This window comes from Microtus oregoni, unplaced genomic scaffold (genome assembly GCF_018167655.1).
Source record: "Microtus oregoni isolate MIOR12 unplaced genomic scaffold, Mior012 000050F_000, whole genome shotgun sequence".
NCBI lineage: Eukaryota > Metazoa > Chordata > Mammalia > Rodentia > Cricetidae > Microtus > Microtus oregoni.
The window spans coordinates 138,030-210,118 of record NW_024543224.1 but is presented as its reverse complement, the minus strand read 5'-3'; the positions used below and the strand labels follow the sequence as shown (position 1 = coordinate 210,118).

The 72,089-nt window shown below is 37.7% G+C and overlaps 1 protein-coding gene and 1 non-coding gene across 2 annotated transcripts; both read left to right on the top strand.

Annotated features, from left to right (window-relative positions):
- Positions 1-55,177: 55,177 nt before the first annotated feature.
- On the top strand, positions 55,178-55,339 carry LOC121436650. The gene has a single exon (XR_005972724.1). It is a non-coding gene; the product is annotated as a U1 spliceosomal RNA (small nuclear RNA).
- Positions 55,340-55,884: 545 nt separating this feature from the next.
- On the top strand, positions 55,885-62,472 carry LOC121436646 (ras-related protein Rab-39B-like). The gene is made up of 2 exons (XM_041636662.1): positions 55,885-56,312; positions 59,552-62,472. Exons 1-2 carry the CDS (start codon positions 56,098-56,100, stop codon positions 59,976-59,978), a joined length of 642 nt encoding a protein of 213 aa, XP_041492596.1. The 5' UTR covers positions 55,885-56,097; the 3' UTR covers positions 59,979-62,472.
- Positions 62,473-72,089: the final 9,617 nt, after the last annotated feature.

The following is a 72,089-nucleotide window of genomic DNA, read 5'->3' as shown; positions in this document are numbered from 1 at the left end:
GAGAGGTAGCTTTATCATTTGTTGTCCAGTCTCTGCATAATGGGAAAGTGCAGTCCTCGCTAGAATAGTCTGTGAGGCTGGATCATCTCAGCTAGTCACCTCAAAATTGTTCTGAGCAGTTTGTATTCCAAATATCATCTTTAGGTGAACTTTTTCAGCTTAGTGAATTTATAGCACTGGAAGAATCATTGCTGTGGGGCCCCATCATCCTTTTGGAAACGTCAGTGGTTGCTGTTAAACATGCTCATGGTTCACTGAAGAAAAATGATAGATACTCAAACCTGAAATCATGTACAGGAACATAGAGGAAACCTTTTTGTAGAATTAGTTAGTATTCTATATGACCATTAATATCATGACAAAAAATCATAGACTATACTGTAAAAAATCTGTTTAAGAGTTAATATAAAATCAAAGGATTATGAGAATAGTAACAACAAAGTAGTCCTTAAATGTTTGTTTTCCTTCTATCTGTAAATGGCGAATGCACTTTTGTTTCCTGGATACTCAGACCTGAATAACCACACAAAAGCTATATTAATTACAAGACTGTTTGGTCAATGGCACAGGAATATTCCTAGCTAGCTCTTAAATCTTAAATCAACCCATTTATATTAATCTATGTATTGCCATGAGGCTGTTATTTACCAGTAATGTTCTGGTATATTTCTCCTTTGGGGGCTACATGTCTTCTTCTCAACTCCTTCTACACTATCTATCTCTGTCCCAATTTATTGGCTGGCTTTACTCTGCTAAGCCATTGGCAAAAATAACTTTATTCATCAACCAGTAAAACCAACACATATACAAGACATTCCACATCATCTATCCCATATAAAGTGGCTCTTCTGCCATAGGACAGAGATTTGGGATTTTTCTTTAATAAACAAGCTTGGATTTAGAGGAGAGAGTCACACTCCAACTCCAAAGCCAGATTTAAACTTCAACTGAGACTACAAAACCATTTGTATTATATGCCTGTAAAGAACAGCAGAAATAAACATTTGGGAAGATTTATGAAATTTTATCCTCTTGGGAATGTGATATACCAATAGGCCTATTTACGATTTGTCTTGAGACATTTTTTTCTGAATTATTTGACTTTTTCTTCAGATGTCTCATTTGTCCAGTTATCTTTAGATTCCTGACTGGATACCTTTACTCTTCTGAAAAGACAGAAAAAGACACTTGCTCAATCCTTATTTTGGGGAAGATTCTCTTCCAGTAAGTTATATATAATCGAATGAAAAGCATTTGTTGGTTTTATAGGTTAGTTTAGATTAAACAGCCATGCTGTTTGATAAACTATCATCTCTTCTAATTAAGGGGTGTCTCTTGTTCAAATTGAATATTTATCAATTTTGATGATATCCATAGCTTTTCTTCTCTTGTGAAAACAAAAGCAAAACCCCTTTCCCAATGTAACACATGTCCTGGTTTCCATTCTGAGATCAGTGCATCTTTAAAGTATATTGGCTGAATTAATTCTGTAGTTTTTTTCTACTACCCAATGTCTCTCTGTAGCTGTTTCTCCTTTCTCATTAGTATTTAGAAAATTCAAAGTTAATAAAGCATTATACAAAGTATTTCCAAAGGTCCTAATCATCATTTTATGTTTATTTAACAGATCCTTTAGTGTTTGATTTGAACCTTCTGTAACTGCCTGGCCTGCAGGACTGTGTGGTATACATGTAATATGCTTTACATTATAATAAGCAAAAAGCTGTTACATTTTCTTTTTTTAAAATGTTTATTTATTATGTGTACAATATTCTGTCTACATGTAAGCCTGAAGGCCAGAGGAGGGCACCAGACCTCATGTGGTTGCTGGGAATTGAACTCAGGACCTTTGGAAGAGCAAGCAATGGTCTTAACCGCTGAGCCATCTCTCCAGCCCCCTGATTCATTTTTTTAAAGACATATGCTGGAGCATTGTCTGCCTTTATTTGTACAGGTATAGCTGTGATGGCCATAACTTTTAGCAAATATGTGATTACCAAATCAACCTTTTCCAAACACAAAGCAGTTGCCCATTGAAAACCTGAATAAATTTCAATAGTATGGTATACATATTTTAGTTTTACAAATTCTATGAAATAGAACACATCCATCTGCCAGATTTCATTTCTTTGATTACCCTTGGGTTACTTCCTGCAGGTAGTAGTGTTTGGTTGTATAAAGAACAAGTAGAACACTTTTTTTCTCAGCCAATTTATTTTATTTTTTTGTTTATTTTTTTTTAGTTGTTGAAAAAAAATTTCTGCCTCCTCCCTGTTTCCCATTTCCCTCCTCCTCCCACACCTCGTCCCTTCCCCCACTCCCCTCCCCCTCTCCCCTTCCCCCCCCCACTCCATTCCCCCTCCATCTCCAGAATGAAGAGCAGTCCAAATTCCCTGCCCTGCGGGAAGTCCAAGGTCCTCCCACTTCTATCCAGGACCAGGAAGGTGAGCATCCAAACAGGCTAGGCTCCCACAAAGCCAGTTCATGTATTAGGATCGAAACCTAGTGCCATTGTCCTTGGCTTCTCATCAGCCTTCATTGTCCTCCACGTTCAGAAAGTCCGGTTTCATCCCATGCTTATTCAGTCCCAGTCCCGCTGGCCTTGGTGAGCTCCCAATAGATCAGTTCCACTGTCGCAGTGGGTGGGTGCACCCCTCATGGTCCTGACTTCCTTCCTCATGTTCTCCCTCCTTCTGCTCCTCATTTGGATCTTAAAAGCTCAGTCCGGTGCTCCAATTTGGGTCTCTGTCTCTATCTTGATTCCTCGCCAGATGAAGGTTCTAAGGTGATATGCAAGATATTCATCAGTATGGCTATAGGATAGGGTCATTTCAGGTTCCCTCTCCTCAGTTGCTCAAGGTACTAGCTGGTGACATCTCCCTGGACACCTGCGAGCCTCTCTAGGTTCAAGTCTCTTGCCAACCCTAAGGTGGCTCCCTTAATTAGGATATATATTTCTCTGCTCCTGTATCCACCCTTCCTTTATCCCAACCATCCCATTCCTTCAAGCTCCCCCCATCCTCCCCTTCTCACGTTTCTCACCCCATTTCCCCTTAGCCCCATGCCACCTCACCCCCAAGTTCCCAGTTTTTGCCTGGCAATCTTGTCTACTTCCCGTATCCAGCTGGATGACTATATGTTTTTCTTTGGGTTCATCTTCTTATTTATCTTCTCTAGGATCACAAATTATATGCTCAATGTCTTTTATTTATGGCTAGAAACCAATTATGAGTGAGCACATCCCATGTTCATCTTTTTGGGTCTGGGATACCTCACTCAGGATAGTGTTTTCTATTTCCATCCATTTGCATGCAAAATTCACGAAGTCATTGTTTTTTACCGCTGAGTAGTACTCTAATATGTATATATTCCACACTTTCTTCATCCATTCTTCCATTGAAGGGCATCTAGGTTGTTTCCAGGTTCTGGCTATTACAAATAATACTGCTATGAACATAGTTGAACAAATGCTTTTGTCATAGGATAAAGCATCTCTTGGGTATATTCCCAAGAGTGGTATTACTGGATCTTGGGGTAGGTTAATCCCGAATTTCCTGAGAAACCGCCACACTGATTTCCAAAGTGGTTGCACAAGTTTGCATTCCCACCAGCAATGGATGAGTGTGCCCCTTACTCCACAACCTCTCCAGCAAAGGCTATCATTGGTGTTTTTGATTTTAGCCATTCTGACAGGTGTAAAATGGTATCTCAAGGTTGTTTTAAGTAGAACATTTTTTATACTTTCCTTGGCTTCTTGCCACGTGATGGAAAAGTCTTTAAAAAACTTTGCTATTGACAGGATTTTTTAAAAATGAAATTCTGAGATCTTCAGTACATTTCCAATCAACAGTTGATTGATTTCTGCATTATCTTGTGCTTTAAGACCTGGTAGACACATATGGAATAATATGTGTGATATGTATATGGGATGATTCCTATACCTGATTACCTTGTAACTGAATAAATAATAAAGTCAATTATAATCACCTGGTATAAATTCAGTAGTTTCAATATGCAAAACAACTCTTTCTGGATATTGCAAACTGGTAACTATGTCGAGAGGGTCTTAAAATCCCTTAGGATCATGAAAATAGCATAGAATGCCGACTTTTGGACAGAATCATATGGGCTTTTATCAACTCTACTTAAAAGTTCTGATTTGTAACCTGCCTTTCCTGATTTAGTTTCTTCAGTATAGAATGTTGGAGCTCCAGTTATTGATATTTCTGTACAATGTGAGGAAAGATCAAATTAGTTCTCTTTATTAGTAGAAATCTCTTGCTTTTGGAATGATTTTTATTAATCTCTCTCAAAAAATTATACAAGCTCTTTGTCAAGCTTCACTTTCTGTCCATAATTTGTCAACTTCCTCATTATTAAAAGGTACTCTAATTTCTGATAGGTCTATTCCTGCTACTTAACAAAGTCTCAATTTTCCATTTAGAATTAACTCAGAGAACTTTTCTACATAAGTTTTTAATTTTTAACTCAGTTCATGCAATAAAAAAGATTCATTCTATGATATTATCTTCCCCCTGCATTAAAACTTCATTAGGGGAACATTTGAAGGGTAATATTACCAGAATACAGTTAAGAATTGGACCCACATGTGCTTTCTGTAATTTCTGTTCTATCAAAACTAATTCTCTCTCAGCTTGAGTTGATAATTTCCTGAGACTATTTAAGTCTGTGTCACTATCTAAGGTTTTGTTTGAATTAATCAGTTCATCAGGTTTTATCCCAATAGTGGGCAGTAGATGGGAAATATCTCTTGAAAGTCATTTGATGTCTGCAATCAATCTCTCTTAATTTGTACCTTTTGGGGTCTATTTTTTTTTTTATTGAGAAAAGGAAAAAAAAGTTTCTGCCTCCTCCCAGCCTCCCATTTCCCTCCCCCTCCTCCCACTCTTCTCCTCCTCCCCCCACCACTCCCCTCCCCCACCCTCTCCAGTCCAAAGGGCAGTCAGGGTTCCCTGCCCTGTGGAAAGTCCAAGGTCTTCCCCCCTCCGTCCATGTCTAGGAAGGTGAACATCCAAACTGGCTAGGCTCCCACAAAGCCAGAACATGAAGTAGGATCAAAACCCCGTGCCATTGTCCTTGGCTTCTCAGCAGCCCTCATTGTTCGACATGTTCAGAGAGTCCGGTTTTATCCCATGCTTTTTCAGTGACAGTCCAGGTGGCCTTGGTGAGCTCCCAATAGATCAGCCCCACTGTCTCAGTGGGTGGGTGCACCCCTCGTGGTCCTGACTTCCTTGCTCATGTTCTCCCTCCTTCTGCTCCTCATTGGGACCTTGGGAGCTCAGTCCAGTGCTCCAGTGTGGGTCTCTGTCTCTATCTCCATCCATCACCAGATGAAGGTTCTATGGTGATATGCAAGATATTCGTCAGTATTGCTCTAGGATAGGGTCATTTCAGGTTCCCAATCCTCAGCTGCCCAAGGAACTAAGTGGGGACATCGCCTTGGGTTCCTGGGAGCCCCTCTAGGTTCAAGTCTCTTGCCAACCCTAAGGTGGCTCCCTTTACTAAGAATTGTGCTTCCGTGCTCCCCTATCTAGCCTTCCTTTATCCAATCATCCTGTTTCCCCAAGTTTCCCCCATTCTCCCCTTCTCACTTTTCTCTCCCCATCTCCCCTTACCCCATCCCACCCCACCGTCAAGATCCCAATTTTCTCCCTGGCAATTTTGTCTACTTCCCTTAGCCAAGAGGATAACTATATGTTTTTCCTTGGGTTCACCTTCTTATTTAGCTTCTTTAGGTTCACCAGTTGTAGACTCCGTGACCCTTATTTATGGCTAGAAACCAATTATGAGTGAGTACATCCCATGTTCATCTTTTTGGGTCTGGGTTACCTCACTCAGGATAGTGTTTTCTATTTCCATCCATTTGCATGCAAAATTCGAGAAGTCATTGTTTTTTTACTGCAGCGTAGTACTCTAATGTGTATATATTCCACACTTTCTTCATCCGTTCTTCCATTGAAGGACATCTAGGTTGTTTCCAGGTTCTGGCTATTACAAATAATGCTGCTATGAACATAGTTGAACAACTGCTTTTGTCATATGATCGGGCACCTCTTGGGTATATTCCCAAGAGTGGTATTGCTGGGTCCAGGGGTAGGTTGATCCCGAATTTCCTGAGAAACCGCCACACTGATTTCCAAAGTGGTTGCACAAGATTGCATTCCCACCAGCAATGGATGAGTGTACCCCTTCCTCCACAACCTCTCCAGCAAAGGCTATCATTGGTGTTTTTTATTTTAGCCATTCTGACAGGTGTAAGATGATATCTCAACGTTGTTTTGATTTGCATTTCCCTGATTGCTAGGGAGGTTGAGCATGACCTTAAGTGTCTTTTAGCCATTGGGGTCTAATTTTTTTTGTAAACCTATTTTTTAGCCTAAATAATCAATATAATCTCCTCTTTGTATTTTTAGGAGTAATTTGTAATCCCCCAAAAGGCAAATTTTTCTTTACTTCTCTAAACTTTCTAAAATATCTACATTTATATCAGATAGTAAAATATTGTCCCTGTAATGGTAAACAGTAAATTCATGAAATTGCTTACATATCATTTCCAAAGGCTGACTTACACAATATTGGCACTGGGTGAAGCTATTTTAGCAGCTATGAATTATTATAAAGAGGCACTGTGAAGGCAAATATATTGTCTTTTTCTTATAAAAATATAGTGAAGAAACAATAGTTTAAATCAATAACTATAAGAGACCATCCTTTAAACAATAGAGAAGGCAAAGTAATTTCAGACTGTAGAGAGTCCATTGACTGAATCACCTTATTAACAACTCTTAGATCTGTTACCATTCTCCACTTTCCGGGTTTCTTTTTAATGACAAATGCAGAATTCCAAAGGCTGGCTGAATCTTCAATATGCTGAGCATCTAGTTGCTCCTGTACCAGCTGTTCTATGGTCTACAGTTTCTCTGTTGTCAAAGGCCATTTTGGAACCCAGATAGGTTTGTCTGTCAATCATTTTGAAGTGGCACTGTTGGTGCCTTTGAAATATCAGCAGCAGTTGTACCCTGTTATTAAAGCAACCTGAATAGTTGGTAACTGTTCTTTATAATATCTTGTAATATTTTCTTTAGAAACATGTCAATTTATGGTTTGTTTCTAAGATTGGGGGAATGTTAATATGAACATTCCACTACTGTGACAAATCACATCCCCACAAATTCATTGCTATGTTAGCCACATACAGTTTAATATTCCTCCCTGGCCTTCTGGACCTAAACATTTGACACAGCTTGTGTTCTGTTTTACCTGCGATAAAGTTCCAGTCCTTAAATATTGAACACGTATGTCCTGAAGAGGCCCATTTGGAAGCCAAGATTCTGGTGAAATTATTGTAACATCCACACCTATGTCTACCAGGCCTTCAGTGATAACATCACTTATTCATATTTTTAATTTTGGCCTTTGTAATTTAGAGAACTTTGCCAAATACTTGCTTTATGTTTTCTCCTGAATTTTTGATTCTCTCTTCTATAGCTATTCGATTATCCAAAGTAGCCTTGTTTCTTTCAATCGGCATGAGTTTCTTTAATTGCTGTGGGAAAGGGTTTCCTCTATGATGGCAGGAAATGACTGAACTAGATTTGGCATAGGAGCCTGCTAGAGATCCTTCAAGGGGTTTCTTGACAGCAAAGGATTACCTTGAATATATACCCTGTTGACTTACATTCATTAGTTCAATGCCTGTCTTTGTCACACCTTCTGCATAATCCAAAAGGGGGGCATTCTGCATGGATTATGCTTAGAAAAAACACTGTTTATAGGAATGCCCTGTTTACAAACCCTTTAACAGTGACCTGGTTTACTACAACTGAAACAACTGACATTTTAATTTTTCTTCAACCCTCTTGAAATCACCATTCCTATCCAATTATCATCATGGTCATGAGATTCAATATTGATTGTATCTCACATCCAGTCCTCCAAGGGTGCTGATCTTGCCTTTAATGGCCTAATTATCCTTTTTCATTGAGAATTTTTGTTTTCAAGAGCCATAGATTCAATTATTATTTTTCTAGTTTCTGAATTTGGTATAATTATATTTACTACTGATGTCAATCTTTGTAAGAAATCCATGGTGGTTTCTTTAAGCCCTTTATGACTTTAGTAAATGAGTCAATCTTCTTTCCTACTTCTTCAATTCTGTCCCAAGCATTCAAAAATGCTGCATGGCATAAAGCTAGGATGTGATTGTATATAGGGATTGTATGTCTATAGTAGCATAATCTCCTTCTCCAAAAAAAGATAATTTTGGAAGATTTCTATACTTCTAGCTTTACTGTAATGTTACTAGATATATTAAGGTTGGTTGTTTGAAAACCTTAGGTTGTTCCTCTCTAACTTTATAATGTAATGCTGAAATTAATTATCCATTAAATTCCTCTATCTGGATTTGAATATCTCTATGATCTATTTTATTAAGTTTTCTAAAACTTGTATTAACTTTTTATTGATAAAACAAAAATGATAAAGCTGATGTTTACAGTTGATATTAGAGGGGATTTATATTCCCTCTAACGTAGTTATCCTCTAATTTAATCATTCCATTTTCAAACTATCCTGCCTATTATCATACAAAGACCCAAACCCCTCCATTGTAATGGTTTTCCCCATTTTGTAATGTGGGAAAAGCTCTCTCTTTCATTTAATTACTCCATTTAAGAATTCCCAATTTCCTCACCAAATCTGCTGCGGACAATGAAGACATGAGGCTTATTGCTGCTGCATGGAACAGTAAAAGACTGACTGTTATGGTTTTGGTCTCTTTAAGAGGCAAGCCACACCCACTCTTGGCAACCCTCTTGTTGCCATCTTAGATTCTCTCTGTTCCCTCCTGGCGTGCACATGTATTTCCCCCGCTTTTTCTTCTCTTGCTCCTCCTCTCTCTCTCTCTCTCTCTCTCTCTCTCTCTCTCTCTCTCTCTCTCTGCCCCCTTCTCCCTTTCCCCTTCATAACCCCCTGAATAAATATTAAATCTTACTCTACATGTTGTGTCTATCCATGTCTCTGTCTCCTGCCCGCCCACCATGTGTCTGCCTGCTGCCAGGACCAGCCACCGCTGCCTGCCACCACATGGCCCCTGGGGATCTTGCAGGGACCCACAGTAATCTCTGCCTTGGGACTGGCTGCTCCCAGAGTCTGCTGCCAGCCTACAGCTGCTCAGAACTCGCCAACATTTTTAAATCATAAAACTGACTAGATTTCAAGGCAGCTGCTTAAGTTGGCAACAGCCCAAGAAGGAGGTTCAGGGAAAATCCACCAGCAGAGAAATAAGAAAAATGACTCTAGCTGTATGTAGCTTCAGCCTGTGGCAGTAGCTATAAAGTCACAGGCAAATGGCTTTTTTGTAAATTCAAATTGGGTGCCAAATGTAGCATGAATAATAAAAAACCCAGGGACAGATATTGGGGTTCAAGCTGAAGTTCAGAAAAGCAAAACAGACAGCCACTGGCTCTTAATTCTACATCAGACCATTCTACCTTCTGCCTCTATGAATCTTCAGACTGAGGCTGAGACTGATACCTGTCTCCTCCCATCTTGTATTCCTCTCTAGTGCTGGGATTAAAGGCATGCACCACCACTGCCCAGCCTCTATGGCTGACTAGTGTAGCTGCTGGCATTAAAGGTGTGTGCCACAACTGCCTGGCCTTATGTGCTGACTAGTGTAGCTGTTTTGCATTCTGATCTTTAAGCAAGCTTTATTAAAATTCAAATAATATACTACTACAGGGCAATGTTCTTTCTGTTTCTTTTTTATAAAATAATTTGAGGAGTAAAGGCACTCTTGTTTGAAAGTCTGGTGGTATTCCCTGCTAAAACTGTCTTGTCCAGTGTTTTTCTTCATTGGGAGATTTTTAATGACAGCTTCTTTTTCACTAGGAGTTATAGGTCTATTTAAATTGTTTCTCTGATCTTGATTTAACTTGGTTAAATAGTGCCTATCAAGAAAATTATTTATTTCTTTTAGATTTTCACATTTGGCAGAATACAGGTTTTAAAGTGTGTTATTATGATTCTCTGGATTTCTTAGGTGTTTGTTGCTATTTCCCCCCTTTAGTTTCTGGTTTTATTAATTTGAATATTCTCTGTGTCTTTTAGTTAGTTTGGATAAGGGTTTGTCTATCTTGTTCATTTTATCAAAGAACCAACGCCTTGATTCATTGATTACTTGTATTTTTCTCTTTTGTTTGTTGATTTCCGCCTTCAGTTTAATTATTTCTTGATATCTACTCCTCTTGGGTATGGTTATTTCTGTTTATTATACAGCTTTCATATGTGCTGTTAAGTTGCTAGGGTGAGATCTCTTAAAATATTTAAATGTAGACAGTGCTGTGAACTTTCCTATTAGTACCACTTTCATTGTACCCCATAAGTTTGAGTGTGTTGTGTGTTCCTTTTCATTGAATTCTAGAAAGTCTTTTATTTATTTACTTATGTCTTGCCCCAGTTTTCATTCATCAGAGTTGTTTAGTATCCATGAGTTTGTAATCCTTATGTTGTTTCTGTTGTTGATACCAGCTTTAATCCATGGTGGTATGATAGGATGCAGGGAGTTATTTCAATTGTCTTATATCTATTAAGACTTTCTTTGTGGCTGAGTATGTGGTCAGTTTTGGGGAAAGTACTGTGAGGTGCTAAGAAGAAGGTATATTCTTCTGTGTTTGGGTATAATGTTCTGTAGATATGTTTTAGGTCCATTTGGTTTATTTATAATGTCAATTAGCTCCAGCATTTCTCTGTTTAGTTTTTGTCTATATGACTTGCCCATTGGTGAGAGTAGGGTATTAATGTCTCCCATTATCAGTGTGTGAGTGTCAATATATGATTTGAACTGTAATAGTGTTTCTTTTACAAAAGTGAGTGTCCTTGTGTTTGGGGCTTAGATGTTAAGAATTGAAATGTCATCTTGGTGGATTTTTCTTTTGATGAGTATGTAGCATCCTTTCCCATCTCTTTTGACTAATTTTGGTTTGAAATCTATTTTGTTAGATGTTAGAATATCTACACCAGCTTGCTTTTTAGTTCCATTTTCTTAGAATATCTTTTTCCAACCCTTTACCTTGAGTTATTGTCTATCCTTGATGCTGAAGAGTGTTTCTTGGATGCACCAGAAGGATAGATTCTGTTTTAATATCCATTCTGACAGTCTGTATCTTTGTATTGGGGAATTAAAGCCATTGATATTGAGAGGTATCAATGACCGATGACTGCTAATTTCTGTTATTTTGTTGTTGTTATTAATAGTGGTGATGTATGTGTTTCCTTTATTTGGATTTGCTGGTGTGAGATTATTTCCTGTGTTTTCATAGGTGTAGTTAACCTTCTTGGCTTGAAGTTTTCCTTCTAGAACATTCTGTAGGATTGGATTTGTAAATAAAAAAATTAAATTATTGTTTAAATTTGATTTTATCACAAAATATCATATTTTCTCCATCAATGGTGACTGAAAGTTTTCTGGGTATAGTAATCTGGGCTGGCATCTGTGGTTTCTTAGAGTCTACAAGATATCTGCCCAGCCACTTCTGGGTTTTAGAGTCCTCACTGAGAAGGCAGGAGTAATTCTAATAGGTCTGCCTTTATACGTTACTTGACATTTTTCACTTGTAGTTTTTTAATATCCTTTCTTTTTTCTGCATGTTTGGTGCTTTGATTATTATGTGGTGAGGGTACCTTCTTTTCTGTTCCAATCTATTTGGTGTTCTGTATGCTTCTTTATCTTTATAAGCATGTCCTGGTAGGTGTGGCCCTGGAAAATACTTTCTGAACACAATCCTAATTATTTAGGCATTAAAGCCAACTAAAAAGTTTCTGTACAGCAAGGGACACCAGAGTTTGAGCAAAGAAACAGCCTATAGAATGGGAAATGGGTTAGTATCTAGAATATACAAAAACAACTAAAAAAAATCCTAAACATCAAGAAAACAAAATTACGGTTTAAAAAATAGGATATAGAACTAAACAGAGAAGATGAAACACACAAGATGAAATAAAATGTCTGAGATACAATTTTAAAATTGTTCAATACTATTAGTCATCAGAAAAATAAAAAATAAAACCCCTTTGTAATTCCATCTTACCTCAATCAGAATGGCTAAGACTAATAAGACAAATGACAGCAGATATTGGTGAGGATTGAGGAAAGGGGAACATGTATTCATTGCTTGTGGGAGTGAAAACTGGTAAAGCCACTGTGGAAATCATGTGGAGGATTCTCAAAATATTAAAATGGATCTACTGCAAGTTCCAACTATTCTTTTATTGGACATATACCTAAAGGATTTTATATCTTACTACAAAAATACTTACTCATTCATGTCCATTGCCACTCTATTCATAATAGAAACTGGAAAGAGCATAAATGTCTATGAACTGATGAATGAAAATAGAAGTGTGATTCATTTACACAATGGAATATTATACATCTTTTATGAAAAATTAAATTTGTAGGTAAATGGATGAAACTAAAAACACTCATTCTGAATGAAGTAACCCAGAATTATAAAGACATGTTTTCTCTTCTCTGTGGAAGTTACCTTTTAAGCTACAAATATGTGTGTTTTATTTAGAATACCCACAAAATTCATTAGCTCATAAAGGCCAGAGGTAAAGAGGAAATCTTCAAAGGAAGGGGAAATAGAATATAGTGTTATAAGTAGATAAAGGAGAAATCAGATTATGAGAATTAAACAGGGAGAAGAATGGGAGGGCACTGATGTGGGATTTCCCTCTGTACACGATGAATATGTTTTATTAACACTGGTTATTAAAGAAGTTGTTTCTACCAGTGGCTTAGAAGAGTAAAACAAGGTGGGAAATCTGAACAGAGATATAGAGAGAAAGTAAGCCAAGTCTGGGAGACACCAAGTATCTGCCAAAGGAGTAACATGCCAGCACCAGTAAGCCACAGCCTAGTGGTGATACACAGATTAATAGAAATGGGTTAGTTTAAGATGTAAGAGTTAGCTAAAAATTATGCCTAAGCGGGCTGGAGAGATGGCTCATTGTTTAAGAGCACTGGCTGCTCTTCTAAAGGTCCTGAGTTCAATTCCCAGCAACGACATGGTGGCTCACAACCATCTGTAATGAGATCTGGTGCCCTCTCCTGGCCTGCAGGGATACATGCAGACAGAATACTGTATACATAATAAATGATTAAATCTTAAAAAAATATGCCTAAGCTATTAGCCAAACAGTGTTATAATTAATATAATTTCTGTGTGATTATTTGGGTCTAAGAGGCTGGGAAACAAAAGAGCAGTCTACGCCTTCAAAATGGTGCACCAATGTGGTGCAGCTACACCCACATAAAACCTGAAAGAGATTGGGAAAAAAATCCTAGACACAAAAAGAAAGCAGTTAAGCATAGCTTCATGGTAGGAGCATTTTCTCAGGTAAATTCTGTTTGCTAGAAGCAAGAAGAAACATGATTCCTTTAAGAGAAAGCTTCCTGACTTGGCAATATCAGCAAAATATATGTAGCTCCTTTAAGAAAGCTTCCTGGTTTGTACTAGTTACACAAACAAATATCACTCTTTCAGGAGGCCAAACACTTGAATGGGGTTGTTGGCAGTATGCTGCAAATTACTTCATGGCTGTTATGGTTTAAGGAAAATGCTGCAGGTTCCTGAGTGGCAGCAGTGGGCAGTGGGCCATGAGACCAAAGTGGGCCATGAAAGCAGCCAGTCCCAGGTAGGGAGCCACGTGGTGGGAGAGAGACAGAGACATAGACAGGCATGCCATGCAGAATGAGACTGGATATTTATTAAGTGAATTATGGAGGGGAAAGGGAAAAGGGGGAAGGGGAAAAGAGAGAAGAGCAGAAATAAAGGCAAGAGAAAGATAAACAGAGAGGGGGAAAGGAGAGAAGTAAGGAGAAGGGAGAGAGGCAGAAGCTGCTCTTTGGGAGACAGATGGAAAGGACAGGACTCAGACTGGAAGCAGTAGGAAGATTCCCCTACCTTGACAGTGGGGGGGGGGGGACTTGTCTCTTAAAGGGACAGGACAGACCATTACATTCCCATCTCTTTTTTATAATAAAAAGGTGGGAGATCCTGACTTCCTTGCTCATGTTCTCCCTCCTTCTGCTCCTCATTTGGACCTTAGGAGCTCAGTCCAGTGTTCCAATGTGGGTCTCTGTCTCTAGCTTCATCCATCGCCAGATGAAGTTTCTATGGTGATATGCAAGATATTCATCAGTATGGCTATAGAATAGGGTCATTTCAGGCTCCCTCTCCTCAGCTGCCCAAGGATCTAGCTGGGGACATCTCCATGGACACCTGGGAACACTTCTAGAGTCAAGTCTTTCACCAACCCTAAAATGGCTCCCTTAATTAAGACATATACTTCCCTACTCCCATATCCACCCTGCCTCCATCCCAACCGTCCCATTCCCCCAAGCTCTCCTCATCATCCCCTTCTCATTTTTTTCTCCCCATTTCCCCTTATGCCTACCCCATCCCCATCCTCATGTTTCCAAATTTTGCCTGGCAATCTTGTCTCCTTCCAATATCAGGATAACTCTATGTTTTTCTTTGGGTTCACCTTCTTATTTCGCTTCTCTAGGATCTCATAGTGTAGGCTCAATGCCCTTTATTTATGGCTAGAAACCAATTATGAGTGAGTACATACCATATTCATCTTTTTGGGTCTGGGTTACCTCACTCAGAATGGTGTTTTCTATTTCCATCCATTTGCATGCAAAATTCAAGATGTCATTGTTTTTTACCACTGAGTAGTACTCTAATGCATACATATTCCACACTTTCTTTATCCATTCTTCTGTTGAGGGGCATCTAGGTTGTTTCCAGGTTCTGGCTATTACAAATAATGCTGCTATGAACATAGTTGAACAAATGCTTTTGTAGTATGATATAGCATCTCTCGGGTATATTTCCAAGAGTGGTATTGCTGGATCCTGGGGTAGGTTGATCCCGAATTTCCTGAGAAACCTCCACACTGATTTCCAAAGTGGTTGCACAAGTTTGCATTCCCACCAGCAATGGATGAGTGTTCCTCTTACTCCACATTCTCTCCAGCAAAGGCTATCATTGATGTTTTTGATTCTAGCCATTCTAACAAGTGTAAGATGGTATCTCAGAGTTGTTTTGATTTGCATTTCCCTGATTGCTAGGGAGGTTGAGCATGACCTTAAGTGTCTTTTGGCCATTTGAACTTCTTCTGTTGAGAATTCTCTGCTCAGTTCAGTGTCCCATTTTTTTAATTAGGTTAATTAGCATTTTTTAAAGTCTAGTTTCTTGAGCTCTTTATATATTTTGGAAATCAGACCTTTGTCTGTTGCAGGGTTGGTGAAGATCTTCTCCCGGTCAGTAGGTTGTCTTTTTGTCCTAATGACAGTGTCCTTTGCTTTACAAAAGCTTCTCAGTTTCAGGAGGTCCTATTTATTCAATGTTGCCCTTATTGTCTGTGCTACTGGGGTTATATGTAGGAAGTGGTCTCCTGTGCCCATGTGTTATAGAGTGCTTCCCACTTTCTCTTCTATCAGATTCAGTGTGTTTAGATTGATATTGAGGTCTTCAATCCATTTGGACTTGAGTTTTGTGCATGGTGATAGATATAGATCTATTTTCATTCTTCTACAAGTTGACATCCAGTTATGCCAGCACAATTTGTTGAAGATGCTTTCTTTCTTCCATTGTATACTTTTAGCTCCTTTGTCAAAAATCAGGTGTTCATAGGTTTGTGGGTTAAAATCCGGGTCTTCTACTCGATTCCATTGGTCAACATCTCTGTTTTTGTGCCAATACCAATCTGATTTCATTACTGTAGCTCTGTAATAGAGTCTGAAGTCAGTGATGGTAATGCCACCAGATGTACCTTTATTCTACAGGATTGTTTTGGCTATCCTGGGTTTTTGTTTTTCCATATAAAGTTGATTATTGTTCTCTCAAGGTCTGTGAAGAATTTTGTTGGGATTTTGATAGGGATTGCATTGAATCTATAGATTGCTTTTGGTAGAATTGCCATTTTTTACTATGTTGATGATCTAATGGGAGCTCACCAAGGCCAGCTGCACTGGGACTTATGGAGCATGTAATCAAACCGTACTCCCTGAACATGGCTGAAAGGAGGGCTGACTGAGAAGCCAAGGACAATGGCACTGGGTTTTGATCCTACTGCATGTACTGGCTTTGTGGGAGCCTAGTCTGTTTGAATGCTCACTTTCCTAGTCCTGGATGGAGGGGGGAGGGCCTTGGACCTCCCACAGAGCAGGAAACCCCGACTGTTCTTTGGACTGGAGTGGGAAGGGAAAGGGGATGGGGGGAGTGGTAGGGAAATGGGAGGGGAGGAGATGGAAATTTTTAATTAAATAATAATAAAAAAGAGAAAAAAAGAAAAAAAGGGTGGGAGATCAGGCACAACAGGTTAAAGGAATTGGGATAGCAGATTCTCAAGACTGCTTCCTGCTTATTTGTGGGTATCATCTTGGGGGGAACCTGAGAAAGCTGGGTGCTGGTCCCATTCTGCGGTAGCTGGTCACTTTGTTCCTGCCTGGTGTTTGTGGCATGGAAATGTCTGATTTCTCTTACACCTGTTTACGGTATTGGCAGAACAGAGAACAAAGTTAAGTTTAGGGGGAAAAAATTAGGACCAGGGAATTGAGAGGGGTATATTTGACTTGTTTAAGGTGGGTCCTTCAATTTGGCTCCCTGGAACTCACAATCCTTTGTGTTTGTGAAAACAGAAGTTTTAGACAGTAGCATACTTATATCAGAATGACTGTGACAGATATTTTTGCGTAATGAAAAGTTTCTTTAAGACTATGAAAGGAAACATGAAAGAGATTTGATAACTTGTATTTATTGAAATTTGTTTGGTGAGGCTGTCCTTTTAAACAACAAAACTTCTCAGCTGTCAAACTGCATCATAGATCTTTGAGAAGGATTAAATTTTACTTGAGTTGTTGATTAAAAAATGACAGAGAACTTACTTGGTTGGCACCTAAAGCTACTCCTCAGGGTTCTCCATGATTGCTGAGGGTTGTAATTATCTTTTGCTGTTTAGCACAGGGCCTGCCAGGCTCCAGAAGACTCTGTGGGCTAAGAAATCTGTAGGAAGATACGCTTACCTTGACCTGAGCAGCTAGGCTGTTTAATACAGCGATTCTGTCCATGTCTGGAGATCTTCAGTTTAAATGAAAGGCAGTTTTGCCAAGTGGCCAGCACTTGGCAGTTGAAGCAAATTGCAGATGGACATTGTTTTGCGCCCATTTGTCTTCTATCTTCTTTGGAGGAAATAAAGTGCTGTTAGGAGCCAAACTGTCTCTTTTTGTTATGAAAACTTTTTAATAATTAAATATTAAATTCCATATCACCCATATCTATGAGCAGTTGAGGGCTGTTTATTAGGTATCACTACAGTATAGAATCTGCCTGGAGAGTAGGGTCTGAGCTTGACTCTACTGGCTTTCAACTTAACAGGTAATATTTACACTCATAAAGACAGAAAGAAGAATAAAACTGCTTACAATAGAAGGTTAACAGCAGAACTTACAATAGTAGAGGACTGGTAATATATTTTAAATTAAGGTTGGATTAAAATATGCCTTATTTTTTGTAAGAAACTTAAAAGTACATACCAGTTTAAAATATGAGAATTATTGCTTTTGTAGTCTGAATTGAGATGCAACAAACAGACAATTATAACATTTAACAGTAGACATTGGTGTATTTAAGTACATGTATACCCACACACAGTGAACAGGAATTGTGCAAAGTTGTTGCTCTTGGTGGGCCCTACCAAAGGCATGCCACTGTGCAAAACACACATGTAACAGAGTTAGCATCAGGGAACCAGATAAGGAATACCTCAGTAAAGATGGTAGAACAAGGTCACCTGACCTGGCTCTCAGTTAAGATGGAGGTGAAGTCACCTGACCTCAGTCAAAATGGCAGCAGTCACATGTTGTATGGAAAAGCCATGATTTTTGAGCTGTAGGAGTTTTAAACAAAATAATGAGAGACCTAGAGACATGATCTGCCCTGTCATTGAGCTGCCATTCCACAAGACGTGGAGGGGAACAAAGGCTAGAATTGAAAACAGCTGCCTCGTGGATCCAGCCAATCTTGTCAGTAGTGGTGGAAGGGACAGTTTGAGGAAAAATAGAACCTGCAGGATACCAGTGGAGCATAGTTTGAAGGTTTATACCATAGTTGAAAATGTGAAACCCCACGAAAAACAGGGCCTATAGAAGAGCATCCTTTCTCTATAGGCAGGGTGTGAAATGGCAGTGAACACCTCAGGGCTTATAGAAGAGCATCCTCTCTCTACAGGCAGGGTATTAAAGCATGACTGGCTCCAGTCCGGGCTACTCAGAAGCCAGAGAAGCTTAGAGGCCACTACGAGTGGTCTGTCACAGAAGGGACCACTTATGAGGGGCTAAAAAGAAAAAGGAGAAAGATTGGATATTTATTTAGTGAGTTATGTAGGAGAAAGGGAAAAGGGGGAAGGGGAGAAGGGAGAAGAGCAGAAAGAAAGGCAGAGAGAAAGAGAGAAACAGAGAGGGGGAAGGGAAGAAGTGGGGAGAAGGGAGAGAGGCAGAAGCTGCTTCTTTGAGAAAGAGACAGAAAAGAAGGGACTCAGACTAGAAGAGGAAAAATGAGCCCCCTACCTCAGCAATGGGGGAGGGAATGGGCAGGGCATGTCTCTCAAAAAGATGGGACAGACTATTACAGTGGCAGCATGAATCAAACGCTTCTCAGAGTTTGATGAGGACGGCTCCCACCCAGTGGTCCCAGAGCTGGCAGTAAAGGTACCTCTGCCATATTGAAAGGCTGAGATAGAGACAGAGACAACATCCAGGGACACTGAGACCAATTTGCTTACCATTTTCAAAGTGTGCCTGGCCCAACCCAGAGACCTTTGCCAGAGTAGACCCGAGGCAGTGACTTCCACAGAAACAGGTACAAGGGAGCTACTGCAGATGGAGCAGACCCAAGCCAGAGACCTCTTCAGGACTGGGCACAAGTCAGGGACCTCCAAGGGAGCAGCCATAAGCCAGGGACATCTGTGGGAGCAGGCCCAAGACTGCAACCTCAGCCTGAGCAGGCCTGAGGCAATGACCTCAACAAGAACAGGTACAAGGGAGCCACTATTGAGGGAACAGGCCAGAGCCAGAGACCTCTGTGGGATCGAGTGTGAATGAGAAACTTCCAAGGGATCAGGCCTGAGCCTGAACCAGAAACTTCCACTGGAGCAGACCTGAGCCAACAACCTCCACTGAAGCAGACCTAAGCCAGCAACCTCTGCCATAGTAGGCCCAAGGCAGAGCCCCAACCTGTGAGAGCAGGGCTAAATGACCCCTGAGATTGCAGAGTGATCCCCTGGAGAACTGAACAACATCCAGGAACACAAAGTGGCCAACAGGGTGACTGGAACCATGGCCTTTACTGCACCACAAGGAGTAACCATCTGAACCTTGGATCCACATGGAAGATTGATCAAGAGAGCCACAGCCCCAACTGTTGTGAAAAAGATGGGTAGACAAAATAAGAACACACTCAACACCACAAAGAGCAATACAACCCCAAAAAAGCTATTGACCATGCAACAGCACAACTTGAACACTCAAATAGAACTGAAGCAGAAGAAAATTACCTAAAAAATAACTTTAGGAGAATATTTGAGGCCCTTAAAAAGGAAATAAAAATATCCCTCAAAGAAATGGAGGAAAAGACAAACAAAAAATTGGAAGAAGTCAACAAATCCCTTAAAGAGAACCAAGAAAAAGCAATCAAACAGATGAAAAAAATAATTCAAGACTTGAAAACCAAAATAGAGACAATAAAGAAAACACAAACTGAGGGAATTGGAGAAAAAGAAATTATGAGAAAAAGATCAGGAATCACAAATGCAAGCATAAATAGCAGAATACAAGAGATGGAAGAGAGAATCTAAAATGATGACGATACAATAGAGAGAACAGACTCATTAGTAAAAGAAAACATTAAATCTAACAAAAGCTTAAAACAAAATAGCCAGGAAATATGGAACACCAAATATGAAAAGACCAAGTGTAAGAATAACAGGGATAGAAAAAGGAGAAAAAGTTCAATTCAAAAGCACACAAAATATATTCAACAAAATTCATAGAAGAAAACTTTACCTACCTAAAGAAAGATATGCCTATGAAGATACAAGAAGCTTACAGAACACCAAAAAAGAAGTCCCCAAACCACATAATAAACAAAACATTAAACATACAGAATAAAGAAACAATATTAAGAGCAGCAAAGGAAAAAGGTCAAGTAACATATAAGGGCAGACCAATCAGAATTACACCTGACTTCTCAATGGAAACAATGAAAGCCAGAAGGTCCTGGTCAAGCATTATGCATATATTAAGTGACCATGGATGCCAGACCAGACTACTATACCAAGCAAAACTTTCAATCAGCGTAGAAGGACAAAACATATTCCATGACAGAACCACATTTAATTAAGACATAGCCAAAAACCCAGCCCTACACAAAGTACTAGAAGGAAAACTCCAACCCAAGGAAGTTAGCTACATCCAAAAAAAATACAGACAATAGATGTTCTCACATCAACAAATACCAAAGGAAGGAAAGCACACACAATAATATCATCACCAATGAAAACTAAAATTACAGGATCAAGCAATCATTAATCACTAATATCCCTTAATATAAAAGGACTCAACTCACCTATAAAAAGACACAGGTTAACAGATTGGATACAATAACAGAATACATCATTCTGCTGCATACAAGAAACACACCTCAACCTCAAAGACAGACATCACCTCAGAGTAAAGGGTTGGGGAAAATTTTCTAATCCAATGGGCCTAAGAAACAAGCTGGTGTAGCTATCCTAATATCTAACAAAGTAGATCTCAAACTAAAATCAATCAAAAGAGACAAAGAAGGACTTTTCTTATTAGTCACAGGAAAAATCCATCAAGAGGAAATCTCAATACTGGACATCTATGCCCCAAATACAAGGGCAACTTCATATATAAAAGAAATACTTCTAAAGCTTAAATAACACATTAAACCCCACACACTAAGAGTGGAGGACTGCAATGCTCTACTCTCACCACTGGACAGATCTGTCAGACAGAAACTTAACAGAGAAATAAGAGAACTAACAGATGTCATGACTCAAATGGACCTAACAGACATCTATAGAACATTCCATCCAAACATAAAAAAATATACTTTCTTCTCATCACCTCATGGAAGCTTCTCAAAATTGACTACATACTAATTAACAAAGCAAACTTCAACATATTCAAAAAATTGGAATAACCCCATGTATCTTATTTGATCACCTTGGCGTAAAACTAGATTTCAACAGCAACACTAATTCCAGAAATCTCACAAACACATGGAAATTAAACAATGCTCACTTGAAGCATCAAAAGGTCAAGAAAAAAATAAAGGGAGAAATTAAAGACTTTTTAAAATTCAATGAAAATGACCACACAACATACCAAAATTTATGGGATACAATGAAAGTAGTGTTAAGAGGAATGTTCATAGCACTAAATGCCTACATTAAGAAGCTGGAAAAATCCCACACTAGTGAGTTAACAGAACATTTGAAAACTTTAGAACAAAAAGAAGGAAACTCACCCAAAAGAACTAGGTGGCAAGAAATAAATTGAGAGCAGAAATAAAAAAATAGAAACAAAGAAAACATTACCAAAAATCAATGAGACAACGAGTTGGTTCTTCAAGAAAATCAAAAAATAGACAAACCTTTATCCAAACTAACCAAAAAGTAGAGAAAGAATATCCAAATTTAAAAAATCAGAAGTGAAAAGGGGGTATAAAAACATACATATCCAGAGAATCATAAAGTCATATATCAAAAACCTGTACTCCATAAAATTGGAAAATTTAAAGAAAATGGACAATTTTATAGATAAATATCACTTACCAAAATTAAATCAAGACCAGATAAACAATTTAAATAGACCTATAATTGATAAAGGAATAGAAACAGTCATCAAGTCTCCAAACAAAAAAATAATAAAGCCCAGGACCAGATGGTTTTAACATAGAGTTCTAAAAAATTTTCAAAGAAGAACTAATACCAATACTCCTCAAATTATTCCACATAATAGAAACAGAAGAAACATTGCCAAACTTTTTTATGAGGCTACAATTACCATGATACCCAAATCACACAAAGGCATAACTAAGAGAGAGAATTACAGACCAATCTCACTCATGAACATTGATGCAAAAATATTCAATTAACTACTGGCAAATCTAATCCAATAATACATCAAAAAAATCATCCAGCATGATCAAGTAGGCTCCAGCACAGAGATTAAGGGATGATTCAACATATGAAAATCTGTCCGGGACCATGAAGGGTGCACCCACCCACTGAGACAGTGGAGCTGATCTACTGGGAGCGCACCAAGGCCAGCTGGACTGTGACCGAAAAAGCATGGGTTAAAACCGGACTCTCTGAACATGGCGAACAATGAGGGCTGATGAGACGCCAAGGACAATGGCACGTGGTTTTGATCCTACTTAATGTGCTGGCTTTGTGGGAGCCTAGCCAGTTTGGATGTTCACCTTCCTAGACATGGACGGAGGGGGGAGGACCTAGGACTTACCACAGGGCAGGGAACCCGGACTGCTCTGTGGACTGGAGAGGGAGGGGGAGAGGAGTCAGGGGAGGGGGAGAAGGGTGGGAGGAGGGGGAGAAGGGTGGGAGGAGGGGGAGAAGGGTGGGAAGAGGGGGAGGGAAATGGGAGGCTGGGAGGAGGTGGAAACTTGTTTTTTGTTTATGTTTTTTCTCCTTTTCTCAATAAAAAAAATTTAAAAAAAAGAAAATCTGTCAATGTAATCCACCATATACATAAACTGAAAGAAAAAAATCACATGATCATCTCATTAGATGGTGAAAAAGCCTTCAACTAAATATGACATCCCTTCATGAAAAAGGTCTTGTTGAGATCAGGGATACATGGAACATACCTAAACATAATAAAGGCAATAGACAGCAAGCCAACAGCCAACATCAAACTAAATGGAGAGAAATTCACATCAATTACACTGAAATCGGGAACAAGACAAGGTTACCCAATCATATCTATTCAATATAATTCTTGAGGTTCTAACAAGAGCAATAAAACAACAAATGGAGATCAAGGGGATACAAATCAGAAAAGAAGTAGTCAAACTCTATTTGTTCATGATATGATAGTTTACATAAGAAACCCAAAAATTTCTACCAAGGAACTTCTACAACTCATAAACACTTTCAATAATGTAGTAGAATACAAAATTAATTCAAAAAAATCTGTAACCCTCCTGTACACAGATGATAAATGGGCTAAGAAAGAATTCAGAGAAACATCACCCTTCACAATAACCACAAATATAAAATATCTCAGAGTAACTCTAACCAAACAAGTGGAAGACCTGTATGACAAGAACTGTAAATCTTTGAAGAAAGAAATTGAAGACACCAGAAAGTGGAAAGATCTCCCAAATTCTTGGGTAGGTAGAATTAACATGGTTGTAGTGATAAGTTGAGCAGGCCTGCTTTTCGCCCCCCCCCCCCGGGCTCCCACACAGCTAGCTTTACACCTGAAATAATTACATGGAAACTGTATTCTTTTAACACCGCCTGGCCCATTATATCTAGCCTTTTCTAGGCTAACTCTCATATCTTGCTTAACCCATTTCTAATAATCTGTGTAGCACCACAAGGTGATGTCTTACTGGGAAAGATTCAGCATGTCTGACCTGGCAGCTGGCTCCATCGCATCTGACTCACCTCCCTTCTTCCCAGCATTATGTTTGGTCTACTCTGCCTATCTAAATCCTGCCCCATCAAAAAGCCAAGACAGTTTCTTTATTAACCAATGAGAGTAACACCTAAACAGATCATCATTTCCTCCATCACATGGTAAAAATGGCAATCTTACCAAAAGCAATTTGTTGATTCAATGCAATGCCTATCAATATCCCAGCAAAATTCTTCAAAGACCTCTAAAGAATGGTACTCAACTTCATTTGGAAAAGCAAAAAACCCAGGATAGCCAAAACAATACTGTACAACAAAGGAACTTCTAGAGGCATCACAATTCCTAACTTTAAACTCTACCACAGAACTACAGTACTGAAAAAAGCCTGGTATTTGCATAAGAACAGACAGGAGGATGATGGGAATGAATCAAAGACACAGATATTAATGAACACACCTACAAACACCTGAGTTTTGACAAAGAAGCAAAAAATATCAAATGGAAAAAAGAAAGCATATTTAACTAATGGTGTTGGCATAACTGGATATCAACATGTAGAAGAATAAAAATGGATCCATATCTATCACCATGCACAAAACTCAAGTTCAAATGGATCAAAGACCTCAACATAAAGCCAGCCACACTGAACCTTATAGGAGAGAAAGTGGGAAGTACACTTGAACACATTGGCACAAGAGACCACTTCCTAAATATAATGAGAGAAAAAATTAATAAATGGGACCTCCTGAAACTTAAAAGCTTCTGTAAAGCAAAGGACATGGTCAACAAGACAAAATGGCAGCCTACACAATGGGAAAAGATCTTAACTAACCATACATCAGACAGAGGTCTGATCTCCAAAACATTCAAAGAGCTCAAGATACTGGTCACCAAAAGATCACATAATCCAATAAAAAAAAATGGAGTACAGACCTAAACAGAGAATTCTCAACAGAGGAATCTAAAATGGCCAAAAGACACCTAAGGAAATGATCAACAGCCTTAGCCATCAGAGAAATGCAAATCAAAACAATTCTGAGATTCTATTTTACACCTATAAGAATGGCCAAGATCAAAAACACTGATGACAACTTATGCTGGAGAGGTTGTGGGGCTATGGGAACAATCTTGCATTGCTGGTGGGAATGCAAGCTAGTACAGCTCATTTGGTTGTCAGTGTGGTGATTTCTTAGAAAATTAGCAAACAACCTTCCTCAAGACCCAGAAATACCACTTTTGGGTACATACCCCAAGTATGTTCAATCATACCACAAGGGCATGTGCTCAACTATGTTCATAGCAGCTTTGTTTGTCATAGACAAACCTGGAAACAACCTAAATGCCCCTCAACCGAAGAATGGATAAGGAAAATGTGGTACATTTACACAATGGAGTACTATACAGCAGAAAAAGTTAATGACATCTTGAATTTTGCAGGCAAATGGTTGAATCTAGAAAACATCAGTTTGAGTGAGGTAAGTCAGACCCAAAAAGACAAATATATCTACTCACTCATAAATGGTTATTAGACATAAAGCAAAAAAAAAAACAGCCTACAAATCACAATCACAGAGAACCTAGACAACAATGAAGACCCTAAGAGAGACATATATGGATCTAATCTACCTGGGAAATAGAAAAATACAAGATCCCCTGAGTAAATTGGTAGCATGGGCACCATGGGAGAAGGTTGAATTGGAGGGGAGAGGAAAGGAGGGGAGTATAGAAAGATGTATAGCTCAATAAAATCAATAAAAAGGGAAAAAACAGAATTCATTAAAATTGAGGAGTTTCTAGAGCAGATACTGGCTCCCCCAAGGTACAGTGTTTTATAGGATATTATTATACTTAAGAATTTTTGGTCTATTTATTCCAGATTAATTTTTTATCTTTAAAAATTACATTTATTGATTGGTTATATGATGTGTGTGTGCATGTGTGCACACACACACGTGAATGCCGTAGCACATGTGTGGAGACTATAGCAAAACTTGTGGGTGTCGGATATTTTCTTCCATTAATTGGGTCCCAAGGATCAAACTCAAGTCCTCAAATTTGGTTGTAAGTACCTGTACCCACTGAGCCAACTTACCAGTACCAGATTGTGGATTCTTGCTTACTCAAAAGTGCTTTGGGAATCTGGGCATACAATAAGAAATGTACATAAATCACTTCCTTCAACTTCAAATACATAATAGATATAATGTTCCAAATGATTTTTTAAATTCATAGCAGGTTTTAAAACCTAAAAACACATTTTATGTGAACTTGAAATAAAGAACACATGGAATGGGAAACAAGAGTATTAACACTGTATAATTCATATATGCTAGTTATCTTGCTTAGCAGAGTATCTTGGACTCCTGTGACCAACAAGTTGAAGAGAGGTATGGTCTACCTGACAAAGCCATTTTTGTTAGATAGTCCATCACTCCTGGGTAGAGCATTACACTACCATGGAATAACTATTTCTAAATAATCTTGCATTGTAAATGCCAGGAGCCAATTCAGGCTTCTTTCTCACAACTCACAGGGCCTTGAAGTAGAAACTTTGAGACAGAAAGCTTAAAGTTAACCAAAACATTACGTGCTAACCTTGGAGACTCAAGCTCTGGAAAGCACCACAGAGTGTCTTCATTGCTTGCTGCTTATCACTAACAGCAGGTGTTCTAGCCACTGACCTTGCAACTGCCCCGCTTAGCTGCCATGCCATGCTGCTGAATCCCTTTCCCCTTCCCCCTACCCCCTTCCCCAGTCCCCCCTGCCCGAGTTCCTCACTGAGGAGTATTTAAGACTAAAGCTTGCTTCAATAAAGGAAGACTTTGACAAATTGAGAACAGAATTCTGTTTTGCCTGCTTGGTCTTCTTTCCCTTTCTCACCCATGTTCTTTCAGGTAGTGCCCCTTCAGACCCTGGAATAACTGGACCTGCTGGTCGGGTTACATATAAATATAACAGGTTTCCCCTATGGCTTTTCCAAATATCCTTTGTTTTTTATCCCTCCCCCTCCCTCTCTATATGAACTGTCCCCCATATTAATTAGTTTTCTAGCATTGTGACAAAATGGCATGACCTATGCAACTTATTAAAGAAAATGTATAATTGGGCTTATAATTTCAGAGGATTAGAGTCAATGATGTTAGCGCAAAGGCATAGTGGCAGACATAAGTTGTGACAGCATTATCCAAAATTGAAGAGGGGCAGAAGGAAGGCTGGCTGGTTCATGGAGGAACACCATGCTCTTTGATTGGTATATGTGCATAAAACTGGAGACCCTGTAAACATCTTGGAAATAGATGACCAAAGAATCACAATTGCTGGTGCTATGCAAAAGGATAGAATCATTTTAGGAGGATAAGCAGAGCAAGAAGAGAGAGGGTTCCTCTGTGAAGAAATTGAGCATAGAATGGAACAAGACCCAACGGTACTTTAGGAGATGATGTTGGACGAGGAAAGGAGGATGATTTTAGGTTTAACAGGACATGAGACATGAATGTACTCCTTAGATAAGAGGAAAGAGCTAACAGAGACAAAGCAATAGATTATTCAGGGGTATGTTAGTCAGGGTTTTCTAGAGGAACAGAGCTAACAGAATGATTATATATGGGATTTGTTAAGAGTGGCTTACAGGCTAAAGTCCATCTAGTCTGACAATGACTTTATACCAAAGGAAAGTCCAATAATTCAGTAGCTTTTAGTCCATGATGCTGTACGTCTCGGCTAATTTTCAGTATATGCCAGAATTCTGAAGAAGTAGGCTTTTGTGCCAGTGAAGGAATGAACTTGCCAGTGAAGGTGAAGGCAAGCAGGAAAAGAACAAGATCTTCCTTCATCTGTGTCTTTTATATAAACGGCCAGCAGAAGGTGTGGCCCAGATTAAAAGTGGATCTTCTCACCTCAAGGATCTGGATTAAAGGTGGGTATTCCCACTTCAAGTGATTTAATTGAGAAAAATCCCTCACAGGTATAGTGATATTTTTATTAATGTTTTAATAAATAAAGCATGCCTGAAGATCAGATTGCAAAGCTAGCCACACTGGTCAGCCATACAGGCCAGGCAGTGGTGGCACACACCTTTAATCCCAGCAGTCACACTAGTTAGCCATAGAGGCCAGGTGGTAGTGGTGCAGACCTTTAATCCCCATACTAGAAACAAGTAGAAGGCAGGAGGGGACAGGAACTCACTCTCTTTTTAGCCTGAAGATTTCATAGAAGTAAGAGCTCTCTAGAGACTTGGCTGCTTTGCTTCTCTGACCTTTCATCTTGAACCCTAATATGTATCTCGAGGTTTCTATTAGTTGTGCTATACACAGATGCACTGAGATTCTTGGGTTGTGATTAATTCAAGATGTAGTCAAAATGACACCAAGAATAGCTATCACAAGTCCACCCCTTGTCAACCTAACACATAATCATATCTTCTTATATCATGCTTAATTTTCAAATGAAAACAATAACCACCTAACATCATAGAGCTAACCCAAGTACAGTCACAAACACATTATAAGTTTTAGAATAAGTGGCATTGTCCCTGGAGGAACATTCTTTTGGTATCTCAAAATTTAAATATGATAATCACTGATATTCTCTTAATTGATGTTACATTACATGATAAAGAAATTGAGGGAAAACACAAATATATGTATAAGCATATCCTTAACAAAATATGATAGAAACACTCATATAAATTCCAATCACTATTTCTGCAATTGGTGGCATGGTTTTAGTTGGTATTTAGAACTACCTTCCTCTACTACCCCATTCTGTATTTCCCCCACCCTCAGGAAGCAAAGCAACTCAGCAGGTCTTGATTCTTTTCCTGGAGGAGTACCTCATACCTTCATTCCTGAAGTGTCTGTGCCCTTTGTCATCCTGCATGGATTAGGCTGTTCGAATTTCCCATTGGCTTCTATTGCAGGACATGGTAGCACCGAGAGACACCCTAAAGCATCTTTATTTTTGAGACTATTTTAAATGGTATTGTTGCCTTGATTGCTTTGTCAGTGTGTTTGTTACTTGTATATAGGAAGACTACTGATTTTTTTTGTGTGCTAGTTTTGTATTCTGCTACTTTGCTGAATGAATTTATCAGCTGGATGAAGACTTTAGGTTCTTTTTTTTTTCATTCAAAAATTTACACTTCTTCCCCTCCTCCCATCCCCCTCCTGCTCAACCACTCCCCCTCTTTCCTCCCTCTCCCTCCTTAAGAGAGGGCAGGGTACCCTGCCTGTGGGGAGTCCAAGGCCCTCCCCCCTCCATCCAGGCCTAGGAAGGTGTGCATCTAAATAGACTAGGGTCCCAAAATGCCAACACATGCAGTAGAAACAAGTCCCAGTGCCATTATCGATGGCTTCTCACACATTCAGAGAGTCTGGTCTGATCACATGCTCGTTCAATCCCGGTCCAGCTGGATTTGGTGAGCTCACATTAGATCAGGCACACTGTCTCAGTGGGTAGACCAGACTTTAGGTTCTTTATGAAGAGAATAATATCATCTGAGAATAAGGATATTTTGATGTCTTCCTTTCCTATTTGTATCCCTCTTGTCTTATTGCTCTATCTAAGACGTCAAGCACTGAACAGGTATGGAGAGAGTGGACATCCTTGTCTTGTTTCTGATTTTAGTGGAAAATACTCGAGCTTTTCTCTATTTAGCATGATGTTGATTGTTGGTTATGGATTTGCTGTAAATTGCCTTTATTATGTTATGTCCCTTGTATCTCTAGTCTCTCTAGGACTTTAACAATGAAGGGTTGCTGGATTTCTGTCAAAAATCTTTTCTGCATCTAATGAAATGATCGTGCTTTTATGTACTTGAATCTACAAAAAAAGACATTTTACCTGCTTGTTTTCCTGACTACTTTATGAAAATGTATTGCTTTGTTCCTTGCAAATAGGAACATAAGCAAGACTCTAAAGCATTGTTGTTAAGAGCATATAAGGTTAAAATCCCAGGCCATAATTTCCACTAAATTTTAGAAACTAAAATATTCTCAGTTTGAATAGAACACATTTCTATTGAGAGATTTTGAATACCTTCAATTTTTGGCACAATTTGGAAATTTAGAAAAGTTCTATTCTTTATAAAGTCTAGGACACCATGGCCCTGTGATACAGTATGGGACTCATAGTGACCTGTGTTTCTTTTTAAGGTATCCTCACCTGAGTTCCAAGAACAAGGAATCTTTTGATATGGGCTGTAATCTCTTTGCCAAGTTTTCTGCATACATTAAAAACATGCAAAAGGAAGCAAATAAAAGTAAGAATTCTTTTTTTTTGATTGCTGATTATTCTTCTTTATTACATCTCTACCAGACAGATGAAAATGGCACTCTAAATACACAGATGAGGTATTTTCATGCTTCTGAGATCCTCTTCTGTTAATCATTTTAGCATTTACAGTTTAAAAAGTGTTGACAAAACAGGACACATTGGGTATATCTTCTATCCTTGGACTGGTACTCTGGAGGCTGACACATGATAATCATCAGTTCAAATGTAGCCTAGACTATTTACTGACATCCAGGCCAGGCTAAATCACAAGTCTCCACTTTTCTCAGTTATTTGCTCATTCTCCCATTGTTACTCAAGTAAAATAAAATTTTCACAAATATATAATCCATTTCAGGGAACAGCCTACTTCCCTTTCATTTTCTGTTCTGTCCTCTGAAATGCTTTTGCATTGAGTTTTATTACATTTAGAATCCAAGATTCAATATATCAATTACCAACACAGTTCAAATAGAGCTTTGTTGGCTAGCTGTGAACTAATTGAAGAACTATGCCTTTGAAGTTCTTTAAACTGAAGGATCTAACATCTCCAATAAATATTCTTGAATAGGTTTGCTTTCCTCTGAGTCACATAAACATGCTCTTCTCTCTTGGACCTTAAGTCCAAGATATTTCACTCACAATTTGAGCTGACTGTCTCATCATTGCATTAGTGGAAAAGAACTAGTTCAAGCAGTGTGCACACCATGAAAGCTTATTAAGAACATATATAGTTGTTACATTAACACTGGCTGGCTGCAGTTTGTTAGCCAAACTGAACATTATGAAAGTGAGTTTGAGTATGAATGGCTGTATATAGTGTGAGGGGTTTGTGAGTTGGTAGTATACAGCACAGTAACCTTCCAGTAAGGGAAACATATGACTTTGTCTACATTTTAGACAAAATATTAAATAATAAATCCAATATCCTTTATACTTATTTTTAAAGTTTATTTTGTAGTACCTTGTCTTTGAGGTGTATTTCTACATAGGAGAATATAAATGATGTATTTTACTAGCAACTTTTTCCACTTTTTTCTAGGTTGGTGCCATGAAGTATCATGACTTTGACATTCCAGCAGAATTCTCAGGAGTCTGGCGCTATCTCCACAATGTCTATGCTCATGAAGAATGTGCCCACACTTGTCCTGAAGACAAAGAAATTGAAAATATGTATGTAAGTCTGGCTAAACAGTAGAGAAAAGACAACCCTTTCAGGAGAAAAACTTCTCTTTGTTATTAAATTTCACTTTGTTACCTTATTAGAAATATTATTGAAAATAATAGCATGTAAATACTATTTCCTCTAATTAATGCAGTCATGGAAAAGAACTCTTAAGTTTTCTGTTATCTAGCTAGCCTAAAAATCTGACCTCTTTGTACTTTACAGATAATCGTATTTTTTTACTTCATTTATTCCTATGACAGACGATTGAATCTTAAAAATATGTAAAGCATCTTTTGTTCTTTTACTGAGTTCCTGAAGATAAAACGTATGTGGATGAAGTAAAGATTGACAAAAACTGTATAATATCACCCATTTATAAACTCACAAAAAGTGATGTCACAAAAGCACATATAGTAGTTACCAAAGGCTAGGAGAGTACAAGGATAGAAAAATGGTAAAAAACTTGATCAATAGGCATTAAGTTACAACTAGATATAAAAAATAAGTTCTGGTGTTCTTATGCATTCTAACATAACTATACATAAAATATGTATTATTAGAGTAGAAGAAAAATATTATTGTTTATGTCCCGAAAATGAAAAAAAATGGAAATTAGAGTTTAAAAGTATAATTTTTTTTGGATTTTTCGAGACAGGGTTTCTCCTTAGTTTTTGGTTCCTGTCCTGGAACTAGCTCTTGTAGACCAGGCTGGCCTCGAACTCACAGAGATCTGCCTGCCTCTGCCTCCCAAGTACTGGGATTAAAGGCGTGTGCCCACCGCCCGGCTAGTATTTTTGAGTTTTAATGATAGCCAATATAACCCAAAAAAGAAATGAAAATAAAATGTCTGAGGTTCCAAATTATGTAAATAGAGCCAAACTTCAATACTCCTTAGAAACAATTCGATCTAAATTACTATATTAATTTTATATTTTGATTAATACATAGCTGACATCAAAGTATGACCACTTTGAAGAGGGAAAATCCAAAACAATGATTTTTTTTAAATCATTAAACAGGTCAGGATAGTAGCACTTTCCTCTAATCCTAGTCCTTGGAAAAAGAGATAGGCAGATTTCCGTGAGTTTAAGGCCAGCCTGGTCTACATTGCAAGTACATAGCCAGAGATACATTGTGAGACCCTATAAATGACTAAATAAAAATCATTAAGAGATCAAGACCAATTAGTCATATGATAGCACTCAATACCTAGAAATATAATCAAATGATAGACACGAGACTATGTCCTTTGTGACCGTTTTATATTAGTATTATTAAATGAGCAGATATTCATTTTACAAAACTTAACTTTATAAAAAGAGATGAGGGAAAGCATAGCAAATCTGCAAAGTCAATTGGATTTTTCATTCATATAAAAAAGAAAATGAAGAAGCTTAGTTGACAAAAATGTTTGAGATATCCATCAAATTATAATGTAGATGGAAGATGTTCATAAAGTTTTCTATTTAATTTAAAAAGTACCATATATATTAAAAAATAGTAAATGCCTTGCATGTCATATGTCAGTGTATCATTCAAAACTAGGAACAACAGCTTAACTTGCTCCTTTGAAAGAGAAACAAGCAAAGGGGAAACTTCAAGAAAGAAAAACATGGTTACTATATGCTTTGAACAGAGTGGAATTTACATAAAATTTAAAGGATGTAGTGTTTTAATAGGTTTGAAGGAAAATGAGGCAGTGAGTCAAGAGTCAACATCAAGCCTAGGCATAAAAATGGTATAAATGGTCTTTGATAATCAGTGAAAGTAATATCATGATGTTTCTTTGTAGCATGATTAATGAAAACCCAGAGACAGATACTGAAGTTCAACCTGAAGATCAGAAAAGCAAAGCAGCCAGCCACTGGCTCTTACCTCTACCTCAGACCAAAATGTCAATCCTGCCTCCACAAATCCTCAGAATGAGACTCATCTGAGACCTGTCTCCTCCTGTTTTATATTCCTTTCTAGTACTGGTATTAAAGGCGTGCACCATAATATCACCTGGCTTATGTGGTGAACTAGTGTGACGACTAGGATTAAAGGTGTGTGCCACCACTGCCCGGTCTCTGGATGATCAGTGTGGCTGTTTTACTCTCTGATCTCCAGTCAAGCTTTATTTATTAAAATACAAATGAAATATCACACTACATTTTTTTTCACTGGAAAAAAATCTAAGATCTAAGAAATTGCACCTGTAATCTGGTGGAGTTGTGGCTTCTCTGAAAAGATTTGACATTTTCATTTTCATTAATATGATTTCAAAAAGTAAAGTTGTTTAAAATTTATGATTTTAAGGCAACAAAGTTTTCTCAACAAAGTTGCTGTTATGCCTTGAAATTTATAAGCTCAAGCTGTTTTTACAGCTTAGTGATAAAGTAAGATCCTGAATATAACAAGATGGGGATTTATGACAAGGAAGTGGTTGCCCAACTACTCATAGACAAAAGAATTATTATCTTTTTCCATTAGGCTATTTGGGGCTGCCAGGGTCAGTTGAAGTGAATCCTAGAAGTTTCCCAGCCTCTTATCTTCTTAAATGATATTAGCAGGGCTCAATTCAGCAACAATTTAAAGAATGATTAATATGTGATTATTTTTCTATTTAATCCCCCACAACAACTCTGTGAATTATATAAAAGTACAGTTCTCTGCGAATTATATAAAAACACAATTCTCAAATGCTGTTATTTACTTATAAGAGAACTAATATGAAGATAGGCTAGACATTTGAAAAGGATAAGAAGATAAATGTTTTTCTCTGTTGATTGTGAAAGATAGTTTTGTTATAGATAGTATCTTGGACTGGCATCTGGGGTCTTTCAGAGTTTGCAGAACATCTGTCCTTAACCTTTTGGCTCTCAAAGTCTCTGAGTAAGGTGTTATTCTAATGTGCCTTGCCTTTGTATGTGACTTGGTCTTTTCCCCTTGCCACTTTTAATATCCTATCTTTGTTCTTTATACTTAGTGTTTGATAATTATGTGTTGTGGGAAGGTTCTTTTCTGTTCCTGCCTACTTGGTGTTCTGTATTTCTCTTGCACCTTGAGAGACATCTCTTTTTTTAGATTGGAGAATTTTCCTTTTATGATTTTATTATATTTTCTTTGCCTTTAACCTGAGTTTCTTCTCCTTCCTCTATACTTATTATTGTAGGTTTGTCCTTTTCACATTTCCTGTAGCTTTTATACCTGTGTATTTTAAAAGAGCATTTAAGAGGGCTGGAGAGGTGGCTCAGATGTTTAAGAGCACTGACTGCTCTTTCGGAGGTCCTGAGTTCAATTCCCAGCAACCACATGGTGTCTTACAACCGTCTGTAATGAGGTCTGGTGCCCTCTTCTGGCCTGCAGGCATACATGGAGGCTGAACACTGTGTACGTAATAAATAAATATATCTTGCACGCCTTTAATCCCAGCACTCGGGAGGCAGAGGCAGGCGGATCTTTGTGAGTTCGAGACCAGCCTGGTCTACAAGAGCTAGTTCCAGGACAGGCTGCAAAGCCACAGAGAAACCCTGTCTCGAAAAACCAAAAAAAAAAAAAAAAAGGATTTTAAAAATAAATAAAATAAAAGAGCATTTAACATTTCATTTGATTGAACTATTCCTTTCTTCCTTACTTCTAAGCTTTTTATTTGAATTCCTGAATTTTTAATTTCCAGTTTTATTTTGGTTTCACTTTTCTTTAGTGATTTTATTTGTTACGTTCTGTTTTCATATCTTGAATTATTTTCATTATTTTTTTTCTTTTTTTATTGAGAAAAGGAGAAACAAAAAAACAAAAAACAAGTTTCCACCTCCTCCCAGCCTCCCATTTCCCTCCCCCTCCTCCCAACCTACGCCCCCTCCTCCCACCCTTCTCCCCCTCCCCCCACTCCTTGCCCCCTCCCTCTCTAGTCCAAAGAGCAGTCAGGGTTTTCTGCCCTGTGGTTACCTAGGACCTCCCACCTCCGTCCATATCTAGGAAGGTGAACATCCAAACTGGCTGGGCTCCCACAAAGCCATCACATTACGTAGGATCAAACCCCCGTGCCATTGTCCTTTGAGTCTCATCAGCCCTCATTGTTCGCCATGTTCAGAGAGTCCAGTTTTATCCCATGCTTTTTCAGTCACAGTCCAGCTGGTCTTGGTGAGCTCTCAATAGATCAGCTCCACTGTCTCAGTGGGTGGGTGCATCCCTCGTGGTCCCGACTTCTTTGCTCATGTTCTCCCTCCTTCTGCTCCTCATTGGGACTTTGGGAGCTCAGTCCAGTGCTCCAGTGTGGGTCTCTGTCTCTATCTCCATCCATCACCAGATGAAGGTTCTATGATGATATGCAAGATATTCGTCAGTATTGCTCAAGGATAGGGTCATTTCAGGTTCCCTATTCTCAACTGCCCAAGGAACTAACTGGGGACCTCAGCTTGGGCACCTGGGAGCCCCTCTAGGGTCAGGTCTCTTGCCAACCCTAAAGTGGTTCCCTTAACTAAGAATTGTGTTTCCGTGCTCCCCTGTCCAACCTTCCTTTATCCCAATCATCCTGCTTTCCCGAGGCCCGACCTCCTTCCCTTCTAACTTTTCTCTCCCCATCTCCCCTTACCCCCAACCCACCCCACCCCAAGATCCCAATTTTCTCGCCGGCAATTTTGTCTACTTCCCTTAGCCAAGAGGATAACTATATGTTTTTCCTTGGGTTTCCCTTCTTACTTAGCTTCTTTAGATTCACCTATTGTAGACTCCGTGACCCTTATTTATGGCTAGAAACCAATTATGAGTGATTACATCCCATGTTCATCTTTTTGGGTCTGGGATACCTCACTCAGGATAGTGTTTTCTATTTCCATCCATTTGCATGCAAAATTCGAGAAGTCTTTGTTTTTTACCGCTGAGTAGTACTCTAATGTGTAGATATTCCATACTTTCTTCATCCATTCTTCCATTGAAGGGCATCTAGGTTGTTTCCAGGTTCTGGCTATTACAAATAATACTGCTATGAACATAGTTGAACAAATGCTTTTGTCATATGATAGGGCATCTCTTGGGTATATTCCCAAGAGTGGTATTGCTGGGTCCAGGGGTAGGTTGATCCCGAATTTCCTAAGAATCCGAAACACTGACTTCCATAGTGGTTGCACAAGTTTGCATTCCCACCAGCAATGGATGAGGGTACCCCTTCCTCCACAGCCTCTCCAGCAAAGGTTATCGTTGGTGTTTTTGACTTTAGCCATTCTGACAGGTGTAAGATGATATCTCAAAGTTGTTTTGATTTGCATTTCCCTGATTGCTAAGGAAGTTGAGCACGACCTTAAGTGTCTTTTGGCCATTTGAACTTCTTCTGTTGAGAATTCTCTGTTCAGATCAGTGCCCCATTTTTTAATTGGGTTAGTTAGCATTTTAAAGTCTAGTTTCTTGAGTTCTCTATATATTTTGGAGATCAGACCTTTGTCTGTTGAGGGGTTGGTGAAGATCTTCTCCCAGTCAGTAGGTTGCCTTTGTGTCTTAGTGACAGTGTCCTTTGCTTTGCAGAAGCTTCTCAGTTTTAGTAGGTCCCATTTATTCAATGTTACTCTTAATGTCTGTGCTTCTGGGGTTATACATAGGAAGCGATCTCCTGTGCCCAGCTGTTGTAGGGTATTTCCCACTTTCTCTTCTATCCTTTTCAGTGTGTTCGGGCTGATATTGAGGTCTTTAATCCATTTGGACTTGAGTTTTGTGCACGGTGAAAGATGTGGGTCTATTTTCATTCTTCTACAGGTTGACATCCAGTTGTGCCAGCACCATTTGTTGAAGATGCTTTCTTTCTTCCATTGTATACTTTTAGCTCCTTTATCAAAAATGAGGTGTTCACAGGTTTGTGGGTTAAATCTGGGTTTTCTATTCCATTGGTCGACTTCTCTCTTTTTATGCCAGTACCACACTGTTTTCATTACTGTAGCTCTGTAATAGAGTTTGAAGTCAGGGATGGTAATGCCTCCAGAAGATCCTTTATTGTATAGGATTGTTTTGGCTATCCTGGGTTTTTTTGTTTTTCCATATAAAGTTGATTATTGTCCTCTCCAGATCTGTGAAGAATTTTGATGGGATCTTGATGGGGATTGCATTGAATCTATAAATTGCCTTAGGTAGAATTGCCATTTTTACTATGTTGATCCTCCCAATCCAAGAGCAAGGTAGATCCATCCATTTTTTGGTATCCTCTTCAATTTCTTTCTTCAGTGCCTTAAAGTTCTTGTCAAATAGATCTTTCACTTCCTTGGTTAGATTTACCCCAAGATATTTAATGCTGTTTGTGGCTATCGTGAATGGTGAAGCTTCTCTGATTTCCCTCTCTGCTTCCCTATCCTTTGTGTATAAGAGGGCGACTGATTTTTTGGAGTTGATCTTGTATCCTGCCACATGACTAAAGCTGTTTATCAGCTGTAAAAGTTATTTGGTGGAGTTTTGGGGGTCACTTAAGTACACTATCATATAATCTGCGAATAACAAAAGTTTAACTTCTTCCTTTCCAATTCGAATCCCCTTGATCCCATTATGTTGTCTTATTGCTATTGCTAGAACTTCAAGTACTATATTGAAGAGGTATGGAGAGAGTGGACATCCTTGTCGTGTTCCTGAGTTAAGCGGGATGGCTTTGAGTTTCTCTCCGTTTAATTTGATGTTAGCTGTCGGCTTGCTGTATATAGCTTTTATTATATTTAGGTATGACCCTTGTATCCCTAATCTCTCCAAGACTTTTAACATAAATGGATGTTGAATTTTGTCGAATGCTTTTTCAGCATCTAATGAGATGATCATATGGTTATTTTCTTTCAGATTATTTATATGCTGTATTACATTGATAGATTTGCGTATGTTGAACCAGCCCTGCATCTCTAGGATGAAGCCTACTTGATCATAATGGATAATATTTCTATTGTGTTCTTGGATTCGGTTTGCCAGTATTTTATTGAGAATTTTTGCGTTGATGTTCATGAGTAATATAGGCCTGTAATTCTCTTTCCTGGTTGAGTCTTTGTGTGGTTTTGGTATCAGAGTAACTGTAGCTTCATAAAAGGAATTTGGTAATGACCCTTCTGTTTCTATATTGTGGAATACATTAAGGAGTATGGGTATTAGCTCTTCTTGGAAGTTCTGGTAGAATTCTGCATTGAAACCATCTGGTCCTGGGCTTTTTTTTGGTAGGGAGGTTTTTGATAACAGCTTCTAATTCTTCGCGACCAACAGGTCTGTTTAGATTGTTCACCTGGTCCTGGTGTAACTTTGGTATATGGTATTTATCTAAAAAAGTGTCCCTTTCTTTTACATTTTCCAGTTTTGTGTTATACAGGCTTTTGTAATAAGATCTGATGATTCTCTGAATTTCCTCTGTGTCTGTGGTTATGTCCCCCTTTTCATTTCTGATCTTATTAATTTGCGTATTCTCTCTCTGCCGTTTGATTAGTTTGGATAGGGGTTTATCAATCTTGTTGATTTTCTCCAGGAACCAGCTTTTGTTTCATTGATTCTTTGGATTGTTTTCTGTGTTTCTATTTTGTTGATTTCAGCCCTCAGTTTGATTATTTCCAATCTTCTACTCCTCCTAGGTGAGTCTGCTTCTTTTTTTTCTAGAGCTTTCAGGTGGGCTGTTAAGTCTTCAATATGTGCTTTCTCTGTTTTCTTTAAGTGGGCACTTAGTGCGATGAACTTTCCTCTTAGGACTGCTTTCATAGTGTCCCATAAGTTTGAGTATGTTGTTTCTTTATTTTCATTGAATTCCAGGAAGACTTTAATTTCTTTCTTTATTTCTTCCTTAATCCAGGTATGGTTCAGTAGTTGACTGTTCAGTTTCCATGAGTTTGTAGGCTTTCTGGGGGTAGCATTGTTGTTGAATTCTAACTTTAATCCATGGTGATCTGATAAGACGCTAATATTTTTTTGTAACTGTGTAAGTTAGCTTTGTTACCGAGTATGTGGTCAATTTTCGAGAAGGTTCCATGAGCTGCAGAGAAGAAGGTATATTCTTTCCTCTTCGGGTGGAATAATCTATGGATGTCTGTTAAGTCCATTTGCTTCATTACCTCCATTAATTCTCTAATTTCTCTGTTAGGTTTCTGTTTGATTGACCATATATATGGTCATTGGTGAGAGAGGAGTGTTGAAGTCTCCTACTATTAGTGTGTGTGGTTTGATGGCTACCTTGAGTTTTATTAATGTTTCTTTTACATACGTGGGCGCTTTTATATTAGGGGCATAGATATTCAGGATTGAGACTTCATCCTGATGAATTGTTCCTGTTATGAGTATAAAATGTCCCTCTCCATCTCTTCTGATTGATTTAAGTTTGAAGTCAACTTTGTTAGAAATTAGTATGGCCACACCTGCTTGTTTCTTAGGTCCATTTGCTTGATAAGCCTTTTCCCAGCCCTTTACTCTGAGTAGGTGCCTGTCTTTGTGGTTGAGGTGTGTTTCTTGTAGACAGCAGAATGTTGGATCCTGTTTTCGTATCCAATCCCTTAGCCTGTGCCTTTTTATAGGTGAGTTGAGCCCATTGACATTAAGTGATATTAATGACCAGTGGTTGTTAACTCCGGTCACTCTTTTAGTAGTAGGGTTTGTGTGTTTCCCTTCTTTGAGTTGCGCTGGTGAAAGGTCTCTAGATGACTGAGTTATTGTGGGCATTGTTGGACTCCTTGGTTAGTGATTTTCCTTCTATAGTTTTCTGTAAGACTGGATTTGTGGCTACGTATTGTTTAAATTTGTTTTTATCCTGGAAAATTTTTATTTTCATTATTTTACTCAACTATTAGATATTGTTTTAATGGTCTTCAATGAAGCATTTATTCATATCTTCTTTAAAGTCCTTGAACATATTCATAATTGCTATTTTGAAGTTTTTTCTTGGACTTTAGATTTTAAATTGCTTTACTCAAGGCCTATTGCAATAATATTGCTGACTTCTAGAGGAGGCATATTGTATTGGTTGTTTGTTTTGTTTGTGTTATGATCTAGGAATCTAGAATTATGATGTTTGAAGTGTTTCTTGATGTAAATATCTGTTCTAGTATTATTTGGATGGGTATTCTATTCTTGGAATTCAAGAACATGAGGAAAAAGTTGGTTTCATTTCAGAGATGCAGCCATGCTCCAACATGCAAAATCCATAAAAGTAATCCACCACAACTCATGGGATTTTGAGATTGGGGCAAAATAATAATAACCAAACTCAGAAATCTCATTTGCTATAGAAAAAAAGGTAATATATACCATAGGATAATAAAGTACACTAATTAGATACACTAATCTAGTATATCTACTTGTGAGCTATTTTAGCAACTATTACCTTTAGACAATTTACACTGGTATAGATTCTTGTATATTGGTATATATGTAAAATTATTTTTATATTCCTAAGATAATTTGTATATTGATACAAACTCAAAATTATATTTTTCTTTTTTATATACATTTTTATTAATATTTATTGAGCTCTATTTTTCTCTGCTCCCCTCCCTGCCTCTCGCCTCTCCCCTTCAATTCTCCCCCAAAGTCCCCATGCTCCCAATTTACTCAGGAGATCTTGTCTTTTTCTACTTTCTACTTCCCAAGTAGATTAGATCTATGTAAGTCTCTCTTAGTGTCAGCATTGTTGTCTAAATTCTCTGGGATTGTGGTTTGTAGGCTGGCTTTCTTTGCTTTATGTTTAAAAAACACCTATGAGTGAATACATATGATAATTGTCTCTCTGTATCTGGGTTACTTCACTCAAAATAATGTTTTCTAGCTCCATCCATTTTCCTGCAAAATTCAAGCTGTTGTTATTTTTTTCTGCTGTGTAGTACTCCATTGTATAAATGTACCACATTTTTCTTATTCATTCTTCAATTGAGGAACATTTAGGTTGTTCTGGCTATGACAAACAAAGCTACTAGGAACATAGTGAAGCACATCTCCTTGTGGCATGATTGAGCATCCTTTGGATATATACCCAAAAGTGGTATTACTGGGTCTTGAGGAAGGTTGTTTGCTAATTTTCTGAGAAATCGCCACACTGACATTCAAAGGAATTGTACCAGCTTGCATTCCCACCAGCAATGCAGAAGGGTTCCCTTTTCTTCACATCCTCTCCAGCATAAGTTGTCATCAGTGGGTTTTTTTTGTTGTTGTTTTGTTTTGTTTTGTTTTTTCGAGACAGGGTTTCTCTGTGGTTTTGGAGTCTGTCCTGGAACTAGCTCTGTAGACCAGGCTGGTCTCGAACTCACACAGATCCGCCTGCCTCTGCCTCCCGAATGCTGGGATTAAAGGCATGTGCCACCAAAGCCCAGTCATCAGTGTTTTTGATCTTGGCCATTCTTACAGGTGTAGGATGGAATCTCAGAATTGTTTTGATTTGCATTTCTCTGATGACTAAGGATGTTCCACATTTCCTTAAGTATCTTTCAGCCATTTTAGATTCCTCTGTTGAGATTACTCTGTTTAGGTCTGTACTCCATTTTTTTATTGGATTATGTGATCTTTTGGTGTCCAATTTCTTGAATTCTTTGTATATTTTGGAAATCAGACCTCTGTCTGATATGTGGTTAGTGAAGATCTTTTCCCATTCTGTAGGCTGTCATTTTGTCTTGGTGACCCTGTCCTTTGCTTTACAGAAGTTTTCAGTTTCAGGAGGTCCCATTTATTAATTGTTTCTCTCAGTGTCTGTGCTGCTGGGGTTTTATTTAGGAAGTGGTCTCCTGTACAAATGTGTTCAAGTGTACTTCCCACTTTCTCTTCTATAAGGTTCAGTGTGGCTGGCTTTAATGTTGAGGTCTTTGACCCATTTGGACTTGAATTTTGTGCATGGTGATAGATATGGGTCTATTTTCATTTTTCTACATGTTGATATCCAGTTATGCCAGCACCATTTGTTAAATGTGCTTTCTTTTTTCCATTCAATATTTTTTGCTTCTTTATCAAAGATCAGGTGTTTGAAGATGTGTGGATTGATATCCAGGTCTTCTATTCAGTTCCATCGGTCCTCCTGTCTGTTCTTATGCCAATACCAGGCTGTTTTCAGTACTGTAGTTCTGTAGTCAAGTTTGAAGTCAGGGATTGTGATGCCTCCAGAAGTTCTTTTATTGTTTTGGCTATCCTGGGTTTTTGCTTTTCCAAATGAAGTTAAGTACCATTTTCTTGAGGTCTTTGAAGAATTTTGCTGGGATTTTGATAGGCATTGTGTTGAATCTGTAGATTGCTTTTGGTAAGATTGCCATTTTACATTGTTAATTCTGCCTACCCAAGAGCATGGAAGGTCTTTCCACTTTCTGGTGTCTTCTTCAATTTCTTTCTTCCAAGATTTAATGTTCTTGTCATACAAGTCTTCCACTTGTTTGGCTAGAGTTACTTCGAGATATTTTATGCTATTTGTGGCTGTTTTGAAGGGTGCTGATTCTCTGATTTCTTCCCCAGCCCTTTTATCACCTGTGTACAAGAGGGCTACTGATTTTTTTTTTTGAGTTAATCTTGTATCCTACTACATTGCTGAAAGTGTTTATGAGTTGTAGAGGTTCCTTGGTAGAATTTTTGGGATCATTTATGTAAACTATCATATCATCAGCAAACAGTGAGAGTATGACTTCTTCTTTTCCAATTTGTATCCCCTTGATTTCCCTTTGGTGTCTTATTGCTCTAGCTAGGACCTCAAGAACTATATTGAACAAATATGAAGAGAGTCTTGTTCCTGATTTCAGTAGAATTGCTGGGAGTTTCCATTTAGTTTGATGTTGGCTGTTGGCTTGCTGTATATTTCCTTAATTATGTTTAAGTATGTTCCTTGTATCCCTGCTCTCTCCAAGACCTTTATCATGAAGGGATACTGTATTGTGTCAAATGCTTTTTCTGCGTCTAATGAGATGATCATGTGGTTTTTATTTTTCAGCTTGTTTATATGGTGGATTACGTTAACAGATTTTTGTATGTTGAACCATCCCTGTATCTGTGGAATGAAGCCAACTTGGTCATGGTGGATGATGGTTCTGATATGTTCTTGGATTCAATTTGCTAGTATTTTATTTAGTAGTTTTGCATCAATGTTCATGAGTGAGATTGGTCTATAATTCTCTTTCTTAGTATTGTCTTTCTGTGGTTTGGGTATCAGGGTAATTGTTCAAAATTATATTTTGCATATTGTACATTGTTAAAGAGAACTGCGGGCTGCTTTCTGCCACCCAGCTCCCAGCCACCTGGCTAGCTTATGCCCCGAAATAACAACACACAAACTGTATTCTTTTAAACACTGCCTGGCCCATTATATCTAGCCTCCTCTAGGCTAATTTTCATGTATTAATTTAGCCCATTTCTAATAATCTGTGTAGCACCGCTAGGTGCACTTACCGGGAAAGATTCATCATGTCTGACCTGGCGGCTTGCTTCATCGCATCTGCCCGGGAGAGGGGAGCTATCGAGTCTGAGCTCACTTCCTCTTCATCCCAGCATTCTGTTCTGTTTACTCCACCCACCTATGTTTTAACCTATGAGGCCAAGCAGTTTCTTTATTAATTAACCAATGACCTTCCTCCATCAGTACATGTTCTTATTTCTGTTTACAATGTTTTTGTACAGAGATATAAAATTATTTTTGTCATACTGTATGTATGATTCTACTTCTGATTAAGAGATTTTGTATAGTGATACAGATTAAGAATATTTTCATCATATTTTACTGTACATTCCAACCTCTGATTAAGATATTTTTATATATTGTTATAATTTTGAGATCATTATCCTTATTGTGTACATGTTTGAAGATTATTTTTAGTCCCTAAGCTATAGGTTATTAAAAATTACAGGTTAATAGTCATCCATATTTGTCATACTTACGTTAGTTAGGTTTTCTAGATGCACTGAGGAATACTCTGCGTGGATAGGTAATCTTCAAACACTTCAAAGACCTGAATAATATGGCATTTAAATGTATTAATTTAGAATTGTGTTGGTGTGAGCCATTGGCTCCTGGCAGCACCAATTTATTCCTGAGAGAATGATGAACACCAAAGACATTCCATATGGAGCTTGTATTCTTGTTGACAAAACTGGGCTATTGGTCAAAGAGCTGCTCTTGACTTGACTTCTGACAGTAAACACACTGTCCAATCTGGACAAGCAAGATATACAGACCAGTTACTACTGAACCTTGTCAAGACAAGGTAGGATAGTCTTTCAAATTTTCCTGCTTCTAAAAATTGTCTGTCAGGTACTCTAGGCCTATAGCCAAAGTTGGTTGCCCCAACACCATAGATAGACTTTTGGTGAATATCCAGCTAACCAGGTGTTTCTGTCATTTCTTACATCTTTTCAAAGCCACTTGCTTGCACTTTCTGCTTACTTCAGTAATATTTTTCTTCTCAGGTCTTTGATGGGTTGGGGACTAGGTAGTCACAGTTACTATCTTAGCTAAGGCCTTTTAGGTACAAGACTTAGACTCCCCAGGATAAGACAACTATTAAAATAATCTCTGTTATTTGTAAATTACATATAGCCTGGACACTTAGTATGTATTTCTTGATTGATGTTCTTGTTAGTTGTAGTTTCATTTCACCTGGATATTGTATTCTGTTCCTATTCCTCATTGTGATCTGTGAGTCTCCTTTAATAAAAAACCCTTTATTATACCATATTAGAAACTAACATGGGATTTCTTTATTCATGCCCCCAATCTGACACATTTCTCTTCATCTGGCACCCAATGTGGGGCTGACTAAATCCATATAAAATGAGAGAAAGCTTAGAAAGGAATTCTAGACATACACACACACACAAAAAAAAAAACAAAGTTAGCATGGTTTCTTGGTAGTCAGCATCTTTTTCTGGGTGGGCTCTGTTTGCTGGTGGTAAACAGGAGTGCCATGGCCCCTTTAAGAGAGGTCTTCCTGGTTCAGCATTAGCAGAAAATAAAGTGTGGCTTCTTTAAGAGATGGCAGCTTCCTGGTTTGTGCTAGTTCCATGTACAGTTCTGACTCCTTTAGGGGCCAAGCACTTAAATGGGGTCTGTAAGCAGTGTGTTGAAAAATGCTTAACAGTGACACAGACCCACTGTAACCCTGGATCTGGGATGGAGAGAATGGCTCTCAGAGGCAGTGATCATGTCTCTGTCATGTTGGACTGGGTGGAGCAAGAAGGCAGGACCACACAGTTGGTCCTAGCCATGCCCACTTAGGATTTAAAAGAAAAAAAGCAGTTCTGGTTAAAAAAATAATTACAGATACAGATACAGATACAAAAGGAAAGGACCTCTAAATGGGTCACAGTGTTGGAAAAATGTGCGTAGGCTTGGGAGAGAGAAGAAAAAGAGTACAGAGATTTATAAAAGAAGTAAATCATTTTAAAAGTAAACAAAGTTTTTAAATAGAGTATAGAAATTCATAGATTAAAGGAATGAAGGAAAGAAAAATAAGCCACATAAAGACAGAATATACACAAAGAGTCTAGATTATGTACATTATTGTGTTTTCTTTGAATGTTTTGACTGTGAATAAGTTAAGTACAGAGAGACATTTCATTGTATAGGCAGCCAAGCTAAACCAACACATATACTTTAAAGGTATCTTAACTTCAAAAATTGGTTCTAAGGATATGCTGCTTTGAAAAAGAGGTTTTACTTTTGTTTCCACAGAAGATGAGAACCTGTGAATTCCTTCCAGACTAATGTAATTCAATAGAGCAAGAGCCCCCTGAAAGCTTTCTGTAAACCCATAAAATTACTTTCCCAACAAAAAGTAGGAAGCAGTTTGGAGAGAACTATGCCCAAAATCTCAAATATTGTTTATAAATGTTTGTTTACATTTAAAGGGGAATATGCTATAGAGATGAATACTTTGCATTGGTATGGATCTTGCTTTATTGATACAAATTTAAGATCAATTTTGTTATATGTATATTTCTGTTCCTTATTAAGATATTGTTTGTGCTGCTCACTTAAAAATGTAATATATAATTAATAAATACAAGTTAATAGTTATCTATAATAGTCAAGCTTGTAGTCATGCTAGCTAGGTTTTCTAGACATATGGAGGTGTATTTCAGTTAGATAATCTTCAAACCTTTGAAAGACCTATGGATTATGGCATTTAAAATGTTTTAAGAACTTAGGACTTGCCGGGCGATGGTGGCGCACGCCTTTAATCCCAGCACTCAGGAGGCAGAGGCAGGCGGATCTGTGTGAGTTCGAGACCAGCCTGGTCTACAAGAGCTAGTTCCAGGACAGGCTCCAAAGCCACAGAGAAACCCTGTCTCGAAAAACCAAAAAAAAAAAAAAGCAAAACCAAAAAAAAAAGAACTTAGGACTTTTCATGACAATAAAAAACCGTATGATCAACTCATTAAATGTAGAAAGGCCTTTGAGAAAATTCAACAATGTTTCATAATAAAAGTTCTGGAGAGACGAGAAATACCTCAATATAATAAAGGCAATTTACAACAAGTCCACAGCCAACATTACCCTAAACTGAGACAAATTCAAAGCATTTCCATTAAAATAAGGAATAAGGCAAGAGGGCCAACTCTCTTCAAACATATTTAACATAGTTTGTGAAGTCTTAGCTAGAGCAATAAGACAACTGAAGGATATCAAGTGTATTCAAATAGAAAAAAGAAGTACAAGCATAAAAGACTCCACCAGGAAAATTACACAGCTGATAAACACCTTCAGTAAAGTAGCAGGATATAGAATTAATACAAAATACAGTGTCCTTCCTATATAGACATAACAAACATTTAGAAAGAAGTCATGGAAAAAGTACCTTTCACAGTTGTCTCAAAAATATAAAATATCTTGATACAACTCTAACCTAGCAAGTGAAATGCTTTTCTAACAAAAAACTTTAAGACATTGGAGAAAGAAATTAAAGAAGACGCCAGAAGATGAAAAGATTCCCTATGCTCGTAGATCAGAACTACCCCCTGGTGTGGGAGGTCCTTCTGTCTATGTGCAGCTTTCATTGGTTAATAAAGAAACTGCTCTGGCCTGTTGATAGGGCAAAACTTAGGTAGGCAAGGAAGACATAACTGAATTCTGGGAGGAAGAAGGCAGAATCAGAGAGATGCCATGGATCCACTGAGACAAACACTGGGAATTTTACCTGGTAAGCCACTGCCACATGGGGATACACAGATAAATAAAAATGGGTTAAATTAAGATGTAAGAATTAACCAATAAGAAACTAGAGCTAATGGGCCAAACAGTGATTTAATTAATACAGTTTTTGTGTAGTTATTTCAGGGCTAAGCTAGCTGGGTGGCCATGATGAACAAGCAGCCTTCTCCTGTTACAACTCCCAAGTGTCAAAAGAATGAAACTTAATTCAGCCTGATTTAGGTAACTGGTGGTGGGCCAAGACTTCTTTAAGTCTGACATCAGCTCATTTATTTTAGTCATATTTAAAGATAGCACAGTTTGGGGGGAAAAGTTTACAGATAACAATTAACTCAGCTCCATGAATATAACAAAGGTTAAGACATGCTTACATGGAATGTCACTGGGTATATCAACCATATTCTAGGGCAGGATCCATGGCAAGGAGAATCTGACCAAAACAAAATGTACTCCATGGTTTTTGGTGTGCTTTTATTTTGCTTTGGCATTTCTTGTCTTATTGGGTTTTTTGTTTGTTTGTTTCTTTGTTTAGGGATTTTGTTTGTTTGAATTATTTTGTTTTACAGTGAGAGTGGGGGAGATCCTGAAGTTAGTTGGGTAGGAAAGTGGGGAGATAAGGATCTGGGGAAGTAAAAATATGACATATATTATATAAAACATAAATAAAAAAATATATGAATTTTTATAAAGTGTAGATTGACAGAAGCCTTAAAAAACAAGCAAACAAAAGACCTGCCAAGCCAGACGGTGGTGGTGCACGCCTTTAATCCCAGCACTCGGGAGGCAGAGGCAGGCGGATCTCGGTGAGTTTGAGGCCAGCCTGGTCTACAAGAGCTAGTTCCAGGACAGGAACCAAAAGCTACGGAGAAACCCTGTCTCGAAAATAAAAAAATAAAAAAAAAATAAAAAAAAAGACCTGCCAAAATACCAGGAAGTCTAATGTGAAACAATCTCTCCTAAAATTGGCTGCATAAATATGAACAGAACAGTGACACTGTAAATAGACATGCTATTGTGGAAGGAGGAAATTTGCGTGGCATCCCACCTTTAGACAAAGAACTATAGACAACTAATGACTTGCTGGAAATGAAAAAAACTTGCTTCTCCCAGGACTGAGCCTCCTTGTTGTTTATGTAATACAAAGTCATCATACATGAAATTATAAATATAAGCAACAAAATGGACCAATCAAGTTGTATTCGTGTGTGTGTGTGTGTGTGTGTGTGTGTGTGTGTGACAATAATAACAAAAGAGGCTATTAATTTGAGAGTGAGTAAGCGTGGAAAGAGCTAAATGGAGGTGTGATGCCTATTCTTGGTGTCAACTTGACTACATCTGGAATTAAATAAAATCTAAACAGCTAGGAACACCTGTGTGTAGTAATATGGGGCGGCAGGGCTGCGTCCCCCACACCCGGCCGCCCACATGGCTAGCTTATGCCCCAAAATAATTACACAGACACTGTATTCTTTTAAGCACTGCTTGGCCCTTTAGCTCTAGCACTTACAGGCTAATTCTCACATCCCGATCAACCCATCTCTAATAATCTGTGAGAACCGGTCTTACCGGGAAGATTCTAGCCTAGTCCATCCTGGGTCGGAGCTTCATGCCCGGAGCGGGGCATGGCGTCTCTCTCAGGCGTCTGCTCCCGAGAGAGCTGTGAAGTCTCTGCCCTCACTTCCTCTTCCTCCCAGTGTTCTGTCCTGTTTTCTCCTCCCACCTATCCTCTAACCAATAAAATGGGCCAGGGCAGTGCCTTTATTAGCCAATGACCTTCCTCCATCATTTCCCCTTTTTCGGTTTAAACAAAAAAAAAAGGCTTTAACATAGCAAAATTACATATAACAAAACAGTTATCAAGTAAAAGTTACAATAATCTTTATCATAACTAAGGAAAACTATAACTAACTATTCTTAACTCCATCAAAGACTCCAGAAAGATACAATACTACCTAAGCAAACAAGAAAAAAAAGCAACTTTTAAAACTCTAGAAATGACAGAGACATCTCGCTGCCTGGACAGTCACCCAAAGTTCCTCTGTATCGTTGGGGCATCCATCTTCAGCCTTCAGGCCCATGGTATCCAGCAGACATTTCCATAAAGCAGGAAAATTCAAAGTCAGTTCAGTCACTATCTGTTGTGTCCTGCAGAATGTCTCGCAGACTCTTTCAAAATGAATCAGGAACCCCGAAAGATCATCTCACCTTAGGCAAGTTCAGTAGTCCTCTCTCTGCGGGTTCTCTGTGTCCAGTTTATGCAATAGTCCAGGCAAGAGCAGTTTCTTGCCCAAATGGCTATCAAACTCCATAAGGTGCCTCTTCGATGCCCATCTTCCTCTTGAAGTAGATTGGTGCTGCCAGGAGCAGACGTGTCTCATTGTCATGAAAAGTCCTCAGTTATTAAAACATTAAATGTCCTATTCTGTAATCTTTGAAAGACATGAAGAATGTCTATCTAAAATATATCTCTATATATCTAGAAAATCTAACTAACATGACTACAAGCTTTACTATTATCGATGATCATCTATTAACAACCTATATTTCTTAATTATACAGTACATATTTAAATGAACTACACAATCACAATACCTTAATCAAAATCAGAAACACTTATACATATAACAAAATTGACCTTAAATCTCTATCAATAAAGCAAAATCTATACTAATGCAAATTATTCATATCTATATCATATCCCCCTTTAAATGTAAAAGGACGTTTATAAACCATATTTGGGAACATGGGCGCAGTTTTTTCTCTCCAAACTGCTTCCTGCTGAATGGGGGCGTCGTTAATTAGGTCTTTCATGGTATAACCTGTGTGCTAGTTTCATCTCAGTTGGCAGAAAGGAGAGGTTCTAAAACCAAATGTTGGGCGCCAAAATGAAGGCGTAAGTCACAAACAATGCCACACCAATTCGGGGTTATGATTATTAGGGTGGTATTTATTTAAAGGGGAAAAAACTTACAGATCACTGTCCCAGGCAACAGCCCTCTTCGCAACCAGGAAAGGAGTCTAGTTGCAGGCGGAGCAGGAAGTGAAGAGAGAGAGAGAAGAGGGAAGTGGCCGCTTTTTTAAAGGGAGAGAAACCACGCCCCAGTGGGCTGGTACCTCAGCGGTGATAGGCTGGAGGAGTGGGAGGACCTCCCGCAACACCTGTGAGGAATTTTATTTCTTCATTAAATAACTTGAAATAGGAGGAACTATCTTTAAACTGTATCTTTTGAGGTGGGACAATCTACATTTAACCTGGGCCCCACCTATATAAAAGATATAAAAGAAGGAAACTCTATTCTTCTCCTGCTTGCCCTCACTCTAGATGGCAAGTCCATTCATTTACTGGCATTAGAGCCTACTTCTTTGGGATTCGGGCATATACTAAAGACCAGCTGAGAATTCCAGTCTTATGGACTGAACAACTACTGGAGATTCTTGGAATTTCCTTCGGTAGACAGCTGTTATTGAGCTAGCAGGACCACAGCCTGCTTGCTTATTGGAGTGGCTTATAGGCTGTGAACCTGCTAGTCCAACAGTGGCTACATCTATCTATCTATCTATCTATCTATCTATCTATCTATCTATCTATCTATCTATCTATCTATCTATCCATCCATCCATCCATCCATCCATCCATCCATCCATCCATCCATCTATCTATCTATCTATCTATCTATCTATCTATCTATCTATCTATCTCTATATATATCTACGTGCATGTTTGTGTATGTATACAATGAGTATATTATGTGCTATGTAATATAGAATATTAATACATTGGTGATATATAATAAATATATTTTAAAATACACATTTTCATTTATTATATATATTTGATATAGATATAGATATATATTCTATCAGTTCTGTTCTTCAAGAGAACCCTAATACAGGAGGGTATCTGGGAGAGGCTAGAGGGAAGAGGAAAATTATATAAATTATTTTTATTTAAAAATGTATTAAGAATAAGTATTACATCATAAAAATTTTTAAAGACATCTTTTAGACATGCCATGTCCATTGTTCTCATAAATTCACTGGAGCTGTGGTTACCCACCGAGGATTTGCACAAGATTGAGCCCATCAACATTTGTTGTTTGTATGATCTTCTATTGCTGAAGTGTGGCTTTGAATCCTCAACTATTATTGTATTGCAACAAAAACAATATCATATTTGTAGCAATACTTCCATCAAAAGCTATTTTGAATGAATATGGGAGAGACTCATAAACACACACACACACGTGCGTGTAAGAGAAGGAGAAACCTATTGTGGGGGTAAAATGTTACAAATGAAAAAGGAGGAGTTTGAAAAAAAACTTGAAAATGACTAAAATTCCTTATAAGCATGTAAAACACTGTCAATAATAAAAATGTAACAAAAGCAACACCATCTGGATAGGCCAAACAGAATAAAGAGACCTCAGCATTTAATTATAATCTAGACCAAATGAACCTAAGAGATATATATAGGCAACTGCTTCCAACAACTGCTAAATACACATTTTTATCAGAACGGAGAATATTCTTGATATTCAAGATAGATCATATAATAGGTCACAAAATAAGTCTCAACACATTTTTAAATTGATATTACGCTGAGTATCTTTGCTGACAAAAATACAATAAAGCTAGAAATCAATAACAAAATAATTTAGAATTATACTAATACACAAAAAAATCAATGTATCATTGGGCATTAATAGAGCAAGGAAAAATCAATAAGGAATTTTTTTTTTCTGAAAGATGTGGATGGAAACAGAGATACAACATATCAAAACCTCTGGGAAGCAGAAAAATCTAGGCAAAAAGTGACATTTGTGGCAATTTAAAAAGTAAAAAGACATTAGATAAATAATCTATCACTGCATCTCAATGAGCTAACAAAAAACAACACATTAAATTTAAAGCTATTAGAACATATAACAAAAGAACAAAATATCTAAACTAAAACAAAATAATATGAAGGATCAATGAAAAAAATGAACCATCTCTTCCAATAACTAAGTTAAGAAAAGAAAAAAACTGAAACAGAATAAGTGATGAAAAGGGAAATAGAGTTAATATCACAAAATAGTCATTAGAAATTATGAACACATGCAAAGAAATGGTGCTTTAGAAGAAACTTGCAAATTACTAGATACATACACTTTATCAAGACTGAATCAGGAAAAATTTGAAAACCTGAACAGGCAAATAAAATATAATGAGATTGAATCAACTGGAAAAAAAAAAAACCTGTCACAAAAAGTAGTCCAGAACCAGGTGGTTCCATCATTAGATTCAACAGAACATTTAAAGAGTTATCCCCATCCCCCAAAAGGAAGCAATTCTTCTGAATACATTCTATGAAGCCAGCATCACTCTGAAACCAATAATAGATAAAATCATAACAAAAATAAATAAATGAAAAAGAAAGAAAACTACAAAATACCCTTGGTGAACAAAACTCAACAAAACACAACCAAAACTAATACAATAGCACATTAAAAAGATTATTCACAGGGTTGGAAATATGGCTTAGCAGTTAAAAGCACTGGCTATCCTTGCAGAGACCCGGATTCAATTTCCAGCATTCACATGTCAACTCACAAACCATCTGTAACTCGAGCTCCAGCAGATCTGACATCCTTTTCTGGTCTCCAAGGGCACCCAGGACAAAGATACAGACATATATGCAGACAAAAAAAAGCATGCATACAAAATAATAATAAAATTTCTTAAAGATTATTCACAACTAAATAGTATTCATCTAATAATGCAACGATAGTTCAATATATACATATCAATGAACCCAATAAACAACATCTAGAGATTTAAAATCAAAAACTACATGTTCCTCTCAATTGATACAGAAAAGTTATCCAATAAAATTCAACATCTTTCATCTTTAAAATCTTGAACAAATTAAGTACACAAGTAACTTTAACATGATTAAGACCATTTTAGAACAAGCCATCAATTAATATTATATTGAATTAGGAAAGGTTGAAAGTTTTCTTTATGAGATCTGGAACAAAACAAAAATACCTACTTTCACTTTTATTCAGCATAGTGCATGAGGGCCTAGATAGAATCGTCAGAAATGAGGGGGGAAATGTTATCCAAATTGGAAAACAAGTCAAACTGCTCTGTTTATAGATCAACCAAAATTATAAGTAATAAATGAGATCATCAAAGTTGTAGGATATAAAATCAGTATTCAGAAATGGTAGTGTTGTTAGTTTTAGTCACATTTTTCAGTGGTTTAACAACTATCTGATGCAGGAAGGGGGAGGAAAGATTTATTCTGTCTCATAGTTACAGAGTTTCTCCATTCTATCATGGTGGGTGGGGGTGGGGTGATAGTGCAGAGCAGCTCACATCACATTGAGATGGCCAGGACAAAGAGAGAGAGAAAAGAGAAGAGGAGAAAAGAAAAGAGGGGAAATGGGATGAGACAGGTGAAAAGATGAAATTTTCTGTTAGTTAACCCTGTCTGAAAATACCCTTCAGATTCACTCTGAGATATGTTTCATTAATCTCCTAGGTAATTCTCAAACCAATTAAATTGACAATAAAAAATTATCACATACCAGTGGTAAATTACTTGAAACAGAAATGAAGAAACAAATCTTATTTATAAGCTCTACACAAAGTAAAATACATACTAACAAATTTAGGTGAACGAGCTCTAATCTGAAAATTATAAAACATTATTGAAAGAAGTTGACAAAGGACACAAAATTTTATAAAATATTCCTGGATTGAAAAAAATCAATATTGTTAAAATTTCTACATTAAAGAGTTACAGATTGAATGTAATCTTAGCAAAATACTAATGACATTCTAAGTGTCTGGAGAGATGGTACTATGGTAAAGAATACTTGCTGCTCTTGCAAAGGACTTGGATTTCAGTTCCAATAATCCACATTAGGTGCCTGCTACTCCAGCTCCTGAGGAGTTTCTAGCCTCCTTGAGCACCTACACACATGTGCCATTCTCTCTCAGAGATACACACATGCACACTCAAAGAAAAAAAGATTTAAAATACCAATGACATTGTTCACAAATTTCAAAAAGTAATCTAAATTTTATATGGAATCACAAAAATAATAGGACAAGCAACTTTTTGCAAAAGGAACAAAGCAGAAAGTGCAATGCTGTCTGGCTTTGAAAAGTTGTAATAATCAAAACACCATGGTATTTTCATAAACACAAATACATACAGCAATAGAACAAAAGATAGCTGAGAAGTAAATCCATGCATCTCAAGCCAAGTGATTTTGACAAAGATGGTAAGGACACACACTGAGAAAAAGGATTTTTCTTTTTCAATAAATAGTGCTAAAATATTAGATATTCAAATGCATAAAAATGAAACTAGTCTTCAATTTCTCACATTACAAGAATCAACTCAAAATGTATTGAATACTGACATGAAGTACTTGAAATTATTAATCTTGAAGAAAACACAGGGAAAATGCTTCAGAACATTGCAATGAACAATGTTCTTCTTTAAAGCCTCCAAAAGAACAGGAAACAAAAATTAAAACAGACAAATAAGTTATATAAAGTTAAAAAGTTTTCATAAAAAAAGAAACACTTGATAGAGTGCAAAGACAGACTACAGAACAGGAAGATATTAGCAATGCATACCTCTGACAAAGAGTTGATATTCAAAATACAGGAGGGATTTCAAAAACTCAATATCAAAATAAAAAATTACTCAATTAAAACTAAGCATTAAATCTAAACAGATGTGTCTCAGAATGAATGCAAACGATCATTAAAGGATATGAAAATTATTCAATATAATTAATCATAAAATGTAAATCATAATAGAATGTCACTTCAACAAGGGAGGAAGGACTATTATCAAAAAGATAAACAGATACTTATCTGGGGGAGGAGATACCATGATCACTAAGGTGGTCTACCCAGATGAGGCTTATCCATTGCACTCAGGATGTGCTGACTCTCTGCGATTTCCCCAAATATGGGAAAACTCAACTGTATAATTTGTGGTAATGGGAGCACTGAGTTCATGCTCTCCATGGGGCTGAGGGAACAAGACTAAAAATAACAAGTGCCTGTGCAGATGTAGAGTAAAAGAGAACCCTTGCACACTGCTAGTTACAATATAAATTAGGAGCGCTATTAGGGAAAACAATATGGATAGTCTTTTAAAAATGAGTTGGAAATAGAGAGATGCCTATGATACTTTGCTATTTACACAAAAGGTATCAGGTTAAAAGTACATTTTTGTATGTTTTTTAAAGAAATAGCAATAAATGCACATGCATATGCATGAATAATATTTTCATGTTTGAGCATAGAAATATTTAGACAATTATTTAATTAAGGGCTTTTGTGTTTTTTATTTAACTTTAACGAAAATGAACTATATTTGCAATTTTAACGGCAGAGAAATATTTAAATTAGTAGGAGATGTTTATGTTTGGTGTAATCAAGAAGGGAATACACTAATCTCCTGTCCGTTTTTTTATGCGCTCCTCTTACAAACAGTGTGGTGGAGCTAGTGTCGCATCTACGCGAAGAATTACAGTAACCCGGTTTTTGGTGATGAGTCAGAGTGCGTGGTGCTGATGCTGCTGCCATTTCATCACCTTTGCGAGCACAGCATCCATCCTTCCGCTCCCATAGCGCCTGGGCCTACCTTACTTCGGGCTACTGGGCCAGTTATGTGCTCGCGGTCAAGCCAAATAAGGGCTGATCGGAGCTAAGGCCTTGGTAGGGCGCCCCCTTCCGCCTCCCCAGGCCCGGGCCGAAGAGTTCTGCCAGGCCACGGACATGGAGGCCATTTGGCTGTACCAGTTCCGGCTCATTGTCATCGGCGATTCCACGGTGGGCAAGTCCTGCCTGATCCGCCGCTTCACCGAGGGCCGTTTTGCTCAGGTTTCAGACCCCACCGTGGGGGTAGATTTTTTTTCCCGCTTGGTGGAGATCGAGCCAGGAAAACGCATCAAGCTCCAGATCTGGGATACAGCGGGTCAAGAAAGGTTCAGGTGGGAGTGCAGCACGGGCCCGCGCGAGCAGTTGGGGGAAGGGGGCAGGGGGGTGTCTTTGGTGCTCATCTGGCCCCTGAGGAGAAAGGATTTCCTTGGTTCTTTTCGTGATGTCGCCGAGGTGACAAGCAAGGTTCCTGGGGCTTCTGCTCAAGCTCACTTTGAGCTTGCTAGGAGTTCAGTACAGGAAAAGAAGCACCCAAGCAGGGGAAGGCCATTCATTATTAACACATTGTTTGCACCACAACTCCATCAACCTGCTTTTTGGTAGCTAATGAATCGTCTGGAATTGACTACTATATAATTCATCAAAATCAGAGCCCATGTTTCATAGTTTATAACAGTATTTTCAAGTCATCTTAATATGACTGGAAGCTGTAAGTAGGTAACTAGGTAGGTATGTAGGTAAGTAGACAAACTAGATAGATTAGATATATATTGATGTCTTTTTATATCTCTATTTATATTTGGGAGGGAGGGAGGGAGGGAGAGAGAGAGAGAGAGAGAGAGAGAGAGAGAGAGAGAGAGACCTAATAAAGGAATTAGAGACTGATCAATTAATTCTCTCTTGGAACCACCATACATTCAATTTCCAGAGAATGAAACTGTTTCTGAGAAAATAGTGTGAGGTTACTCACATAAGAGAATGCCATATAATAATATAATATAATATAATATAATATAATATAATATAATATAATATAATATACAGAGCCCCTGACCTTTTGAGAACTTCAGTACTACTATAGTTGGAAGGAATACATACAGAGGCAACACACAGAAGAGCGTTTTGTTGTTTGTATTTATATGCCACTCCCTACTGTACCACTGGATACTTATTGGGCAATCAGTGAGTATGGTTATTTTTCTCTCACAATTCTTTGTTCTTCCTTTTAGTCTGTATTTGTGATTTTATGTATGGATACAGAGTTGAGAAGTTTAACTGGAGAAGGTGAAGCCCAAACAGAGATAGAAAACGCCCAGAGATGAGAAACAGCATGAATAAAAACAGAACTGACAGAAAACAAACTACATAAAAAGTTTGCAGAGAACAGTTTAAACTAAAGTAAGGTAGAGCAGCAGGAACAAGAGCAAAAGGATTCTATACCCCTATATTTATATCATTTACTCATTTTCTGCTGAACATTAGTTGAGCATAGAAGGTACCAGTTAGGTCACTAAGGATGATACAGGTAATAAATACTTACAAACTTAAGTTGCCTCTAACTTCTCACTTGTACAAAGCTTTGGCAAATACTTTATACAAGTTCTCATAAATAAAGAAAAGTATCTTGTATATGTTTACTGGGGTCTTTGTTTGAACAGCTTGTTTATATTTATTACTCATTATGTATTATGCAGTATTGATTTTAGGACTTCTTTATATACTAAAAATAATAACCCCAACACCAACAGTGGTGGCACATGTTTATAATTTCAGCCCCCTGAATGCTGAAGCAAGAGGATGATGAGTAGTTGAAGGCCAGCCTGGACTTCTGTCTAATAAAAATATTAACCCTTTTATGTCATTTATGTTGTAAGATATTTCCCCAGTTTGTCATTTTATTTTTTCATGTTATGATTTTTTTATTCGGGGAAGACGTCTAGTTCTGTGTGCTCTATGTTATGCCTAAAACATTTTGATACTTTCTGTGCTAAATACAAATTACTAATGCATAAATATATTCTAGAGCTTTGACTGATTGCTAATTGATTTCTCAAAGCAACATTTTCACAAATTAGAACTTTTTCTGATATAACTATCTTTCTGAATGAATCTTTAAACATAAAGGAATTAGGAATATTTTAATTCCCCGGGGTTAATCTCGCTGGTTCTGGAGACTTGAACTCATTTGTAAGGCCTACCCATACCATCTTTTTCTTGGACTGCAATTCCCTAGATATTTCTCCATTAACATTGGCCATTTTTTCATGAATTTTCAGCCATAGAGATCTTCATTATTTATCATACCCATCTGAGAAGACAGAAATCCTAAATATAGACATAGATTTCAAAAATTGCCATAGTCTAAAACAAGTGATCATAGAGGCAAATTGTTCTACATCTTTTCATAATCTCCTACATTCTTAAGCAAAATACAATAATATATGTTTATAATGAGGCTCATCAACTCAAGAAATTAAATTATGTGATGTTTCTTCTGTTTGAGAATTACCATAATATACAAGTAGGCTTTACAAATAACCTAATTACATGATTCAAATTAAATAACTTGATGGAAATGCTTTGACTATTTTGGCGGATTCTCCCAGCTAGTACCTCCTCAACCAACCTCTCTGAATTTTGTCAATGAGTAGTGATGTTAGGCATTTTTCTCCAGAACAATTTTTAATATTTATTATTTTATTTTATGTGTATGGGTGTATTGGCTACATAGAAGTCTGTGAATCATGTGAGTGCCTGGTGGCCATAGAGGCCAGAAGAGGATGTCAGATCACCTGGAACTGGTGTTAAAGACAGTTCTGAGCTGCCATGTGGGTGCTGGAAATCCAAAGTTCAAGTCCTTTGGAAGAGCAGTCAATGCTCATAACTACTGAGCCATCTCTCTAGCCATGGCCCAGAACATTTTACCATCCACATCTTTTCATTCCCACATGGCTTGGGAAATAAAACAAGATTGTTTTTTCTCTTCATAGAAGTTATTGGTGATATCTGATAGAAAAAATTAGCAATAATGAAAACAAAGAAATGGAGTAATGGTAAATAGAAAAATGAAATATCTTGCAAGATATTTTTCTTGGTTCATCAATTATATTTATAATCTCTATTCATTATAGTAAAATCATCTTATTCTTGAAAATTCTTTTAAACTACTAACACTTGCCACATCAAAAAAAAACACTTTAATGCCCATTATTTCATTTTGCTTTATGATTACTCTATAACTCAGATGCCTTATTTTGCAAATTATGTTTTAGTTATTCAGATTTGGAAGCAGAGGAAATAATTGTGGTGAAAAAATAGAACTCAGTCATTTCCTAGGGGTTCTTTCAATGTCTGGATCAAGGGAAAACACCTGAAAGTTCATGAGCATTCATTTCTAGAAAGGGTTACCTTAACATTTTACCCAATTGAAAATTTATCGTTATTGTTATAGAATGGCATTTATATTTACTAAAAGACTGTCAGTAACCAGGAACACTAGCATACACTGAGTTCGTTGGAGTGAAGGAGTTTGGGCACGAACTTTATTCTTTACTTCTTTCTTGTGTTTTAGATCCATCACTCGCGCCTACTACAGGAATTCAGTAGGTGGTCTACTCTTATTTGACATTACCAACCGCAGGTCCTTCCAGAATGTCCATGAGTGGTTAGAAGAGACCAAAGTACACGTTCAGCCCTACCAAATTGTATTTGTTCTGGTGGGTCACAAGTGTGACCTGGATACACAGAGGCAAGTGACTCGCCACGAGGCCGAGAAACTGGCTGCTGCATACGGCATGAAGTACATTGAGACGTCAGCCCGAGATGCCATTAATGTGGAGAAAGCCTTCACAGACCTGACAAGAGACGTATATGAGCTGGTTAAAAGAGGGGAGATTACAATCCAGGAGGGTTGGGAAGGGGTGAAGAGTGGATTTGTACCAAATGTGGTTCACTCTTCGGAAGAAGTTATCAAATCAGAGAGGAGATGTTTGTGCTAGTCAACCCTTATATTTTCAAAAAATACTCTCCCATTTGAACTTAAAAGTTACCGAAATAAATAGAATCCTTATGTGACTGAAGAGAACTCAACCTTTGAATAACAAATGAGCCTTCTTCCTAGGGGTGGAGCTCTGACAGGTTCATGTGTGGGTAGATAGGGAGTCCAGGTGCTGTGATTGAGGGACTAAATTGCTGACATGGGCTAGATTAGACATTGTTTTATGGCCCAGGCTTGGCAATGATTGCTCTGTGTGCTCTTTGTGAACCACATATTAAGGGTCTGGGGTTTTGGAAGTTAGGTTCCAGGAAAACATACCTACAGAGAGAAAAACTGTTCCTTGGTATTTTAACTTTGCAGATGTGGTGACCATAAAGAAACATGTAGAAGGAAATCAAGTATCAAATTGAGGACAATTAGAATAACTGAAAGAAGAGTATGGTATCAATTTATTCAATGATAATACCATGCCAGATGTGTCCTGAGTTTGATACAAACACACTAATTCACTTTTAACAGTTCAACTGTAAAATGAAAGGCCCATATGAATTATCTATTCAGTAAGGCCCTTACAAGGTCGAGCAGTCTAGTAAAAATGATGTGATTATGAAAAGGGAAGTCATTCACACCTTGTTATTAATCACATTTGAGAAGTGTACACTCTCAAGATAGAGTTACGAACTGTGTGAAAGAAACTGTCCCGTGTAAAATGACCGTGTATGTCCTCTGACCATACCTGGACTTTCACTGCATCAGCGAACTACAATCTGAAAGGAAGCATACTGTCTGCTTCTTTAGGCACTGACAGTGACAACACAGAGATTGTCTACAAAGAACCCTGAGTCAAGTCCTTGATCATTGGTTCTGTACTGAATATTTGCTCAGCGTGTGGCCCTGGAACCCTTAAAAATCCTGCATATTGATTTACTTCACCTATTTGATCACTGTAATAGTCCTGTGAGATTTTTATTTACCCCATTTTACAGAATAAGAAAGCAAAAACCAAGTCTACCTGATTCCTAGCTTTTTTCACTGGATCATAATGCTGTTACATGGATAAATAATTAGTTAGCTTTGGAAGTCATGTGATTATAAATTAATGTTCTCTACATGATAGGATATGTTTTCCTTATTGTTTTACAGCTCAACTATAATCCTGCAGGAATCTAGGAATGAATCAAAAGTAAAGCCCATTCAGGTATTATTGACAAGAGGGCATTAAATAAGGGATTAACTGCACATCTGAAAACACATTAAAACTGTGTGGGTTTCTAAGTGTTCTTCTCACAAACTAAACATTTTATTGAAAGGAACCAAATACAACAATGGGGAGTGGGATGCGGATAAAGTACTCATCCCACAATAACCTTGGCCACCTGTCTGCTATGTACCTAAACTGGGTTCCTGTCTACCCGAGAGAGTCAGCTCTTAATTCTCAGGTGAACAGACAGCTAACCACATCAGCAAATTAGAATGGCTGACATGAAAATTTCATTATCTTCTTGAAAAGAAGTGATGCTTTAAATTACTTTTTGGATTGTAGCCAGTTCAGCTAGGCAAAAGCCATACTTTTCACAGTAAGAAAACTATTCTGATTAGAGTCGTTTCTCATATCCGTTGTGGTAGAAAGATCGGCAAACTGTTTTTGCAATATCCTATTCAAGTTCAGTATGAATATGTGTGCATCAAAAAGTCTGGGAATTTGTTTCAGCTAAAATAAACCAAATAATAAAAATTATGCAAGAGCATTCTGCCACCTTTGCTCCAATTTGGATAACCAAATCATCTTAGACCAATTCACATCATCAACTGCAGGTGAAGTGGTCATTTATTCTATATTCATTTCACACAGTTTAAATTGCCAGCTTCTTGGTTGTAGAAGGCAAGGCAAACAACATTTTTTGTGAGTTGACACAAAATTTCAACAATTATACTTGTGTCTAGATGGTTCCAAAGTTAGAATTATCCTGTGGATAAATGAGAGTTGACTATATTCTTGTCAACTTAGAAAAGGGGGTGGGGTGTAGAAATAAAACATGTCTACAGCTTTCTTGACAAAACTACATTAATATACTTTCCCATTCCTTACTTTTTTAAAATGCGGGTTTCAAAATACCCAACATAGATGCAACAGAGGTGGCTGAATTTAACTGCTTGAATAAATTCTAGAAAAATCTTAAAATCATTTTAGTAGAATTCAGTACTATTGTCACTGCAATAAATGGGTTTTAGAAAATAAGTGTGAAAAATCAGGCGTTCATAGAATACTGAGGATAAAGCTTTAGAAGCTATTTTCCTACATAGGTAAAGAAAAGATTAACTTGTAACAATGATCACAACTGCATGTTGGATTAGACTGTCTTATATTCCAGAACAAAATGTACTGTATTCTTTGCCTCACTTTGTTGTGCACTGTAATGAAATGTGAAAAATTCTTTATTTAGCTGTATGTGAATGAAAATGCTTGTATTTAGTAAAATGGTTGATTATGTGACTGTGAGATTCCACATGTGTGTTGTAGCTATTTTTAGAATGTGTCCTTTTATTGTAGCAAAGAAGGATACCAGTAAGATACCAATCAGATACTGTAATGTATACTAATATGATATTACATACTTTGCATAAATAGAGTCATCAGTATCTGAAAGCCAAACAGAGGACACAATTTATTAAAGGAATATGATCCTCATGTTGAAAACCACAGAAATCTCACTACTTCATTTTTAGCCCAAGCCTCTATATAAAAAGTTGAATCTGTGAAGCATAAAACTTCCAACTTTCACCAGGTGAGTAGTTAATTACAACTATTGTCTTCACTGAAAATTCTTTTTCAAGCTAAATTGCTTTGGTTTAAAAAAAAAAAAGAAACTACTGTGGCACACTGTATCATATAAGGAACACTGCAAGTGTTGGGACCAGTTGAAACATAGTCATCTAGCACATTTTCCAAGGTGGATATTGCACATCTGAGAAAAATAGAAGAGAAATCTTTGATTCTGGATCTAGGCATACACAGGCTAATCTCAGCACAGCTTTATCACTTTTACAGTCAAATAAATTAAGTGGGGATGGGGGTGAGAAAAAAAGAAGTAAAATATTAACAAAAAACAGCATTTCATAATTTTCTACTCTCTTAAAATTTTCTCTAGGCTTTGTCATCTTTTCTTCATTTATATCCTTTGGTGATCTCAGCCATTCTGTGGTTTAAAAGACCATCTGTAAGCCAGTAAGCCCTGGACTGGTATGTCCAGCTCATTTATTACCCATGGACTCAAGACTTTTTTATTTTACATACCAACCACAGTTTCCCCTCCCTCTTCTCCTCCAGTCCCCTCCCCCCACCTCCTTTCTACCGTCCCCCATCTACTCCTCTGACTCCATTCAGAAGGGGTAAGGTCTCCCAAGGGAGTCATCAAAGCATGGAATATCAAGTTGAGGCGAACCAAGCTGCTACCCCTTGCGTAAAGGCTGGGTAAGGCATCCCACCATAGGGATTAGGTTTTAAAGAGCTAGCTCATGCTTCAGGGACAGGTTCTGGCCCCATTGCTAGGAGCCCCACAAAGACCAAGCTACCTGTCACCCACGTGCAGAGGATCTAGTTCGGTCCCATGCTAACTCCCTTGCTGTTGGTCCAGAGTCCATGAGCTCCCACAAGCTCAGGTCAGCTGTCTCTGTGGGTTTCCCTGTCGTGATCTTGAACCTCCTTGCTCATGAATTCCTCCTCCCACTCTTCAACTGGACTCCTCGAGCTCAGCCTAGTGCTTGGCTGTGGATCTCTGCATCTGATTCCATCAGTTACTGAACAAAAGCTCTATGATGATAATTAGAGTAGTTACCAATCTGATTACAGGGGAAGGGCAATTCTGACACCCTCTCCACTATTGCTAGGAGTCTTACCTGGGGTCGTCCTTGTGGGTTCCTGGCAGTTTCCCTGGCACTAGGTTTCTCCCTGACAACATAATGGCCCCCTCTATCAAGATATCTCTTTCATTACTGTCACCCTCCATCCTGCCCCCAACTCAACCATCCTGATCCCTCATGTTTCCCTCCCTTTATTCCCCCCTCTACCTCAACCCCCAGTTTACCCAGGACATCTCATCTATTTCCTCTTCCCAGGGAGATCCATGTGTCCCTCTTAGGGTCCTTCTTTTTACCTAGCTTCTCTGGAGCTGGAAATTGTAGCCTGGTTATCTTTGCTTTATATCTAGTATCCACTTATGAATGAGTACATACCGTGTTTGTCTTTCTGGGTCGGGGTTACCTCACTTAGGATGTTTTTTTTTTCTAGTTCTATCCATTTGCCTGCAAATTTTATGATGCCATTGTTTTTTTTCCACTGAGTAATACTCCACTGTGTAGATGTACCACGTTTTCTTTATCCATTATTTGGTTGAGGGGCATCTAGCTTGTTTCCCATTTCTGATATTGTAAATAAAGCTGCAATGAAAATAGTTGAGCAAGTGTCCTTGTATATTAGAGCATCCTTTGGGTATATGCCCAGAACAGTATCGTTGAGTCTTGAGGTAGATTGGTTCCCAAGTTTCTGAGAAACTGCAATACTGATTTTCAAAGTGGCTGCACAAGTTTGCACTCCCACTAAGAGTGTAGAGTGTTCCCCTAACTCCCACATCTGCTCCAGCATAGACTGTCATTAGCATTTTTGATCTTAGTCATTCTGACAGGTGTAAGAGTCATTTTGATTTGCATTTCCCTAATAGCTAAGGATTGAACATTTATGTGTATCTCAGCCATTTGAGATTCTTCTGTTGAGAATTCTCTGTTTAAATCTGTATCCCATTTTTAATGGGATTATTTGGTATTTTGATGTCTAGTTTCTTGAGTTGTTTATATATTTTGAATATCAATTCGCTGTCCAATGTGGGGTTGGTGAAGATCTTTTCCCATTCTATAGGCTGCCATTTTGTCATATTGACAATGACATTTGCCTTACAGAAGCTTTTCAGGAAGTCCCACTTATTATTTATCTCTGGGTCTATGCTGTTGGTGTTATACTCAGAAAGTAGTCTCCTGTACCAATGCCTTCAAGGCTACTTCTCACATTCTCTTCTATCGTAGCTTCAGTGAAACTGTATTTATGTTAAGGCCTTTGATCTGCTTGGACTTATGTTTTGTGCAGGGCAAAAAAGATATGGATTTATTTGTATTCTTCTACATGCTGCTATCCAGTTATGCCAGCACCATTTGTTGAAGATAATTTTTTTATTCATTGTATATTTTTGGCTTCTTTTTCAAAAATCAGGTGTTCATAGTTGGGTGGATTATGTCAGGGTCTTCAACCCAAATTGATCCATGTATGTTTTTATGCCAATACCAAACCGTTTTTATTACTATAGCTCTATAGTAGAGCTTGAAACCAGGGATGGTGTTAGCTCCAGAAGATCCTGTAATGTACAGGATTGTTTTAGCTATGGTGGGATTTTCATTTTTCCATATGAAGTTGAGTATTGTTTTTTGAGGTCTGTGAAGAATTGTGTTAGGATTTTATGGGGATTGCATTTAATCTGTAGATTGCTTTTGATAAGATTGCCATTTTTACTATGTTAATCCTACTGATCTCTTTCCTAATTTCTTTCTTCAAATGCTTAAAATTCTTGTCATATAGTGTAGCAGGCTTAACAAAATTCCAGAGACGCACATTGGGGTTCAACCTGAAGGTCAGAAAAGCAAACAGCCAGCCACTGGCTCTTACCTCTCTCTTAGTCTGAAATGGTCATCCTGCTTCCAGGAATCTCAGAATGAGACTGTAACTATGACATGTCTCTTCCCATTTTGTATTCCTCTCTAGTGCTGGGATTAAAAGTATGCACCACCACTGCCCAGCCTCTATGGCTGACTAGTGTGACTGCTGGGATTAAGGGTGTGTGCCACCACTGCCTGGCCTGTATGGCTGACTAGTGTGGCTGCTATGCACTGAATTTCAGGCAAGTTTTATTCATTAAAACACAAGTAATATACCACTATATTTCCCCTTTTTGTCTAAAATAAAAAGAAAGGCTGTAACTAATATAAGAAAAGTGTGTGTGTATATATATGTGTAATAACTACATGCAATATATACAAGCAGTAAATACATCAACAATATCTAGTCCATTTGCATTTGAAAAATTCAGAGAAAATACTCCATTTTCTATCCTATCTTGGTGAGTCCAAAGTCTTGTACCTAATTTACTTTCTATCCTATGTTTTCTGTGTCTGGTAAACAAGGAAAACTATAACTATCTAGTCTTCAATTCCCTCAGAGACCTAAGAAGGAAATAATACTGAGTAAGCAGGAAATGTGAGCAAGCAACTTCTAAAACTTGTGAGTAATAACAGGAAACAGGTGACTGCCTGGGAAGTTACCCAAAGTTCCTCTGCAATTTTGGAGCATCCATCTTTGACCTACAAGCCTAGAATATTTGACAGACTTTTCTATGAAGCAGGGTTTTTTGAAGCACTGTCCCTCTTTGTCTGGGCAAGATTTGGCAGTCACTCTCTTTTGTGTCCTGCTTGTCCCATTAGGACAGCACACTGTAAACAGTTGAGGAAAGGGCACATTCTTGTCCAGTGGCTTACTTTTGCCACAAAGAAAGCAAACTCAATGTAGAATTTCTTCAAAGCCCATCATCTTCTCTAAAGTAGATTGGTGCAGCCAGGAGCAGACATGTCTATTTGTCATTTAAAAAAGAACCTATGTTATTAAAACATCTTAAATGCCATATTCTGTAGATCTCTGAAGTGTTTGAAGATGATCTGTCTATTGAAAATGTATCTTTGTTTTACTATGAAAACACACCTAATGTTTAATTATAATAGGTGACTAATTACTAACCTGCATTTCCTTATCCTATACAGTTGGTAATTATAACTTTCAAGGACTAGAAATTTGTATTACATTGTTAAATGAACTATCTAGGTACAATGACTTAAACAAGATTAGAAACCTATGTATAGCATGTTTTAACAAAATTAATCTCAAATTTGTATCAATATACAAAATTTGTATACAATATGCAAAAGTCCAATCCAATGTAAAACAATTAAAACTAATAGTTGCTTTTCTAAAGTAGATTCAATAATCTATCTTTTTTTATCTTATCATATCTATATCCTTCCTTTCTTCTTTTCAAAGTAGATTCAATAATCTACCCTTTTATTCTAGCATAGCGATATCCCCCTCTTTTCAAAACAAGACCCTTGAATCTAATTTCCTTTGTTTAGCTTTTTTTCCTTATCATTACCAATAACAACTTGTAACCAACCCCCTAAACGATGACAAATATCCATATCTCATTGAATGACCAAAAACCACCCACCCTGCCTCTTGGGAATGAGGGTATTTTTTTCTTAAATTTATTTCCTGTTGTCTGGAGGTGACAGTATCTTTAAGGAATCCTGAAAAGAAAAATTTGGATTAATTGTCAAGTCCTGGGAGAGGTAGCTATATCATTTTTGCACAATCTCAGTGTAATGAGAAAGTGCAGGGCTTATCTCAAGTTCTGACTAGAGTAGTCTGTTAGGCTGAATCATCTCAGCTAGCCACCTCAAAATTATTCTGAGCAGTTTGTAGTCCAAAGCCATTCTAATTTAGGTGGTGTTTTTCAGCTTAGTGGTGTTATCATAGTCCTAGAGGAATCATCATTGTGGGGCCCTGTCCTCTTTTTGGAGACTTCAAAGGTAGCTGTTAGGTGTGCTCATGGTTCACTGTAGAAAACCGATACTCAAACCTAAAATCATGCATAGAAAGGTATATGAAACTTTTTTCTAGAATTAATTAGTACTCTATATGACCATTAATATCATGACAAAATGTTTAAAATATATAAGAGGTAAGAGTCAGTGGCTTGCCGGGCGGTGGTGGCGCACGCCTTTAATCCCAGCACTTGGGAGGCAGAGGCAGGCGGATCTTTGTGAGTTCGAGACCAGCCTGGTCTACAAGAGCTAGTTCCAGGACAGGCTCCAAAACCACAGAGAAACCCTGTCTCAAAAAAAAAAAATAAAAAATAAAAATAAAAGAGTCAGTGGCTGACTGTTTTGCTCTTCTGACCTTCAGGTTGAACCCCAATATCTGTCTCTGGGATTTTATTAATTATGCTACAATATAGGTCTTTCACTTGTTTGGTTAGAGTTACCCTGAGATATTTTTATATAATTTGTGGCTATTGTAAAGGGTGCTGTTCCTGTGATTTCTTTCTCAACCCATTTATCATTTGTATATAGGAAGGCTACTGATTTTTTTGTTAATTTTGTATCCAGCCACATTACTGAAGGTGTTTACCAGCTGTAGGAATTCCCTGGTAGAATTTTTGGGGGATCAGTTTTGTACACTATCATATCATCTTCAAGTAGTAAAAGTTTGACTTCTTCCTTTCCGATTTGTATCCATTTGATCTCCTTTTGTTGTCTTATTGCTTTAGCTAGAACCTTGAATATTATATTGAATAGATATGGAAAGAGTGGGCAGCCTTGTCCCTGGCTTTAGTGGAATCACTTTGAGTTTCTCTCCATTTAGTTTGATGTTGGCTATCAGCTTGCTGTATATTGCCTTTATTATGTTTAGGTATGCTCCTTGTATCCCTGTTCTTTTCAGAACCTTTATCATGAAGGGGTATAATACTTTGTCAAATGCTTTTTCTGCATCTAATGAGATGATCATGTGATTTTTTTCTTTCAGTTGTTTATATAGTGGATTACATTGACAAATTTTCATATATTGAACCATCCCTGCTGAATTTCCGGGATGAAGCCTACTTGATCACAGTGGATAATTTTTTTGACTCCAGAATTTTATAACCAGCTATTTACTATCATCTCCATTTGATTGTTCATAAGCAGCATAAGTTTAATATGTCCCAAATCAGGCTCCTGATCTACTTTAAGCCATGCCATAACCTTCTCCTGGGTAAATGATAAATTTTTCCTATGTATTCCTGACAAAAGCTTAGTCATTCTTCTTTCCCTCTCTTTTTGTACTCCACATTTGATTTAACTGAAAATTATATTGGTATAAGAACATAACAATAACCTGACAACTTTTCAACATCTTCAATGTTAACACACTGGTGTTTTCCAATGTTACTTATCACCCAAGTTATTGTGATAAAACTGGTCTCTGTATAGCCATTTTTGCTACCCCTTCCCTACTACAGTCTGTTATCCACATCGCAGCCCAAGGGAGCCTGATTAAAGCATGAGTTGAAAACAGCCACCTGCTCATAATTTCCCAGTGGTTATTAATTTTACTCAACCTAAAGCACAAAGTCCTTTCAATAGTCTGCAGAAAAATCAGTAAAAATGAATTCCATCCCATCATCTTTGCAACCTCATTTCTTACAGCTTATCACTTGTTCCTTTCACAGTAGGTAGTTTCCTTTCTTGTTCTTTATTTTAAATTATTTTTTTCATTCATAATTATGTGCATACATGTGAGTCTATATGTGGGTGTGTGTTCTGTTCCTCAGCAACCAGAAGAGGTGGACAGGTTACCTGGAGCTGGAGTTACAGGTAGTTGTGATCAACATGATATGGGGACTGAACTCATTTCCTCTACAAGAGCAGTATGTACCCTTAATCATTAAGCCATCTCTCCAGCCCCTTCTATTTTGTTCTTCAAACATGCCAAGAGTATTTCTAACTCAGGGCTTTTGTGCTTTATCTCCACGTGTTTGTAATTCTTTTCTGAGATAGTTACATGGATTGCTTTTCACATCCATCAAGTTATCAGACCAGCAGCTTCCAAAATCTTTGAATAGCTTACCGATACTAGGGAACACATCCATCCATCTGGATATCATTGCTGACCGACAGCCCAGAATCCTGCTCTTTAGCCTTACCTATGGAACAACTAAGATTCTGGAATACAAAATGGGAAGAAAAAAAAAAAAACTAAAACAGCAGTTCTCAATCTGTGGTTGTAACCCCTTAGGGGGTCAAACAACCCTTTCACAGGGGTTGCCTAAGACCATCTGAAAACACATATTTGCATTATGATTCAAAACAGTAGAGAAATTACAGTTATGAAGAAGTAATGAAAATAGTTTTATGGTTGGGGGTACCACAGCATGAGGAACTGTATTAAAAAGTCACAGCATTAGGAATATTGAGAACCACTGACCTACAAGGAGATCACGGAAACCCTAGACAGTAGTGCTGTCATAGCCCAGCAGTGGGTTTAGGGGAAGAAATGAAACAAATTGTTCTTAAAGGATTTGTTGATAGAATGACTTCTGATTAGGTAAGCTTTTCAGGAAATTGTATGGAAAGGCAATAATCTTCCTTTGCTCTTCAAAATCTCTCCTTCACAGACAATCTAATCCCTTCATGACTTCAATTGTTCTCTTCTTTGCAAAGTAACTCACCCCGTTATTTTGAGCATCAAACAAAGGCAGTCAATTTGCTTAAGACATACAGACATAAATTTCTCAAACTCAGACCATTTTCCTCCATCTTCACTGTTATCACCATTGTCCAAGCCATTACTAACTCTAATTGGAACTAATTCAACATCTTACCCCTCTCCCTATTTCTGCTCATTCACACATCCATGACACATTCCCAAAATGTGTAGAGTTATTTTATCATACCATGTCTGATTAAGTCATTCTCCACCCAAATCACACTCTACTCATGACTACAAGGTTCTCCATCATGTCCAGTTGTGAGTTCTATAAAAATAGTAATATTACTTTCTTCACTAAAGTTTCTCCAACTTATAGAGCAGATATATTCATGAATAATCAGTAAAAATTTATATGATTTTCTCATGCTACTTCAATCCAATAAACTTAAGTCTTCCAGAAAACATACACAAGATTCTGATCTGTAGCCTCTGGAATTATCTGATTACAAGATCTAGTTGTGACTGTCTCCCACAAGGCCTAATTTAAAATTCTGTAACAACTTTAGGCAATCAACCATGGTGCACTACTAGTTTATCAATATAGGCCATTGTTTTTCTTCCTCCTTTTCTTGACTCCTGTCATCAACTTCAGTTAATTATCAATTCTTAAAGAGAATGTTAGTTTTTTATTTCATTTGAGATTTTTAAATTTACTCTTCCAAATGTTGTTTAACAAATGCTGTTTAACAAAAGATTAAGAGTATGGATTTTTTTAATAAAACAAACATAGATTCAAATTCTTACTCTACCAGAAATTAAGAGTAAATCCATATCTATGAGCCCTACTTTATACATGTATAAAATTGAATGGTGATATTCAACTCATCAGGTTGTTGTAAGGATGCAATGAGACAATCCATAAGGAAGCACTTGAACATAATTGTCCTAAAATGATGGGTTTATATTTATACATAAACAAATCTCTTGCACATATGGTATCATATAACACACTGCTCTGTTAATTTTTTCTTATACAGTGTATTTTCTATAACTACATGAGGGCAGAGACTATGTCCATCTATGATAATTACTATATAACTACAGTCAATCAGTGCATGTACATATTTATTGAATGTAATCAAAAGAAAAGGTAGTTAAAACATGGCAGAGCAGAGACTCAAGAAAACTGGGTCTTTGACAATATAGTTGAATTATAGATTTCCCTACACTGGAGCCAGCCTGTATTAAGATTCTTCGAAACATTAGATAATAAATCTCTTTTTGATTTATGCCTTTCTCCCACTTTTTTTTCCATTTTTTTTATTGAGAAAAGGAGAAAAAAAAAGTTTCCACCTCTTCCCACCTCCCATTTCCCTCCCCCTCCTCCCACCCTTCTCCCCCCCCTCCTACCCTTCTCCCCCTCCCCCCACTCCTCTCCCCCTCCCTCTCCAGTCCAAAGAGCAGTCAGGGTTCCCTGCCCTGTGGTAAGTCCTAGGTCCTCCCCTCTCCGTCCATTTCTAGGAAGGTGAACATCCAAACTGGCTAGGCTCCCACAAAGCCAGCACATTACGTAGGTTCAAAACCCCGTGCCATAGTTGAAAATCTCCTAACTGGTACAATAACATTCACTGCATGAGCATGTGATATTTTATTTAATCTAGTCTCATTAAATATATGCATTGTGTATTTGACTAATTATGCCAAGTTAAAATTCTTAGAAACGAAATTTGTGAATCAAATATTATACTTACCTAATTTTTTTATAATTCATTA

Coding starts and splice junctions, on each gene's coding strand:
- LOC121436646 (XM_041636662.1), top strand. CDS start 56,098: ATGGAGGCCATTTGGCTGTACCAGTTCCGGCTCATTGTCATCGGCGAT. Junction 56,313..59,551: donor GCGGGTCAAGAAAGGTTCAG/GTGGGAGTGCAG, acceptor CTTGTGTTTTAG/ATCCATCACTCGCGCCTACT.